The sequence below is a fragment of the Phragmites australis genome, chromosome 10 (genome assembly GCF_958298935.1).
Source record: "Phragmites australis chromosome 10, lpPhrAust1.1, whole genome shotgun sequence".
NCBI lineage: Eukaryota > Viridiplantae > Streptophyta > Magnoliopsida > Poales > Poaceae > Phragmites > Phragmites australis.
The window spans coordinates 29,697,428-29,768,143 of record NC_084930.1 but is presented as its reverse complement, the minus strand read 5'-3'; the positions used below and the strand labels follow the sequence as shown (position 1 = coordinate 29,768,143).

At 42.7% G+C, this 70,716-nt stretch overlaps 7 protein-coding genes across 11 annotated transcripts in view; 3 read left to right on the top strand and 4 right to left on the bottom strand.

Annotated features, from left to right (window-relative positions):
* The window catches only part of LOC133930633 (chaperone protein dnaJ 1, mitochondrial-like), a 10,709-nt gene extending 5,671 nt beyond the window's left edge, over nt 1–5,038 (top strand). For all 4 annotated transcript variants that reach the window (XM_062377315.1, XM_062377318.1, XM_062377317.1 and 1 more), the window contains 6 exons: nt 422–493; nt 911–967; nt 2,872–2,920; nt 2,992–3,055; nt 3,611–3,688; nt 4,598–5,038. In XM_062377315.1, the coding sequence (XP_062233299.1) occupies nt 422–493; nt 911–967; nt 2,872–2,920; nt 2,992–3,055; nt 3,611–3,688; nt 4,598–4,697 (420 nt within the window). In that variant the 3' untranslated portion in view covers nt 4,698–5,038. The remainder of the gene's footprint in view (nt 1–421; nt 494–910; nt 968–2,871; nt 2,921–2,991; nt 3,056–3,610; nt 3,689–4,597) is intronic.
* A 7,986-nt stretch (nt 5,039–13,024) lies between these two features.
* LOC133930632 (GEM-like protein 1) lies at nt 13,025–17,360 on the bottom strand. Its single transcript, XM_062377314.1, has 4 exons — nt 16,895–17,360; nt 16,684–16,785; nt 14,154–14,425; nt 13,025–13,594 (listed from the first exon to the last, which is right to left on the bottom strand). The coding sequence occupies exons 1-4, from the start codon at nt 17,142–17,144 to the stop codon at nt 13,337–13,339; spliced, it is 882 nt and encodes a 293-aa protein (XP_062233298.1). The 5' UTR covers nt 17,145–17,360; the 3' UTR covers nt 13,025–13,336.
* An 18,782-nt stretch (nt 17,361–36,142) lies between these two features.
* On the bottom strand, nt 36,143–38,752 carry LOC133930631 (cyclin-D3-1-like). Its single transcript, XM_062377313.1, has 6 exons — nt 38,175–38,752; nt 37,896–37,982; nt 37,688–37,786; nt 37,386–37,587; nt 37,137–37,258; nt 36,143–36,977 (listed from the first exon to the last, which is right to left on the bottom strand). Exons 1-6 carry the CDS (start codon nt 38,484–38,486, stop codon nt 36,753–36,755), a joined length of 1,047 nt encoding a protein of 348 aa, XP_062233297.1. The 5' UTR covers nt 38,487–38,752; the 3' UTR covers nt 36,143–36,752.
* Nucleotides 38,753–50,821: 12,069 nt separating this feature from the next.
* LOC133931278 (protein CURVATURE THYLAKOID 1D, chloroplastic-like) lies at nt 50,822–52,816 on the top strand. The gene is made up of 5 exons (XM_062378130.1): nt 50,822–51,027; nt 51,116–51,381; nt 52,238–52,342; nt 52,426–52,497; nt 52,599–52,816. Exons 1-5 carry the CDS (start codon nt 50,901–50,903, stop codon nt 52,668–52,670), a joined length of 642 nt encoding a protein of 213 aa, XP_062234114.1. The 5' UTR covers nt 50,822–50,900; the 3' UTR covers nt 52,671–52,816.
* Nucleotides 52,817–54,062: 1,246 nt separating this feature from the next.
* Nucleotides 54,063–55,125, top strand: LOC133930221 (pentatricopeptide repeat-containing protein At5g18475-like). Its single transcript, XM_062376885.1, is given in 2 exon segments — nt 54,063–54,084; nt 54,292–55,125. Coding segments are annotated over 2 exon segments (792 nt in total). The 3' UTR covers nt 55,062–55,125.
* A 1,574-nt stretch (nt 55,126–56,699) lies between these two features.
* LOC133931168 (blue copper protein-like) lies at nt 56,700–57,814 on the bottom strand. The gene is made up of 2 exons (XM_062377982.1): nt 57,309–57,814; nt 56,700–57,204 (listed from the first exon to the last, which is right to left on the bottom strand). The coding sequence occupies exons 1-2, from the start codon at nt 57,487–57,489 to the stop codon at nt 56,939–56,941; spliced, it is 447 nt and encodes a 148-aa protein (XP_062233966.1). The 5' UTR covers nt 57,490–57,814; the 3' UTR covers nt 56,700–56,938.
* Nucleotides 57,815–61,848: 4,034 nt separating this feature from the next.
* The window catches only part of LOC133930629 (peptidyl-prolyl cis-trans isomerase CYP40-like), a 9,386-nt gene continuing 518 nt past the window's right edge, over nt 61,849–70,716 (bottom strand). The window contains exons 2-10 of one of the 2 annotated variants that reach the window (XR_009911790.1): nt 68,351–68,851; nt 66,713–66,800; nt 66,543–66,595; nt 65,773–65,877; nt 62,584–62,659; nt 62,465–62,502; nt 62,306–62,386; nt 62,136–62,221; nt 61,849–62,037 (exon numbers count right to left, since the gene is read on the bottom strand). Coding sequence is in view for 1 of the 2 variants with exons in the window: in XM_062377311.1 (XP_062233295.1) it covers nt 62,210–62,221; nt 62,306–62,386; nt 62,465–62,502; nt 62,584–62,659; nt 65,773–65,877; nt 66,543–66,595; nt 66,713–66,800; nt 68,351–68,851 (954 nt within the window). In the remaining variant the exon portion in view is untranslated. Of the gene's footprint in view, nt 62,222–62,305; nt 62,387–62,464; nt 62,503–62,583; nt 62,660–65,772; nt 65,878–66,542; nt 66,596–66,712; nt 66,801–68,350; nt 68,852–70,716 lie in introns of both variants that reach the window. The other variant, XM_062377311.1, reaches the window with a different exon arrangement.

Here is a 70,716-nt window from a genome sequence, read left to right as displayed (position 1 = left end):
GGAGCATCAGTTTACCACAAACTAGATCATCCCCATGTTCCCACAGATCCAAACATATTATTGTTGAAAGATTTGCGACCAAAATATTATGGACTCCTTAATGTACAGGATTTCTGCAGTTTGCCACCAGGCCTGATGTCTCTGTGTAAGGCGCCACTGTGTTTGAATCTCACAACCATGTAAGATTAAGACCATAGCCAATACACCACCATTATTTGGGAAGGCCCAACAAGTAGTGTTCTTTGAGTTAACTACTGACTAATGGATTCGTAGTATTCTATGATGCTGTGTTATGAATGGCCAAGAAGCTATCAGCTTCAGGTGTTATGAACTTATATGTTCTATAATATTATTGCACTATAAGCGCTGCTATATCAAACAATTCATCTTCTGATTCGCCTGTCAACCATGTATATCGTAGGTAGCAAGTGATCCGGTGTTTTCTCGAGATGGTGCTGACATCCATGTAGAGAAAAGGATAAGCTTCACACAGGTAATTGCTTCTGCTCTCCTTCTAGTTTTCTCTTTTGTGATGTAAACATCTGGACATTGAAAAACTACGCTATATGTCACTCTCAGTCTCGGTCATCTTTTCCCGGTGTTAAATTATGTAACTTCCTTATCCTTTATATAGTTCATTTACCATTATTCTAATTTATACGCCAACCCAAATTTAGTCCAGTCAGTAAAAAAACCTTTAAGGGATGTTGGATGGATCAGCCTGGAGAGGCAGCACATTCAGAAGTGATAGTTTATTAGAACTTAGGGAACATCATTATCTTTATTATAGGCTGTTACTATTTTAGAGCTGGTTTGTATTTGTTAACGTTTCTGTGAAAGATTTGAATTTGTGCTTTTAATTGTTGCTTGTGATGGATTTGATGCTATTTTCCTTTTCTGAATCCTGCAGGCAATGCTTGGCGGAAAAGTTGAAGTACCTACTTTAGATGGGAAAACAGAAATGAAGGTAACTATTCTTGGTGAAAAAGGACATGCATGTACTGCCACTAGCAAAATACTAGACTCTTCAATATTGTATTAGCTATTTATCTTGTTAGAGTTAGGTGGTCTACCTTTGTGTACGAATGCATACTATACGAATGGAGCCTATTTCCATTTAAAAATGCCTAGCAATAAATTGATCGTATCTTTATGGAAGTGTTATGGAATATAGGCGCAATAGAGCATGAGATCAAGTTAGGAGATATGTTACCTTTTTAATTAGGAGATAAGTTGGGTAATTTAGGATTTGATTTGTTTAGAGATAGAAACATCTAGGAGATAAAGTTGGATTTGGTTTAATAGTTAGTTGGATTAGGATTGTGACTTTAGTTGGTCGACTATATATAATTGGCAATAATTATGTATTAGGGCAAGCAAGAAATAAACAAAGTAAAGATCAGAGCCCGCTAGACGAGACGATCTAGTTATCCCAGTTACCCCTCAATATTCTGTATCACGAGTCCTGTTCCTATGCTTGTCTTCCACGCTGCACCACACCGCCTCCGATCCTGCCACCGCACGCCCTCCTCCACGCCGCCGCCGCCGCTCCTCACGCTGCCACCACCACCGCTCCTCACGCTGCCACCACCACCGCTGCTGTTCGGTTTCCATCTACAGCAACCGCCACTGCTGCTGCACCACACCTTGCCATTGCGCCACCGCTGCTAGATTTTGCTCCTCCATGCCACTACCACCATCCTACTCCACTAGCCCAGCTCCATGCCGCTGCCGCTACATAACTTCTGCCCACGCCGTCGATCATTAAATTACTACTGCAACCACCACAATTTCAATGTATTTCCTTGTACTGCCGTTGCTGCTCTGTTTCAGCTGCCAGATCCTCAAATCAACAGTCAGCCTGCACCCCTCATCATGGGTGATGATGCCTACACCATAGAACTTCTTGTCAAGATGATGGATAAAGTTTTGGCGAAGGTTGAAGCAAAGGCTCGTCAACATAAATGGGCGAAAAATTTCAGCACCAATGAAGTGACTTGCTGCCTCCATCTATCCCAATGGGCACTTCAACGCTACTAGTGCTAGCTAAAGCACTACCATCTGCTCTCATGGCCACACATCCAGAGTCTACCATAGTGCTACCAATTCTTGCCTTCACATGCATGGAGATAGAGGCAAAGTAGGAGGCAACACTGCTTCCATCTGTGGCGTCACTGGTCATCAAACAACCACCTGCTACTTCTGCTCCACTGTCAATTGCATTGCTGGTGACAAATGTTTCACTCTTAATCCAGTTGTCCTTAACTGCTACAACGGTGACTATGCTGAGAAACAAGGATGATATCGTCTCCATCCTTCACAATGTGGGTGTGTTCAAGAACTACAAGGAACCTTCCAAGAACATAAAACTTTCATCAGCATGGGGCTTCCATGGGTTGCAGCCATGGCCACCACCACAGCTTGAGGATGAGCTGTTTCATGGCGAGGAGGGAAATGCTATGGAATATAGGCGCAATAGAGCATGAGATCAAGTTTGGAGATATGTTACCTTTTTAATTAGGAGATAAGTTTGGTAATTTAGGATTTGATTTGTTTAGAGATAGAATCAGCTAGGAGATAGAGTTGGATTCGGTTTAATAGTTAGTTGGATTAGGATTGGGACTCTTTAGTTGGCCGACTATATATAGTTGATTAGTTGGCAATAACTGTGTATTGTGGCAAGCAAGAAATAAACAAAGTAAAGATCAGAGCCCGCTAGACGAGGCGATCTAGTTATCCCAATTACCCCTCATCAATAGGAAGCATGCCTCCATGTACCTGTTCAGTAGATGGGCTATTAAGTATTAGGCAATATCTATTGCCCCATCCATATTTTCTTTACCTAATTGACATCTAGTGGAATTTATTTAGATACCCAAAGGAATCCAACCAGGGCAAGTTCTTGTTTTAAGGGGAAAAGGTAACGTGTGCAGTTAAATATTTATTTCAACAGAATTTTCCTCACAAAGTGCTAAGGATCATAATTATCAGGATTGCAAAACCTGGCAGGATACTTTGGGGACCAATATGTCCGATTCCGAATCCATTTTCCCTCGTAAGCTTCTTGTCCTTTTCATACCTTTTTGCCAGCATGCTACAGCTTTCCTCTCTGTACATCAAACTGTTGCGGTGTTCCAATTCCTTTGATACTTGTTTGTCCTTGAAGTAAAGTTATGTTAGTTGCTGACTGATTACTTGTCACCTCGCATTTCATTGAAAAGATCATGCTATACTTGTCACCACCAAAAGTAATGAGATTAACATTGTGTAAATATTGCCATATCGGGCCTAGTAATAGAATTGAGCTTGGCACCTAAAGAAAGGTTGGCATTTGTAGGGCCTGTTACTATGAATATCATATGTTTTCTTGGCAATTTCTTCATCAGGTCTTCAATCTTCAGTTTGGTTTATGCTAAGCGAACCTTTTATCATTCAATGGCCTTAGTACTACTTCTGTTTTTTTTTTGTTCATGATAAATAAAAAGTCAATTTGGTTGATTCAAGGGCCTTATACTAGTGTGTTGCCATTGTGTTTGGTTTATGGTAAATCATAATTCATCAGTACTTGCTCTTCAATTTGATTTATGCCATGCACAACTTTATTCTGCAGGGTGGTTACTGAACAGCAGCGTGCACTGTTGGAAGAATTTTCAGTAGAGGAACAGAACTCTTATGCAAAAGGAAACTGGTAAGTTCACTCACCCATACACTTGCATGCACGCGCATAACACACATGCACTCACATAACAGCAAGAAATCAACAACCCAATCCCACCCACCCCAACACGCAAATGGAAAAGGGGAGTTGTATTCTTTCAAATTACATAGTTCAGTGAACCATAGAGTAGGACCTGCTATCGGACATTGTTTTCTTTCATTTCTATTATGTTTGATCCCAACAAACTAAGTTACTTTCTATTGTATGATCTCTGCACGAAGCTGATAATCTTGCTGGGCTAATTTTGTCCCTCTTTCTTGTGATACATTCAGTCCATCACTCCATTTCACCATTTGAGCTATTCTTCAATCGGACCTCTAGAACTACTGTGTGCCCTTATGGAAAAACTTTTATGTACCTTGTCTGCTGTTTTACATTGTCATTTATAATTTCTTTTTCATTTACATCCGATCAAATGTAAATCACATACCTACATTGAACTTCTTTGTAAATCACATACCTACATTGAACTTCTTTTCGATAGATAGAGCTGAGTCCACTGGTGTTAACTATCTGGTTGGCTTTCCTGAGTTGGTACACTACTGTGTCACACTGCGGAGGGCATAGGTTTGGAAATTTTCGGCATTAGTGTGGTCAAATGTCACCAACGACCAAATAAACCTGCAATTATTTCGACTAGATATCCTTGACCATCATAGGAACCAGAAGACGGGTTATGATAAATGTTGTGGCTTTATCTTATTCCGGCACTTGCTGCGCATGCCAAAATTCTTCTGTGGCGCAGCTTTGTTGACCTTTGTTATTATGTATTGTAGCGTTTATCATCTGGTAGTAAAAAATATGACTCTTGTTGTTTTGAATTACATCCTGTATCTTCTGGTAGTAATAAAGATGAAATTTTAAACAGGATTTTTACAGGTGGGAGCTAGTAGGAGAAAATATGACGGGTCAAAATTTCATGATCGGAGTTGGCATCCTTCTACTGATTCACCTGATACTGAGCAAGGCTGTGAGCTAAGGCTTCGGAGCTGCACTATGTTTGGGCTGTGGGGGTGACATCAAGCACTATAAATTCTATGAATATTCAGGTTAATACAAAAATTAGTGAAGGTCACGATTCTTTTCACCGAATACCGAATAATATTTTAGATCTCATCACATAGTTAGGAGCTGTCTGATTTTTTCCTTTTTTGTATTAATTCAACGAGTTGCCTAAGTTTTGTTGTAGCCTCTCTTCACTGGTGTAACTTGGATGCTTTCTTTGAGAAGTAACATGAGTGCTTGACAGCGGGAATAGTTCAATGCTACCCCCATGTTGGGTCAAATCAATTTTCCTTGTAATTCATGTATCCTTCATCATATTACTTTTTCTGTATATCTCGCCCCTAGCGTCTGTCGTCCTTAGCCCGCCAGCCAGAGGTGGGCAAGGCACCTCCCGTCGCGGTTGCTGCTTCAGCTGCTCGATTCCAGATTCCTCAACTGTGGAAGGTTGGATATTGGTTTTTAGCCCTTTTGGTTGAAATTTTTCATATTCTTAAGTCAAAAGGTATCGTACCTTTTTCATAATTTGGAATTTTGAGTCGAGAGTTTAATTTTTATGTTGAAAACTTGAAATATGTATATCTCGAACTGAAAATTAATTTTTATGTTGACAGGTGGCTAGCATAATGTTTTATATTGAGAAGTGAATTTTCATGTTGAAAGGTGGTTATCCCAATGTTTATTTTTGAGGGTATATTTCTATATCCGTTTAACCTTTGAATGTACACTAGATAGGAATTTAAAGTCAAATGCGGGTTCTTTTTTCTTTGAAGCTAGTGATGACTGACTAGTACTGAGGGGAGCGTCCAAATGGTAATCATGTTCCCACTTCGCCGCCCGTGCTTCGCATCAGACCATTAGTCCACTAATCCACTACCAGCTGCCCATCACTGACAGTGGGAGGAGCAACGATGAACGAACTATCAATTCCCGGCCAGCGACGCACCAACCGGGAGTACCGGACCAGCTCCTGGGGACCCAACCTCCAAGCTCCCCTGGATTTCCATGTCCCCAACCGCGCCGGGCTCATCCACTGGCCACCGGTCTACTGCCAGCACGCCGAGCCTGCCACACCTCGTTTCGTCTGGCACCGAGGGTACGACAACTTCCCAAATGCCATTCTTCAGGAGTGCTTTGCCCAAATGCCATATGGCCCCTGTAAAACTTTGCTCGCTTGCCACTTTCAGCATCTTTTTTTCTACCATGCGTCAATTTATCCTCTTTACGATGTAGCAATAGATTCAAATTAGAAAGCAAATTTTATACTTTCTCTAGTTACAAATGTAGTTCGTTTTAGCCTCCTCAACTATTCTTTAAATATAAGTTATTCTCGAACTTCTATGTATTTTTTTTTCTCTTTTGTTCTCATATTGCTATTGTTTAATAAATGCTACCACTCTCATAAATGAATACGTTATCTTTTTCAATATAGAATAAATAAAGAGTAACCTAGTCATTTAATCTACTTTTTTAATCTTTATGTATAAGTTTAAAACGATTTATATTTGCAATCGAAGGAAGTAGGATCCTACTAAAAAGATCTATGTGAGTCCGCGTCCGCCCTGGACGACTTCCAGGGCCTCCTGGCCCGCGACTACGGCGACCTCCGGATCCGCCTAGACCAGCCCAAGATTCACTTCAGCATCCACCAACGCCCCCTCTGCACCCTTGTACGTACATGTGGCTGTTGGTGCTCCTCCTCCGGCATTGGCATTGCGGCGCCGCCGCCCTTGTCCACATCGACGGTGACGCGCTTATTCCTCCCGCGCCGCGACGCCATCACTGCCGCCGCCACCAGGATGCCCAGCACCACCGCTCCTGCCACCGTCGCGCCGGCAACGATGGCGGCGTTCTTGCCGCGCCGGCTCCTGGAGCGGGGCGGAGGCAGGGGCGTGAATGCCGCCGTGGTGGCGGTGAACGGCGCGGGGCCTAGAGCCGCCACGGAGAGGCACCGGGTGGGAAGCGGCGGCCACAGAACCTAGCATTGGGAAGGAAGGAGGATGCATTGAACCGCCTCGTGAGCACAACCGGGATCTCGCCGGAGAGGCGGTTGCCGGAGACGTTGAGCAGCCTGAGCGTGCGCTGCGCCAGCCGCGAGATGGCTTCGGTGAGCAAGTTGTCGTCGAGGAGCAGCGAGGTGAGGCGGGAACACGGTGGCGAGGGAGCCTGGGATCTCGTCGGTGAGGCAGCAGAAGGAAGAAAAAGAGGGCAATTGGTCAATTTGTGTCTGTTGCCATGTCGGAAAGAGAAAAAATTGCCGGGAAAAAGATGCTTAAAGTGGCAACAAGTAAAGTTTCGTGGGGGTGGTGACAGGGGGTATATGGAGAAACAATCTCGTAGGATGGAAATACCATCCCTAAGGGTGGAAAAAAACATAATTAACCCGACGTTAGCCAGTTGCAACGTGCCGAATGGCCGCATAGGTGGCTGACCATGATCCCGCACGACCCATTGCGGAAGCCGCACCCCGCGGTGCGTTGGTACCGTTAGTCAATTAGTAATAAGATGCCTTTACTAAATGGATATATCCTTTGGTTAAAATATTTCATACATTTTTATTTTTTATTATATCTATTAGAGAAACAGGTCTCTTCAATAATATATCTTCATTATATATATGTAAACATTTCATTAGATTAATATAAAAAATTTATTCTCTATTTTCTATCTCTACATTTATTTCCTACCGTTATCAGTCACAATTCTTCTAGTCCTATTGCTAATTAGCCACACCATATCAAAAGCAAAGGCATCCTTCGACCCTACCTTCGAACGCAGGACGAATCGCTTCAACATCCAACTAAGGTGAGCACGATGGCATCACTGATCCATAGAATACGTGGTAAACCGCACGAAGGCGGTGACCAGAACACACAACATCGACCATGGCAACAAGGCGTCGTCTTCTACGTTGCTTTCCATACCATCATCAACATGACGGCAGCAGCCGGACTTCATTGTTGTCGTGGTCATCCTCTATGTGCATCAACCGAAGACACAACACTTCAGTCAAGTGAAGACGGATAGTAGACAAACAAGAACTGAAGGTGAGCAATGGAGCATACAAACCTCCATCCTCTGCTAGTCGCCCACGATCGGCTCGATAGCATGATGAAGCATACAAACCTCCATTCTGATTCAATACATGTATAACTTCAGGCGAAATAGCATAATGAACTCCTTCCAAGAAATCATCATCAGCGTCCAATCGACGTCGCTCCTTTACTTGAAGTATATGCTAATATCCAGAATAACAATAAGTTCGATACGCTTTTAAACGCCACCCAAAGAACTTTAATGGTAAATACAAACATAATAAAAAATAGAAGCTATATGCACCGGATAAAAAAATGCATTTCTAGACCCAAACTTAACAAACCTATTGTTTGTCGCAAGTGTGGATGCTACAAGTACTCCACTAAGAAATGCCGTACCCTAAGATATTTAGTTGATATGTATTTACAATCAGTGGGATGTAACCGACCTACTCAAGGGTAAAGATTTGAAGCACACCTCAATCTTCAAACTGACTCCACCAAGGAGGCTAGTTGTTCACAACATATTCCACAAGAACCAAGTAACAACTAGACTCTTCTGCAACCAGAGGATCCCATGAGCACAGAAAACATGATTGTCGAATTTGCTTCACACGACATGTTTGAAGATCTTATATAGTCTTCCGATTCCTTAGATACTATATTATCTGCATCCCATTACATGTTGTAATATAATATTGTATCAACACTTATGATACTACATAAAATTGTATGTAGTCTATATATCCGATAAGAATTTCATATTAAATTCTTCATTTCTATATATAGATTTCTACGGGAGTCAATCCGATAGAAGAATATATGTGCCTAGTGGATATATGCACCACAAATTCTATATGTAGGGAAACTAAAATATTTCCAAACTCTTACTAAGAGATGATGAAATATTTTGACAATCGCTAGACGTGATGCAGTGATTGTTCGCTCTGGTTGTGCCATAGTTACTCTCTATTTGGGTACACAAGTCATAATCAATGATGCTCTAGTGTATCTCAATTCAACTCGTACCTTACTAAGTTATAGAGATATCCGTCAGAATGATTTTCATATTGAAACCCATAATCAGAACAACGGATATGGAAAGCTTCCCTATGTACAATCTGGATTGTACTATATATACATGAAAGTGCATCTAGACCCCTAAGTGGGTTTTGGTGATAATAACAAAACAATTAAAGAACTAATGAGTTTTATGAAGTATGGACAGATGTAATTCAATCAAGTGAGAATTTGATGCATAGTGATCCCAAAAAGGAAAAAGGAAAGCCACGCATGGATCTTATAGTTTTAAATTCATTTATCTTTTGAATTTGAGTTTAGGATGCCACATTATTAAGGGAGATACAAAATTTACTTGTTTGCGTAGAAACAAGTTCTCAAAAATCTAACAAACCTATGAGAGACACATCGAACACAATACTTGTACCTAGGTTAGTCCTAATCTTTTAAAATGTGCAAATGCGGAGTGTTCGTATTTTTGCGGATTGTCCATACTTTAGCAAAGTTTGGGTTAACTAAGGGTGTGCAAAAGGTCTGTACTTTTGCGGAGTGTCCATATTTTCTCAGGTGTAACGGCTAGTTTTTGAATGTGGAGTATTTATACCCCACACCCTCTCTCTCCAACTAGAACCAACTCATTCATTTTGACCTAACTTGAGACAAGCAGCTCAAGAGCATTCAAAGCTCCCCTCTCCACTTCCTTTTGTGATTTTAGGTGAAATCCTGTGTAGATCAAGTGAGAGCTAGGAGTAGTGCTACTAAGATTCAAATCCATCCTTTTAGCACTATTTTTCTTCGTCAAGCCAGTGATTTCGCTTTTTTTACTCTTGGTGGTTTGTCCACCTAGACGGTTAGGCGTCTCCCGTTAAGCTCCCAATCTTGTGGTGAACCCCAAGATGTTTATATCACCCCTGCAAATTTGAGTAAGCAACCCTAGCTCGATCTTTGTGGTTTCTTGAATGAGAAAATGGTTGTAATAAATCTGTCTCTTTGTGAGCACCTCAATGGAGACGTAGGTACTTCTTTGTGGAGTGACAAACTTTGGTGAATAAATCCTTGTGTCTCATCTCTTGTGATTTGTTGCATATTCTTGATCCCGTTGATTTTTAGGGTTTTGACCTGATCTATCTCTTTATAAGGTTTGAGCTGTAGGTACTTGGAGAAATAGGTTGGAGCACATCCTATGGTACTTGGTAATTCGTGAATTTGATCCACGTTGTTGTTGTATAGGCATCAATTTGAGTTCTCACAGGAATATCTGGAGTATCTGTAGATTTCTGCAGAACCTCCGTATATTTGCGGAGGTTCTGTAAAAATCGTCGGAGAGTCTGCATTTTGCTGATCCGCTGTGTTTAGTTTGTAAAACTTTTAGGCTTTACCTATTCATTCCTTCTAGACGACATCAAATCCTTTTCAATATATCAAATCCCGTACCATATATGGCGTACAATATAATTTCTTCTATCTTGATCAAATCAAGACTTAGCATGATTGCCTTGGTCACTCTTTTTTAGAGATGATGAGAAAAACTATTAACAATTCTATTAGTCACAGTATTCCTAAAATCTTCAGATTTATGTGCATCGCATATGACATGGAGAATTTAATTTTAATGCCACTTACCTTAAAATTTATAATGTGCCACCTAATTTCTTGAACGAATTCAAGGACATACATGTGGTTCTATTTAGCATTTTTATGGATCATCTAAGTATTCTACAATGTTGATTGATGCATCTATAAAATAGTCATATATGTGTCCCTTATATATAAGGTACCATACTTATGTTAAACTCATCCCTCAAATAATTAAAATTAGAGCAAAGTATCCTAGATGCAGGATCGAATCCATTCATATGGATAATGTCGTTCCTTAACGAGTATTCAATTATTTTTTGGTTTTTGGGTACTATTGTATTAATTACCCTGTGTGCACATTCATAATGGTCTAGCTAAATCTTTCATCAAGAGAATCATATCATTTACATGACTAACCATAGAATTAAAATTTAGTAACATCTTGTTGGCGACATGCGGCTATATACATCGCATCATTACACCAAATTCATCCAATTGCAACTATATGGCTTCCTCTGTTGTAGTTACTACGTGGAAATTTGGCATCAGCTAAGTATTTTCCATCTACGAATTGGTTACGTTCTGCACGTACCAATATCATCATCGTACAACATATATCAAAGAGCATTGAAGATCTATATAAGGTATTATTATCCGTCAATCATATAATACCTCGAATTCCTCACAAGGGACTTATTTATTGACCATATGCTCATAATATTTTTTAAGAACAATTTTCAACATTATGTGGATATTAATACCACAAAGAATACCATGAATCATAAGATAATATCACATATGTTCACATTCAGTCCTCATGTCAACGTACCTGAGATCTCGATCCTTATTTAGAATATCTTTTATTTGTAACATATTACAAATAACCTACCAAGATGTATTAACTGACAACAAATGTATCACCAAATCCTATATTCCTATTAAAAATATACTAGAAAGAGTGGAGGTACCAAACAAAACTACTCAACTCCCAAATCAAAATAAGAGGAGGAGAAATATGATCACAAAGGATAAAGCTTTTTGCAAGCTACCACAGAAACTGAGAAATCCCTCCTCCACAATAATAAGCAAATTAACATCAAGTTAATAGACACCTTACGGATATTTAATATCCAAATGTCTATAGATATTCAACATCTAAATACCCAGCACAAATATGTATACACATTCAAGCGCTAAGTCATACGAACATCTTAATTCTATTATTTTAAAAAAATACATATAATTAAATATAATAATATTTTCATAAACTATATTGATTCTACAGAAACAATTAATACTAAAGACTACAAATTATCGACATATATTTCTTCTCAAATGACCATATACCTTCAATTAGATTCAGACCAAAAGTCATAGACAGAGTATTTTAGCACTCAAATTGATCAATATAAATATGGTAATTAAAAAGAATTATTTTCATTCAACAACACAGCATCGACAATTTGTAGGGCCGCGTAACCAACCACGGCGACAGCTCCGCGCACGCGTCCCAACCTCTTTGTTTGACGCCTACTTGATTGAAAAGAGATCTAGCCTACAAAAAAATTCTATGTGATCACTGAACCTTTTTTACTTTCTTTCCTAAATGTGTGACTGATACCAATCCCTATGTTGTACACTCTTCCACTAACTAGAGAGAACCATGCCTGAAGTAGAAAGAACCAATTACAAGTGTTCATAGTGGTCTAATAAACCCTGACCGTGAAGGTTCCTAGTGTTAGTGTGCTCTGATACCTGTTGTTGGAGATAATGGAAGGAAGCAACAAAACAGAGAGAGGATCAAGTGTAATCTTAACTACATCTCAGCTCTTATACAAAAGCTTATGTTACAATACATGGTACCAGTCCAATTTATAGACTCTAGCAAACCGACACAAAGTCATTATCGACTCAAGTAACAACTATTTCTATTTTGTTTACAGCTCATTCCTAGCTAAGACATGCGGATCTCCATACAAAATTTGACACGTCTTCTTGTGTTTTACCGCCATTGACCATCTAGCACATAACCAGCTCATTGAGCTATTAGCAGTGTGAAAATCGTATTTGTTCTCCTCAAGAAAATGAATTAATAATCCAACACCTAGAACCAATCAGTGGACTTTGTCAAATCAATGCGATGAATACAAACAATTTCCTATCGAAATCAAAGCGAAAACGAAAAAGGAAACGTTTCCGTGTTTGTTAGAAACCCAGCTCTTTCCTTTCCCTTCCTGACCTTGAAACTAGCTAGCGCCTTTTATGAACTCTTATCCAAAATCTCTCATCAATCAAAGTCTGTTCCTTCTACTGCACCTCAAGCACCTCCGGTTCAGGTCTTTTATGATTGTGACCAATTTCCTGGCCCGTTGGAAGGCCAAAGCTGCCCAAGTGATTGATCTCCCCCCAGAAAAGGAACAAGTTCGGGGCACTGGCATTTCATCAGCGGAACCGGAAAGAGATCCCTAGAATGCGTAACCATCCCTAGACTGCGCTCTGCCGGCGCGGCGGCGCCCCTGACTGCACACTGCCCACGGTGGGAGCCGAGATCGACTTGCCCACAACTCGGTAACCAAATGTGGGTAACGGTTGCGCTCGACTTGTGCAATAGTTTAAATTGTGCGATGGCTGCTCACAATTTGCGCTGTATTAAAATCCCAATATGATAATGTGAACGAGAAACAAATTTTGAATTACCGGTTTCGCAATGCAAGACACATTCTGAACATGCCAATCCTATAAAATGAACCAAGAGCTGTTTCCCTTTGACTCCCGATTCCATCCAAGTTGGCCAGACCGATGTTTGGTTCTCAACTTACATTCAACACTGTCACATTTAAATGGACAGCTGCAGTATCTCATCATTACAACACAGGCAAGAAAAAAGAAACAATTCTGACACCTATGCAAGCTAGTGAGTGTATCGTATCAAAAGCTTCAGCATGAAGGATTTGAAAAAAGGAGACACTCAGAAGCTCAGGAATCAGGTTCGGAACTGGAGATGCCCCAATGATGTTGCGGAGACTGAAGCAACTGGTACATCCATTTCATATCTACGGTTGCAACTCACGAGCACTAGCCAAGGCTTCTTGAAACTGGTTACGGCTTTGTCATACATTAGAAAACCCATGAACCAGAACTCGTGACCTTCAACGGAAATGACCTGAATGTACTTCTCAGCAGGATTTACTTCGCTCACTGAAGGATTAGCTGTCCTTAGCTGATGAAGAGGAATGACCACCTGTTTTTGGCAAGTGAGCAAAACATATTAATGCGACAGAAGTTCAACGGAAAACAGTTTTTTCTTTCTTTTTTGGGTGAACATGTAGTCATGTCCTCATTAAAATTCTACCAAACAGGAACAGCACCTGAATGTTCACCCAGAAAATACCCCCTTGTTCAAAAATTAAAAACATGTCCTAAATATAGGGATGGTAACATAAGCGTATGAACATTTCAGGTTCAACTTGTTATTTGTGCAATCCTTTATGATTCAGACTAGATTTCTTAAATGAGACAAGCTTGTAAACTAATCAGACATCAATTCTCTACTTTTGTTTTATCTTTAACATAAAATCAAATGTCCCTCACTATTATCAACCTCAAGACCAATGTCATTTTCACCACTGAATAATAAAAGAGCCAAAATCCTGCAGCAAGTTATACCCAATACAACAAGACAATGATACTTCGCTTATAGTGACTAAGTCAAAGATGGTAAAGTGAAGCACAAAAAGAAGATTGATTTCATAGAAGTTACTAGATGCTACAAGGGAAGTGAAGTAGTGAATAACCCTTACCTTGTAGTAACTCCATTCAGTTTTGTTTCCAGCTTTGTAAGAGAGAGGATTGTCACTGCAGAATGCAATCTTGGCTGTAGAAATGTACAGGACTCCCATGACAGGACCAGCTGATGTTGATAGATAGCATGCATAGCATATTTTCAGCTGCTCATCTGGAAGAACTTCGAAGGTTTGCTTAAATATTTTTTCATAGCCACCTTCTGCTAGAACTTTAGTTCCTTGAGCAAGCCGTCCCATAGCAGCTTCAGTAAAACTAGGTCCTGTCTTGACTGTTAAGGAAAAATGGTGTATTGTCAGGCACAGAGTGAGTAATGTTAACAGCGAGAGAGAAGATATTAAACTAATATTCCACGTCTTCATTTGCTTTGGCATGCCATTTTGAATTGTAAGTTGAAACAATTATATACATAGTGTCTCTCATTTCAATGGATCAACCTTACTGACCTGAGGTAACTAAGGTGGAAGGTTACTCACATGCCATGGTTCAGGATCTTCTCTTAGAAAAATAATCAACTGGTTAAAAGATTTATGTGACAACATGTACCCAAACTTATGACTTCTTGAATCCTCTGCTAGAACTAGAAGTATAGTTGGTTCTTAAAAGGTCTGTTAATTATGTGACGAAATTAGCATCAAAATTGGTTCAATCGAACTAGGTAATTAGCCCAAAGCCCTAATCAACTGGTATCTAAAAGGTAATAGTGAATTTAATGTCGTAAGCTTTCCCCCAGGAACATGGGTGGGCACAAGAAGGTTCATGGGTGTACATATGTACACCCAATTTTTTTTTCTATATATAGTATTATGTATTAGGTATTAGATATGTATCAGATATTCAGCTATAGATATGTATCAGATATTCAGCTAACTAGCTAAGCTCACGTGGCCAGATGCAGCCCAGTTGCCCACGGCCACACCCCACCGGCCCACAGCCCATGAGGCCATGTCGACTCCCCACACCCACTCGACGCACACAGTAGTACGGCACACGCACAAGTCCAGCAGTCAACATCTCAGTTCTCCACGAATCGTCGAAACCTAGAAGCAACGATATGGAGGGCGGCGATGCAAGTCGAGCAGAGGTGAGCCTGGTGCTAGCAGGGAACGGCGGCGGTGTGGGCGCCAGCAAGGCAGAGGTAGGCCTAGCGGGGCACGACGCGGGCAAGGGCACTGCTGGTGCCGAAGCAATTGCAATTGATCTAGATTTTTCTGGTCTTGCTGCAATTGCAAGTTAACGCATGGATCTAGGCTTTAATGTTGTAGTTCAACAACCATTTTATAGATCAGCCAAGTGTGTTGATATGCTACATTCTCTTGTTAATAGAGTTCATTGAATATGGATGTAGGTGTTTTCGTTGCAATGCACGAACACTTAGCTAGTGTCATGTTCTGTATGTGTCTGGTGACCACGGTTCACAACGGCTCAAGCCCATATCGCCACGATCTAAGCGGCGTTGATACGGCCACAACTCATGACCCACTACCCATGCGGCCATGCAAAGCGGCCTAGGCACCCTCGAGGCACGAGTGATGACCGTGTGTGTGAGTGCGTCAATTCCTGAGAGGCTAAGACCATGTGTGTGACTGCGTGACGACTGCGTTCCTAAGATAGAGGGTGGCGGCGGCACGGGCACGAACGAGGCAAGGGCCGCGGTGGTGGGGTGTGGTGTGGGCACAGGCTCGAGCCTGGAGGGCAGCGGTGGCGGCAGCGCGGGCTCGCGGTAGGTGGGGCGTGGTGGCGGAACGAGCCCAAGCAAGGTGGGGCGCATGTGGCTACGCGCGCAGGCACGAGTGCGACGGGTATGTACACCCAAGATGAAAATCCTGAACCCACCACTGCCCAAGAAACTTCTGATTATTCCAAAGGAATTCATTCAAACTGCAAACAAACAGCAACTTACACCTGCATCTGTATAGGAGAATTGGATGGTTTATAATCTCTAATGTTTTTGCAGTTGTGAACACTCTGTCAGTGGAAACATCATCCAATTAAGTTAAAAGATGCAGTTGTGAACACTCTGTCAGTGGAAACATCATCCAATTAGATGAACTAAAGATATGGAGAAACAGCCCCTTCCTCTCTATGAACGATTAAGCATACTACATACCAGGTTATATACTACCTCTAAGTCTAATGAATGACTAAGAAAGAGCAAGAAGGTCATTAGTATACTTACAAGTTCTCAGATAACTGGGCACACATTAAGGTTCAAAAACACTAGTAAACTTATAAAGATGCCTAGCGCCATAGCCTATAATATATAAGGAATAAAGCAAGGAAAACTACACCACATGTACTGATCTCAGGCCAGATATACTGATCCTGCTGCAAAGGCCCTACTAGTTCCCACATTATTCTTCAAGGGGTCTACCAAAGCTTTACTTTGCAACTTTATGGCGATGCTTTTCTTTGGTTCTTAGAAAGCTAACCCGTCGTAACAATCCGTGCGCTTCAAGAAATGAACCACACAAAGAAAGATAGATTCTATGGAGGAACAGAGAATATTAGTGCGTGCTGAGATCTCACAGTGCTGCCACGTGTCGCGGCTGAGGCTCTCGACCATTTTGGTCGTCTCCCCCATCGACTTCCCCCACCTCGACAGCGTCTCCTTCATCGCCTCCACCGCGCCTGCGGCTCTCCCAACACCAAAACAAAATCAGAGCTGACAAAACAAAAAAATCTCCTCCCAACGCAGAGCCAAACAAAGCCCGACGCGTCGAATCAGCGGGGTTTTTACCCTTGGGCGAAGAGGAGGCGGGCCCGCAGGACACGTACTGGCTGGACTCCGCGGCGGCGGCGGCCTGCACGTGCGTCGGCGAGGCCGACGTGAGCTTCTCGCTCCACGTGACGGTCTTCTGCGCCGGCACGGGCGGCGGATCAGCCGCCTCAGGCGCCGCGGCGGGCGGTGGGGGCAGTGAGGGATCGGGAGCGGGGGTGGCGGGGGCCTGCTCGGCGGCGGAGGCGGTCGCATCGACGGCCGGATGCATCTGGGCGGGCGGTGGTGGTGGTGATGTGGGGTCCGAGGAAACGGAGGAGAGGAAATGGGTTGCGCCTTGCGCGTCGCAGTGCGTGTGGGGTTGGCTGGCTAGCGGTGGTGGGGGTCAGGGCCCAGGGGGTGGGGGTCAAACCGTGTCAGTTTCTTCCCTCCTGTAGGAAAGTCGCAGGTTGCACGCGGCGCTGGAATTGCAACGGGCAAGGGCGAATGGGCGATCCGGTTCGAGCTCGCCTCGCCTTCTAACGAATAAAAGGTGGGTTCCAATCCAGAGGCTGGCGGGGGCCGGTGGGGGCTAGTCTGGACCGGGCCAAGCCGGGCCGGTGATGATAGAGGCAGGGGTAAACCTGTACGATCGAATTAGATATGAACGAATATAGTTTATTCTGGATTCTGTTTTAAATTTTAGTTGGAGTCAGATACTGTAGTATCAGATAATTATTTTTTTATCTTATTTTTTTCTCAAAGTTGGAGCAGACAGTGGCATAAGTTTCTGGTTAGTCAGATAGATATAATTTTTTCATTTCATCTGTATCTTCGCATAGCACATTAAACAATATAAGGGTGCAATCAAAGTGAGCACAAAGAGAATGGTCGTGGAGATATGAAAATAGGAGCATCCAATATTATATATCTATGGATGTGTGGTAATCTACCTAAATAATATCATGTTTTTAAGTAAAATCACAATAAGCTTTCTCGTAACACCTAGTAGTTGGATATTTCAGACAGATACTATTCATATTGTATCCTATCATTCTTTTCTCAGATCTGGAGTTAGACACATATAGTTTCGAATATCTATTATTGTATCACATATTTGCTTTGCAAGCTTTCGGCCAATCGGTCGATCAGATGAATGGAAAATATCTATCCTGTTTTTACCCCTAGATAGAGGGGCTAGGTCGATGACTGTGGCCTATAAAATGGCCCTGATCAGTAGGTCGGCCTAATTTAACGGTGTGCATGGGTTATGCAACTTGTCGGTATATAGAATATGGGTCTCTTGTTCTATGGTTTCACACCTGGCGATTCCAGTTGGCAACAGATTTTTTTTCCCAGACCAAAGTCCCATTGCACGACCAGTCTGCGCTCACATGACTAGTTTGCGCCTTCACGACCAAGATCCTTACCACAGAAGGAAATCCCGCGACCAGCCTTCGTTAGTCAAGGGGTAGGTACTCACTGAACCAGTATATTCTTATTAAGTGCTTTCCACTCAAGTGTCTTTCCTTCCCTAGGCACTCCTCCCCGGCAGATAGGTCGTGGTCAGTACAGAGATGTCATGCCTCGTCCTGTAGCGTTAAATGCTACGGGATGGGCTCACAGACGTGGCAGACTGCTTCATAGGTACACGTGCGAGACTGGTGATGGGATAAGGTAGGTCGGCTGACTAGTGAGGTGAGCATAGAGGTGTTCGACGGATGGGACGAGCTTCACAATATCTTCAGAGCAAAAGGAGCCCACTTGTAAGTTCTCCCTCTCTCTGGTATATAAAGAGAGGAGAACTCGATTTTTAAGGCGGAGAGGAAAACCAGTTTTGAAACACTGATAGCTAAATACACAGGACGTAAGCCTATTATCCTTCTAAGGCCTGAACCTGGATAACCCTGGTATTCTTGAGCTCAGCATACACACCCCACAAGCGTTGTTGACGCGCTCCTCGACCGATACACCTCGGAATCATTGTCAGGGATTAACCCTCGATAGTTGGTGCGCTAGGTAGGGGACGTGTTTCTACATTTCGATGAGTGTTGGAGATTAGACAGATCCATGGTAATCGCTGAGTCCCGTTTCGAGGACCCTGGTCACCGTGGAGAATTCGTTATGGGATATGACCTAGATAAGCGCAGTGCGCTCTAGAGTTTAGACATCGGATCAGAATATGGAGGTTTCCAAATTCAACAAAGACCATGCAACAGAGAGTGGCATAGGCCCTAATGTCCTCGGTACTTGCAGTGAGCTCCAGGCCGTATGCCTCAGGGGAGCTAGCCTTGGTAACTATGGCACTACTTGGAGATGCGTCCACCGCATCAGGACGAACCGCCCACCAACTTGTGCGATCCTTTTCACCAAAGTGTCCTCCGCAGTATGAACCAGAGCCATCGGCCACACGAGATTCCCAACCAGGTTAAAGGATGTTTAGAAACTGACTGGATGCATTTTTTCCTTATTCAGGGTCATCTTGTGGACAGGAAATAGGGCCTTCCGCTCTTTAAGTTCTGATAGAAAGAACGATCACTTTCGGTGGATACCAAGAACTAGAGCAACCTCCAGGATCTCAACAGGTGACCTTTTTTCTCCTTCTGTACTAACCACTTCTCGACCAGATGAGGAGTCGTTGCCCTATTTTGCAGCTACCCCCATAGGTCGCGAGAGCGTTACTGGTCGTCGAGCGACGGGTGCTTTCTATGACCAGAGATGAATAGGCATAGGACCACACCTATTGGTAGGTCGTTCACGTTGATTGGACTAGGGGCTGGAGCGATATCGACCCCACCGGCCAGCGACACCTTTATGTACACATTTTAATTAAATTTTTAGGCCACCAAACAATGTTGCGGAGTATGAGGGCCTCTTATCTGGAATACGAGAAGCATCCGCACGAGGGGTAAAACATCCACTAACAATGAGGGACTCGTTACTGGCTGTGAGCCAAGTGCGAAGGGTTTCCTGTGCTCAGAACAGATGACAACGACATACCTCTCCAAAGTGAGGAAGCTAAAGTGATGCTTCGTTGGTTTCGAAGTCAAGCACGTCTCTCGCAAGGATGACTTCCTAGCCGATGGGGTGGCCTGTCTAGCCTCTTCTCGCGCACCCGTTCCGATCAGAGTCTTTGAAAAAAGATTCGCACAGCCACCCACCGGTCTCGGGCCAACGTTGAAGGGATGCTACGCTTAGAAATGGAGCACCAGAGGCAGGCAACGCCTCCTACGGTGTCTTTGACCTTGGGTGGCCATCATGTGGTCGCCCTGCTCGATTCAGGTACGTCCTGGATAGATAAAATATTGCACTACCTTTAGAATCAAGCAGCCCCTAACGATAATGTGTCAGCAGAAAAGGTCATGTTGTAGGACCACAAGTACTCCTGGGTAGAAGGACGCCTCTACCGTCAAAGGAGCAACAAAATTTTATTGAAATACATCACTCAGGAAGGGGGGAGCACAACGTTCCCCAGCATCCTCGGAGGCATATGTGGTGGCCATGTTTCATACCGCACTCTAGTCAGGAGGGCGCTCCGGTAAGGATTCTATTGGCCCACGATCTACCAGGACGCTTACGAGTTGGTGAAATGGTGCGGATCATGTCTGAATCATGGCTGACATACCAAACTACCAGCCCAGGTACAACAAACCATACCACTCCCTTGTCACGTCACTAGCTGGGGGCTTGTTATCGTGGGATCATTCCCTAAAAGCACTAAGCAATTTTGAATTCTTGTCCGGGCCAATCGGCAAGTCCACTAAGGGGATCGAGGTCAAGTCTGTCAGGAAATTCGCTATCACAACAACGATTAGGTTAACACGAGTGGTGGTAGTGCGATTTGACCGTCCAAACTACATATTTATGAACAAACGAGACTCAATTCATCGGTCAGAGGGCGCACGTCAATCTCCTCAAATGACCCACTACGCACACGAGAACCATGATGCTCGGCGAAAGGACAATACAAACCTGAGTGAAGAGTCCTGTGAACGTGCTCAAAATTCAGATAGCCCGATACCAACAAAGCCTCAGCTGCTACCAGGACCACCGGGTGCGGGAATGGACACTGGTCATAGGTGACCTCGACCTCAGATGAGTCCAGGAATAGAGCGGGTCGTAACAAGCTCTTCCCCGTAGGGGAGGGGTCCTACAAAATGGTTTGTGTTTCCTGATCTGACATGGTCGACTTAGCTACAGAGGTCGACCACCTATTACACAAGCTTGTGGAGCACGAGTTCCATGTGTAAGGCTGCTCGAAGATGAGCCTATTTTTTCTATTTTGTAGAATCTTTCGAACGAGCGTAGAACATGGCTTGTAAGTTTTTTCAAATTCAAAAACCAGACTTTGTTTTGCAGGATAACCCAGGTATGAACGGTCTCACCAAATTGTAAGTTTTTCTGATTTATAAGCTTCACCATCTAGTCGGCAGTTTACTGGCTGACGAGATGGTCGGGGGCTAGGGCTTTTAGGATCTGTAGTTCATTTTTATGTAGCATACAGGTTTTTGTTCTACCTAATCGATCATATTGTTGGGGTGGGAGTCGCGCGGTGTCAAAGGTATGGACATCCAAGGGATGATGACCATGAGGTAGGAAGCCCTGGATCGGGTCGAGCGCTGGTCGCCCTCGAAGGGTTTGTCATGCTAAGGGCCATCCTAAGCGGTAGGAACCTTGCCAACGAGCACTCAGAACCCACTTGCCAATTGAACACAAGGAAGGTTTACATGAAAGAAAGTCCTCGCGTTACAAGTAACCTCTCGGGTATTACCTAGGGGTTGTTTCTAACAAATTCATTCAGTATCCCTAGGCGCTAAAGATGCCCCTCAGTGGGTCAATCCGAACAGTCCAAAGGAGGGAGAAAGCTTCGTATAAAAATGAGTCTGCAAAAGCGTCGAGCTCCTCTGTAATCCTTTGAACCACGCCAAAACCGGTAGCGACTGCCGAGGCAAGGTCTAGGTCGGAGATATGGTCACGGACGCAAACAAGGGCAAGGCAGGCATCAGTGACTCTAATCTCGAAAAGATGGTCACTGACAGACTCACAAAACCTACGCTCAAGATCGCTGGCCTCTTTGAAGGCTGCATAAAAATAGTCGATGTGACCAGTCATGGTGTCTCTGGGAGTGGGGTGAACCTGAACATCGACAGACTGCAGCAGTGAGTCAAAGGGTGTAAAGGCATGGCTAAGGCGGTCATAGAAGTATTCATGTCGCTGGTTGCTCTGTCTAGTCATCCGCTCCAGGTCTCTCTGTGCTACGAGCAGCTCCTCCCGACAAACTGACCAAGAAAATAGGTCGTGAACCTCGCAGTGATCAGCTGGTTGAGTCTCGCTTGGCTAGCCTAGGACTACACGTGACCGAGTGATGGTAGGACTGACACACCTCGGAGGTCACTCTGCAGGTTCTCTCACTCGACCGCAAATCCCAGCTCACACTCAGCCACCGCTTTCCAAATACGCTGGTCAGTGGAATCTTCAATAAGCGTTGTCAAGGGTTTGGTGCGAGCAGGGGGGCCAGCCAGTTCTGATCGCGCCACTTCTAGCCTGCACTGGTCGTGGGCATTGTCGATAGGTTCGGCCAGGGGCTCAGAGTTGTGGGGGGGGGGGGGTTCGGTCACTTAGGGACTTCTACAACCATGGTAGCAACACAAAACTCATTAGAGAAATTAAAAAGTTCCATCCAAATATAATGCATAACCTAAGTTACAATTTGGCATTTACTCCTTGGTGGCCTCCACCCGAAAGATGGAGCCCACGAAATCCATCGCCCCTTGGCACTCCTCCTGCAGTCTCTCCTCAGCCATAGGTCCGGCAACAGCAACCCCCTCCCGAATGAGGTTAAGGTTGAAGTTGGGATCATGGCTGTGGTAGCACCAGAGGATGTACCCCGTTGCATTCCTTACCGCCTCTGCCACATCCTCGGCACCCCTCGCTGCCAGAATGCCTGAGAGCTTAGAAAACTTCTCGGAGAGAACCCTGGTAGCGTAGGCCCAGGCCTAAGCTGTGCGCTGGTCCTTTGACTCGATAATCTCCAGTCCGAGGCTCCCTAAGGGCTCCTTCGGTGTCTTAAAAACTTCTCCGAGAATGCTACATGTGGTTCTCTCATCCTCCTTAAGTTGGGCGTGGTTGGCAACAAGCGTGGTTTTTCTCGTTAGAGCTCACCACACTCCTGCTGTAGCACGAGCCACGCCTCCCTTTCTTCGGCTAGCTACCTCTCTAGTGCGGCGCACCTGCTGGCAGACGCTTCCTTTTCATCAATTAGCTTGCGAATGGAGGCCGGGAGGTGTGTGGCCAGGGAGAACAGATTGGAGGCTATGACAGGCTCCATGACCGGCTCAGCAGGCGTAAGAGCCACGATCATTGCCCTTAGGGCCAAAGCTTCTACAGGCTAGGGGACCGAAACTTGTGGCTGAGGTATTGGTGGAGGAGTTACAACCAAGGCCGTGAGTGGATTTGAGGACCTGCAAGACAATGGGTTTACAAAATCAGGAAAAGAAGGAAATCTTGAAGTATCTGCGCCTAACCGGAGAACTAACCGGGGTGGCGAAGTGCTGAGGACAAGCCTAGACCTCGTAAAGACACTAGGTCGGCTAGTTGGGGAGGACAGTTCGGCTATTGATCCATCGGTACTCGGTGTCCCGCGAGCACGTTTGGACATCTCCGTAGTGGACGGATCCTCCGCCAGTCTCTTCCCCTCGAGCGTGAGTGCTTGGCCAACAACATCCTAACCGCTCCCGGACTGGTCGAAGCGAGACTAGTCAGGATGTGCCTAGTCAAAGCCAGGCTGGTCAGGGCGCGCCTGGTCGGAGCGGGTTTGGGCAGGATGAGTTTGGTTAGAGTAATACTGGTTGACCCTCTGCTGACTGGCGCCGCTCGCAGGTCCGCCACCCGCGGTCGCTACCCAACCCTGGGTGGTCTGGTCACCTCCGCGATCACCTGGGCTAATATGGCGGCTAGGTGGGCGGCACTTGGCAACGAAGAGGGCATACTGGCAGAAAGATCAATTTTTTGGGAGGTATCCATGATCTCATTTATTATCAGACGCAAAGCATCGACCTCGGGGAGATCCTGCAGCGACGCAAACCATGAAACTCGGACCCAGGAGAAAGCTTGAAGATGGAAGTTTCAAAAAAAGGCCAAAGATACCAATCTAATTCGAGCCCTCTCCGATGGGAGGAGGTCGCACAATGCAAGAGCGTCTTTTGGCGGGCCATCCTTCCTCGGGGCTGCCGCCATGAGAGATTTGACCCGCGACTCAATGGCCTCATCTGAGAGGTCTTTATAAGAGGGATACTTAGGACATCGCACGAATAAACAAAGAACACCATGGAAGCAGTTACAGTATTACATAAAGAGCTCTCCCTAGTGACGCCGTCGCTCTCGATGTACATATATGATGGATGTACTCTTTTTCGCAAGGGGCACACCCGACGCTTGATGAAGTCACGAGCGACATATGATCTGATCAGACCATCGTTCAGAAGGGTCTTGAACCGGATCGTGAGGCTCAATAGTTCTGGAGTGGTCACAGGCAAGCTCCCCCAGCTATCGAGGACCTGTGCTAGTCTGAGATATTGCCCAGTGAATCCCCTGTCTTGAGGTAGAACCATTCTTCCCTGCAGCCTGACCATGACGACTTGAGGGTCATCTCAAGGTAGGAGCCTGTGGTATCATCGCGGAGGAGAAACCAGCATCTCCCAGTGGTCAGCCCAGTCTGCAACCGGGATGTGTAAAAGTACTTGAAGAGATCGTGGTATGGTTCGGCCCTGATGAAGTTCTCGCACATGTGAGCGAAAACGCTTAACACGATGATGGAATTGGGATTGAGGAGGAGGTGACACATGTCATAGAAGGTGATGATGGTAGTGAAGAATTCGGAAAAGGACGGCACGAGGCCGGCCAAAATGAAAGAGGTGAACATCACGATCTCCCCCTTGCGAGGAGCAAACACTTCCTTCCCTAGGCAGTATCCCAAAGAGAGGCGGCAAGGGAGCAGATGGTTGCCGTACATCTACTTTAGCTTCACCACAGTGCACCTAGATTTAGGAAAATCTGGCTCTTTGTCGATGCGATGCGCCATCTGGGAAGGTGGGGGTGCCTGCTTGAACACGGATGGAGATGAGGACGAAGGGCTCTAAGCGCTAGTGCTTGGGAGCCGTGGGAGATGGTGAAAGGATGTATAGAATAGTGGGTCCCCTGTTCTATGGTCCCACACCTGGCGATTCTAGTTGGCAAAAGTTTTTTTGCTCAGACCAAGGTCCCATCGCGTGACCAGTCTGCGCTCACACGACCAGTCTGCGCCTTCACGATTAGGATCCTTAACACAGAAGGAAATCCCACGACCTTCGCTGATCACAGGGTAGGTACTCACCAAACCAGTCTATTCTCATTAACGCTATGGGACGGGCTCACATGCGTGGTAGGCTGCTTCATAGGCGCATGTGCAAGACCAGTGATGGGATAGGGCAGGCCGGCTGACCGGGGTGAGGTGAGTATAGAGGTGTCCGATGGATGGGACGGGCTCCACAATAACTTCAAAACAAAAGGGACCCGCCTGTAAGTTCTCCTTCTCTCTGATATATAAAGAGAGCAAAACATGGTTTGTAAGGCAGAGGGGAAATCCAGTTTCGAAACATTGATAACCAAATACATAGGACATAGGGCTATTATCCTTCTGGAGATCTGAACCTGGATAACCCCGGTGTTCTTGAGTTCATAGCATATGCACCCTGCAAGCATTGTTCACGTGCCCCTCGATCGATACACCCTAGAATCATTGTCGGGGATTAACCTTCGACACAACCCACCTAATCCACCCATCCTAACCCAATCCAAACCATGAGAACCCATACTGTTGGCCAGAGTTGGGTTATAACTAGGAATGGCAATAGGCATAAAACCCATGGATAAGGGCTACACAAACACATGCCCGCGAACTAATTACTAAATCCGTGCCCACACTCATTACCCACCACAGGTAAGAAATGAAACTCACATCCATCGCTCGCGGGCACACCCATATACCCGCTAGTGAAATAAGAGGGCCCCTCATATTCCGGTGAAAAAAGGGTTGTCGCGAGCTCGTGCGTCTCTAGCGGTCACTCTCTTCGAATATTGTATCTCCGATAGTACTCGTATTTAGGGAATATAGAAGCATCTATTTAATTGTGTACTGGTTACTTGTGCTTGGAAAAACTAGAATAGCAAGAAATAAGATAGAAATAAAATAACGTAGAAGTATTTAGGCACATCAATTGGATTATACAAGTATTTGGACACATGTCAGGTGCTTGGAGCAGGTACGCAAGTAAAGCTGGCGTGGGTAAGTTTTTTTTATGCTCGCGTATGTGTGCCCGTTGAGTTTAGATACAAACTCACACCCAGACTCATGAGCAAATAATGCAACCAAACCCGCACCCATCAGAATTTTTATCCACGAGCATGCGGGTAATGTGTGCCCATTGCCATCCCTAGTTAGAACACATCAGACCCATGGGTTGGATCCTTCCACATGTTGTCGCTGCTACCAGGCTATGAAGATAGCCCACAACCAGCATGAAGTGGGTGTGAAAGCACGGATAGGAGGAGGTCAGCGTGGAGCGGGTGGGTGAAAGTCGGTGTTGTGGCCTATAAAATGGCCCAGATTAGTAGGTCGACATAGATTTAATGATATGCGTGGGTTATCCACCCATCCTAACCCAACCCAAATCGCAAGAACCCATGTCATTGGGCCGAGTTGAGTTATGTCACGTCCCAAATTCTGTAATCGCATAATTAAGCTTAATCATGTGTCATTAGCATCATAATTAAATTCGAGGGGAATTATTTGGCACATTAGAGTAATTCGTTTAAAATCATTTGGATAAGAGAAAGAAAATTAGGGGAGAAAAGAATAGATATTGCATTAGAAATCATATTTTCTCTAACATGTGGGCCCCACAAGTGGCCCCACCATCCCACCCACCAAATGGGGCAGTCCCACCTTCTCCCTCTCTCTCCTCCCTCACTCCCCACGCCCTCACTTGTGCAGCAACCCCTCTCACTCTCCCACTCAAGCTCCCTCTCCCTTTCTCCCAAAATCCGAGCTTAAGTGGAGGATTCAAGGTATGCATGTGGTTCCATTGCATTATCTAGCTCATGAGCTACTCATCTATCCAATCCATTTTCGGTTTTGTGGAAGAATCGAATAATTCTTGAAGTTCTTGGCATTCTTGAGCTTTTTTGGAGAAAAATGGAGTTTCGGTCGAAAATAAGTTGTGAGTGAGTTCCAGTACCCTTGGACTACCCCTAACATATTTTAGGGCTTGAAAAAGATCACAACTCGAATCGACCAAAGATACACTCGAGAACAGTTTTTCTGGGCTGACCCAGATATTCTGGACTCACCCGGATACTCCGGGTTCAGCAGAAATTGTCCGTTGAATTGTATTCAAAATTGGTTAGGGTTTGGGGTGCAAGATTGGTTTAGAATATTTTGGATAGGGTATATGCACGTTTGTGTAGCATAGATTTGTAAAGTGAGTCGAATCATCCAAGAAAAAAGTTGTGAGGAACCCAAGTCTGTATCACCTGGATAATCTGGTTAAACCCGGAGACTCCCGGTAGTTGCGTTGTCGATTAACCAAGAGCTTCGTTTGGAGCCTCACTCAGAGTGTCCGGTACATTACGGATAGTCTGGACCAACCCGGAGGTTCCGGGATAATTTAGAGTAGTGGCTAACCGAGAGCCTTCACCGGATGATGGCTTGGATACTCCGGAATCCAGATACTCCGGAACCTGGATATTCCGAATTCACCCGAATACTCTGGACCAGTCAAATGAAAAGACAGTAACCGAGCGCCTCTTCTGGAGGTTCACCCGGAGGGTCCGAACCCGGATACTCCGAACCAATCCGAATACTCCGGATGGCTGTTATTTTCTAGATTTTGTTTAGATCGTTTAGTATTGCATTGATTCGCATATCTTATACTTCTAGCATGTTGTTGAGAATTGTGGCATACCTTGTTGCATTCATACATGCTCATCATTGCACGTGTTCTTGTTTAGTGAGTAAGGAGCCGGAGCATGGCGTGGTTGCAGTTGAAGACGACTCCAATCTTCCAGATTTCTATGAGTGTTGCGTGGGTAATTATAGGCAGCCACCTGAGCAACAAGGTAAGCAACTAAGCATATTGCACCTTTGTTCAATTAAATAAAGTCTAAAATTGATGAGCTATGCTTATGTATGTTTGCATGTGTCAAGTCGAGATTGGGTACAAGTGGGTAGATCATATGTTGAATGCATTATTTCTACCTTGAAATGTTGTTTATCCTTTCCTTGTCGCCTTGAATATATTGTTGGTGTCTAGATTACAAGTTAAATCGAAATGCTTAGCAATGCATAGGTCATTCGGTAGCAGTCGAGCGGTGAATTGTCTTATCATTCGTGAGCGTATGCGTTATTTACTTTCATAATAATAACAATGTTGGATATGGGATGATGATGGTTGTATGAGTGGTGAGTGTGAGACGAGATGTGGGTGGTGCTAGGAGGTGTTTATCTTGCCCGGATGTGGAGTTCCCCTAGGTAGGGCGGGAGAGGAAACCGGACACCGTAGATCGCTTGCGTCATTTAAACACCGATCGTCGGTGTAGTCGGCTTTAGCACTTATCATACTCACCACATGCCAATCTAATGGTAAGACGAGCCGAATACTTTTGTAGCTGTTGTCATTTGGGGCCTGAACATCGACGGTGTGAGCGGACAAGCTTGTAGTGGTACTAGTTTACTCCGGGAGTAGTTCAAATGGTCGGGGCTTATTGGGAAAGGTTGACATGAGTACCCCCTTGTATGGATCTGTGTGGTCATACAAGCCATATGATTCTCAAGTCGTGTGGGTCCAGGAGTATCCCCTGCAAGGTGTAAAAACATTTCAAAATGACGTGCTCTCGGTCATGAGCATGCTTCTGTTCATTTGCATCGGTCGTAGAGTTTTCGCTTGTGGTTGATGGTTGGATATGTGGGGGATGGTTGAGTTGGTCCTTGTTATATGTATGTTCTTAATGATTCTTTTTAGTTATGTTCAGTTGGTTATAGCAGGTTAAAGCTTTGTTGTCGTTGGTTAAGTTAGTTGCTCACACATATATGTCTAGTTTGCTTACCACTTATGTTTAACTTAATCTTGGGGCTTTTCCTTGCTAATGGCTCAATGCATAATCTTTGGAGTCGAGCTATGTATATGTACTCTATATGGTTTAAGTCTTACGAGTACATTCGTACTCATGCTTGCATTTTCAGGTGCTGCTAGTGAGGAAGAGATGGTGTTTGGCTACTTCGTGCCTGCCGATCAGGGTGACAGGCAAGAGTAGTGCATCCTACTCTCGGAGGTCATGCTTTTGGGGTGGAGCCTAATGGCATGTGGCTCCACTCTCTTTTGTTGTATAGTTTAACTTTCCGCTGTGACCGTTGTGGTAAAGGTCGTAATGCCAGGGGAATCATTACCGCAAGGCATAGAGGGGGAGGTCATAAGCGCCTATACCGTAAAATCGATTTTCGACGGAATCAAAAAGAATATTTCTCTCATGCCTTTTCTCGTTCATGGTCGTAGTTATTGTACCTTTTGTTGTAAATTGTTGAAAATTATTGCATGCTAAAGACTTGTAATATAAATATTAATTACTTGCTCTTTCTTAAGCTATGTTGTGATGCTAATTGTTGGAAGGTATGTGTTTCGATCTTGGGCACAAACACGTGCCAGGATTACCGGGATGATATTATGTTTAATCATCGAGGTTGTGATTATGAATAATGATCCTTCTGGTGATTAATTAGAATATTATTTGGACGGTTTCCCACAAGTTAGAACCCATTAGACCCATGGGTTGGCTCCTTCCACACGCAGTTGCTGCCGCCTGGCTACAGGAGCCACCATTGCTCCTCCTCGCTGTGCATGCCGACAGTAGTGGTGTTGTCAGCCGGGTCGCGTGCACCGTCACAATGGCGCGGGAGTAGCTGAAGACAGCCCATAGCCCGCATGAAGTGGGCGTGCGAGTGCAACTGGGAGGAGGTCAGCGCCGAGCGAGCGTGAGAATGTCAGTGTGGAGCAAATGGAGTAGGCACCAGTTGAGGAAGTCGGCAGTGTGAAAGGCAAGGGGCTACAGACTTGAGGGTGTTCGGGTCATCAGTGGCGACACAGTCGAATGAGGAAGATGGGCTTGTTGGGGATTGAGTCGACGAGCGATGGTGCGGCAGTGGCATCAGTGGCTAGAGGCAGCAGTCACCATGATCATGGTCTTTGCTGGCAGCTGACTATGGACTAATTCGTAGTTAGTCAAGAACCACGGAGGAGGTAAGCGCTCAGATCCACTGACATGTCGACCGCTAGGAGAGAGCACTGGTGTGGATGGCACGCTTGAGCGGGAGCACTAGTATGTCAAGAGATGTGATTCCCAGGGGCCAAAGAGCTCTGCTTTTCTAGAACATGCATGGATGCATGGTGTTCTAGTAGAGACTGTTGATGTCGGAGTACCCTTCTATAGAGTCTAAAAGTATAAAATTTCACCCCATGTGACTTCCAGGTTGTAAAGCCTGCAGTCATGTATGACACCAGTTACATCATTGTTCGTTTGTACTATTGGTTCACTTGTATATTGGTTGAGTTGCATCATTATTTTAGCTTCTGCGCGTTATATTAGTTTTTTTAAAGTCATGTACCTGTTTGGTGAGTGTCACACTCACTCTTTCTTGTCGCTACCTTTTGTATCCTGTGAAATATGGACCAAGCTAGGCAGGATGGGGGAACGACTAGGCGTAGCAAGAGCTTTAGCTTAATATTTGTTTTTCATTCATATAAAATGCCATCTTGGATGTTGTAAATATTTCTAAAATAATAAATAAATAAGAAGAATTATTGTGATTCACTTTTCATCTTTGTTTAATTATAGCTTGACACAGATATAAGTTAATACTTAAAATAGTGTGGCATCTGTCGTGTTTAGGCTCTGGTTGGCAATGTGACACACCCACTCGTGGAATTTTTTATTTTTATATTTTTCAAACTTAAAATTTATAAATTTTAGGTGCCCATTAAAAAAAGCAGGAATAAGCATTTGTCTCCCGTTGGAAGAGCGACAGCTACCTGTCATCCTTCCAACGAGCGACATATTGAGGTGTGACACTAGCGTGATGGTGGCTTGATATGGCACATCACATGTCACCTGTTGGTTGGGCGACAGGTGTTGTTGCCTAATTAGAGGGTGATATCTTCCCATCGCCTATTAGATGGGTGATAGGTCCTTGTCGTCCAACCAACGGACGACAAGTTGGCTGGGGTTTGTGTTGTTTGCTTATGGTTTGTGTCGTCCGTCGCTATTTGTTGTTTTCAAATATGATTATTTTAAGAATTTATTATTTTTTAATAATTTGATATGTGGAATTGTCGAATAAAAAGAGTTGAAGATGACAATTTTATTCGCATAACAAACAGACACGATGGTATGTATGATACACTTTTCTACTAACCTAGTCATGCATTGCCTCTAAATCTAACATGCTCTAGTGAATGTAAATAACCCAATTACAACCGCAACTCTACTCAGTGCAACATAGGTAATTTCCCTTCCTCGCAACATCTAGTCGTGCCTCGTGCGCCCGACATACTCTCTCGTGCTTCCTCTCCCTCTCTGCCTCACAGGCTTCCTCCTTCTTGCGGGTATGCTCCCACACCACTTGATTCCCTTTATTCACCACTTGGTTGTTAAAATCCGAATGATTCTTGTCCGTAAGGACAAGAGTATCATCCTCATCATTCGACATGTCATATTCAAGAGCTTCCTCACCGTCCTCTTGCTCCATCCATTCAATTAAATCAGGGATGTGTCCCCCCTCATATGCCTCATCGGTAGGTTCCATCGGAATGACCGATGACTGCTCGACGTTAAATTCTCCAACCTCTTCTTCCACTATCTCCTTACCTGCCTCCTCATCCACATCCCCTCCACCTTGCATCTCCCGAACTCTCTCCTTTACTTCCATTACACAAGAAACATAGATAGCCAACCTCTATCAACTATATCATGTAGGTACCTCCTTCAAACCTATTTTTCCTAAGCTGGTACACCTCCTATTAAACGCCATCAGTCCTACGATTGCCTATAATATTAATAGTCAGCTATTGAATCTCAAAATATATTTTAAACCCCTACATTAACCAATTGCACAAATGCCCAACACTCTTATGCATCGATCTCGATATGCCTTTTTCCCTTGACTCAAACACCGACAGAATCACCCCTTCTAGACTATAAAAAATGTCACTTTCCCCCTAAAAAATCCTGAACTTCCACTTATTCAATATACCTATCCATGATCGACCAAAAAAAACTCTACTATTATTTCGGCTAGAAACAACTATATTCGCTATATTTACAACAACAGAACATTAAAAAAACACATATGTAATGATACTCTACAAACCTACGTCTAACAGTGCAGTCATCCTTAAAAATTAACATTCACTCTACATTGTTAAAAAAAATAGATCTAATAACACTAAATCTAATATCACTAAATCCTACATCTAATTGCTAACTTATATCTAAACCTACATCTCATTGCTAAACTATAATAAAATCTTTGATCTAATTCTCAACCTATATCTAAATACTAAATCTAATGCTAACATATATCTAAACTTAGATACGATGGCTACCCTAAGTGAATTGTAAAAAACAAAGAAAAAAAATTACCTTCGCTGGAGATATGATGGCTATCCTAAGTGGATTTTGACAGGGCTTCGCCGCTCCCTTCTCCCCCTCTCGTGCCCTGTTCTCTTCTCCTCTATTGTCTCTCTCTATGCTGTCACACAGGAATGAAATGGCCGGTGTGAGAGCAACATGGATAGCGTGACCCTATATAAAGAAAAATATGTTATCCTTCCAACGAGCGATAACTTTTTCGGTGGGCCTGACAATATGCAAACGCTAGTTGTCGCCTTTTAACGGGCGATAGGATGACATGGCGGCCAGCGTGTCGTGCACATTAAAAAAAATGTTGTTGGAATGTGGGGCCACCACCATTCACTTGTTGGAAGTGACGGATTGAAAGGGCAACAGTAGCTAAAATGGGCATTAAAATTGCTAAATTTGAATTTTAAAAATATATTAAAAAAATACCACTCGTGCGTGCTTGGACCGCGGACGGGGCTCCAAGCCTCCAACTCAGCAACGAACGGAGCCATTAGCATGTTGCGTTGCCTTGCCGACTCCGGTGTCGCACGCTGAAGTGGGATGGGCCGGGAGAAAATGGGGCTGGCTGAAGTGGTTTCCGCGGAGCTTTTTTTATTTTTTTATTTTTTCGATTAAAAAATTAAATAAATAGATTTCTGATGGAAACAATTGCAAAATTAGACGTCTACCGTCCTCTCTTAGAACAATTAGACCCTTTGGTAAGCAGTCACACAGGCCCTTACCGCCCTTTCAAGGTGCGGTAGGGCTTACAGTGCTATGAATCCGTAAGCACAGTACATAAACAGTAATCCGCGATGAACAGTGCTCTGAAGTTGAATTTCCACTCTTATCTTCTCTATTCAAAACAGTGATGTTCTGTTGCTCCAAAAATTCTAAAACTTTTTGTACATGTTCCATAATTCATGTGCAACCCATTTTAATTGAATTCACCAAAAAATCATGTATATAATTTAAACTAAAATTCTCCAAAAAAGACTACTTTTATAAATTCTAGCAATTGTTAGGGCTCAAATAAATTTTTAAAAATCTGGTAAAATTCACTAATATTCTTCTTATATGATGTGATAATTTTTAAAATTATGTTAAGCCCTATATTATATGGTAAAAAAGTGAATTCCTTTGTAATGCACCATTTATATGTATTTTTATAATTTCATGTGATATTCTTCTTTTAACTTAATTTGAGTTCAAACATATATAAACCTACTGATAAAAATAATTTTAGAAATTATCTCATCATATAAGAAGAATATTAGTGAATTTTACCAATTTTTTAGAAATTTATCTGAGGCACTAACAATTGCTAGAAGTTATAAAAGTAGCTTTTTTGAGAATTCTAGTTTAAATTCTACACAGGATTTTTTTGTGAATTAAATTAAAATAGGTTGCACATGAATTATGAAACACGTAAAAAAAATTTAGAATTTTTGGAACAACAGAACATTACTGTTTTAAATAGAGAAGATAGGAGGGAAAATTGAACTTCAGAGTATTGTCCTGTGGGCTGCTTACCGCCGCTCAGGGGGGCCCTGAGAGGACAGTAGGCGTTTAATTTTACAATTTTTTTCATTAGTAATCTATTTATTTAATTTTTTAATAAAAAAATATAAAAATAAAAAAGCTCGGTTTCCGCGCTTGAGCGGGCCTAAAGTTTGGGATCAGGTTGTGCTCATATGGGAAGCGATCGGCGTGCTGCGTTTTGGGCTACAAGTGAGTTGGGCCTATTGAGAAACAGGAGAGTGCATGGCCTCGGCCCTTGGATGCCTGCATTTTTCTTTTCTTTTAAGCATTTTGCAGCCACCGTCTACTCTAGTACGGAACAACGCTTTCTTTCAAAAAAATAATAAAATAAAAAACTACACATCAATGCTAATTCATTTCGTTTAGGGAAAAAAAACCTACTTCAAGCTTTAGATTTGATTTGACCTAGATCGGAAATTTTCACGACCATTTACATCATTTTACTATGAGTGGTAGCACGTACAGTAACACCCTAGAGATCTTGATCTTCTCACTATAAGAAAGAACAAAAAAACGGAACCTCGTTCCAAACTCCAAGCGGTCAAAATTTCACATGCATATCTCTCGCCTTCGCCGATCCGTGGGACCGAACTCTTACCGAGCTTTATTTTTCATTTCTACCATCGAACCACAAGCCATGATCATCGTTCGTCCCGCACATATACGTGCAAGATAGTTTTGAAGCCTTGGGTAGGATGGAGGTCGGGGCCGCATGCACGATAGGGAAGCAGACCCATATGTAAAGTCAGGTTACTTCAAGTGGATCCGAGCTATTGAATCACAGATGAACAGTTCAGATTTATTACTACAGTACCCGATTGCAAAATACTGTTCATCCGAACTCAGTTTACTGTGTGCCTCTGACTTCACGTTGCTCAAGTTAGAGGATCTCGATCCGCAACATAGCTACTGAGAATGTTGCCTGGGGAACCGCTGCTGCCGCAAGTCTCTGACCTTTCCTTGGAGTGGTAGGCATCAGCACTCCAACAGCAGCCGCATTGTACGGTGCACACGTCGATGCTGAGCACAGCCACAGATGCAGTAGCCATAGGCTGCATGCACAGTGCATCTTGTCGTTGCGTCCGTCTTGGTTAGCATTGCCGCATTTTGTCAGCCGTTGTTACGTCTAGGTCAAGCCGAAGGCAAGCAGCCACTCCAGACTGCAAAGAACCGGAATTTTCTCTCGTTTTCCACAGAAGATAGAGATGGTTCTTTGTTCTGCAGAGCCTCAAGCCAGTCCGACAGAGTTCAGTAAACACCCAGGGATTGTCATGCCACGCTGAGGTTTACAGATCAGAGAATAATGTTACTGACAGATCAGAATGTTGGATCTAACCTTTGTTTCTGAAAAGCACTATGTTTGGCTTAGGCTGTGGCTGGTTGTTGCCAACAACAATGGCATCAAGTGGCAATCCACAGTAACAAAACTGTAGTAGCAAGTGAGCATACTAGGGCGAGCGTACCCAGTTCAAGCTAATGTCGCATCGAAAGATGAACTAGTTGGTACTATGAGGAAATTACAATGGAGATGAAGTAGCAAATCAGGGCTTTCTAGTACTAAGTCCACTTTTCTTTCATTGGCCTAACAGCGAATCATCTTTCTATTGCACATTTGCATTCTAGATCAAAAGAGAAGTGGCCCAGCAAACCAGCATTCTCAAAGCTGCACAGCTGCTTCAGGCCATACCGAGACTGGTAAACAAAAATATACTAAACCATGCAATGTGCATGACTACGGGCATCAAAGTTTTCTTTTAGAGAAAGCTCAGATTGCAAGAGTGAAGATGCACCTTGGCTGCAATGTCCAGCTAGTACAGTAATTATGTAACACCATTTTTCTTAATGAACCTTGCAATGTGAGTAGCTGACTATATAGTATTGTCCTGAACTAATGTTTACCATCTTAACCAGCAAAGGAAAAGGTAGTGGGAAATGCACTCACACAGATATAAAATTTCATATTCAGCTAGGCACTGCATTATCCCAAATCTTCAGCTAGTAGCTTGAACTAGAAAAAAGAATAGCTATACCCCTTTTATTGTGTTGTTATTTCTTTATTGTTTGAAGGTGGAGAACAAATAATTTTCCCGATTTCCATTTTTAAGAAGGGCTTAACAACCTAGGCCGTGTAGCAATCAAGGATAGACGCAGACCATGACAAGAAAACTGACCATTAACAACAAATCCAGATCTTTAAAGGAAACCAATAGACACCTTTCCTCTCCCAATTTGTTTCAGTTTTTTCCATGTATTCCCATTACCTGATTCAAATCATCCCTCTTTCAAGGTTCTCAACAAAAAAAATAAGGGAGGATCAAAGCGAAATGCAGCTAGCGAATTCTATTCTCTACAACACTTAAGTGCCTGGCTCAATTCCATTATCTACCCACAGCAGTAAGGCCGTCACCATCACTGGACCATCGAATAGCTTTGCAAGCACTGGACTCCTATAAACTTCATGAACAAGATCCAAGCCTGCTGTAAGTCAAGTGGCTTCTAACATTTGGGGGACCAAACATGGTCTATATGTTGTCTTGCTTCTTTTAATTCTCAAAAGTGCTTGGGCAGGCCAAAATTCTTCTGAGTGACCAAATTAGATTGATACGCTTCAAGTAAACAAGCTGGCGAGCAAAACACCTGACAACACGAACAATCATATGCAAATTTTCCTTCTTTTGCTTGCTGGTGAACTCTCAAAATATATTGTAGGAGCTCCAGCACTTGTGCCCTCAGTTTGTTGGCTCTCACATGCAACTGCATCCAACACACCTATGGGGCTGTGTGGCACGATGAAAACTGAAGAGCCAACTGACTGGAGAATAATGTTTCCCACAACAATATTTTTCTGAATCACTTCATAGCATCCTAATACTCTCTCCTACAATGTATGAGTATACATAAACAAATTTAGAAAGTATTCAAGAATAGATTAACAGCAATCAAGGAAGAAGCTAAAATCTTTATGGCATGAAATTTCTATTATCCAACAAACCATATTGCAATGCTCTAATGGTTTATGTTGACATATATGCAATACCTTTATTAAATGTTTGCAACAAGTTGCCACACTCCCAAGTACTGAATTTTCATGTTTCCCAAACGCCACTAGAGCTACACTTGCGGCAATCTCTGATGGTCTGAAAACCAAGAATTCAGCAACTGCAGACCAAAATTCCCCAGCTTTAGGAATTGATCACCATCACATTCTATTGAATGAGTGCAAAAGGGTAGTTCTATTGAATGAGTGCAAAAGGGTAGACACACACACTTGTACTAAGAATCATACCTTTAGATGTGCTCAAGATAAGGTCAACCGAGCGAGCATGTATGATTTTGGACACCACATGATCCTCACTGAATTTGTGAAGATAGTAGTCAATAAATGAGCAAGCAGTCACGGCTTGCATCCTCCAACTTAAAGTGTTGAGCACCAAAAGCTCCATCCTTTGTATGGTCCTAACCTCAAACACATACTTTGCCTCACCCACCTATCAAACCAACGACTTCAATTACTTAAGAAAAAGACATCTTTTACACAATATACGCAGCAGATGTGCTACATGCTGTAAGATGTATCATTGAACTTGCCTGCAAGTCCAAGGGATGTGGGACAATGGTTTCCTCCATTTTTGCAGCCAAGGACAAGCAAGCCACTGCCAAGAGTTGTGTCATCCAGGCCTTCCCTTGCTGCAATGAGAAAGCAGTTGCAACATGAGTTGGCATTTATCTCAGCAGCATCAAGAAATCAGGACTGCAAGAAATGCATGTATAGTGCAACGCCGTGAAAGATCCTTACTGGAAGATCGTACACCGAGAGGAACCGGTCCAGGTAGTTCACTGACAAGACCGCCGTCAAAGGCCCGAACTTGTAATGCTCATGGACCTATTCATCATACATTGCAAGCAGTGGATTCGATCAATCACCAAGCTAATGACATACAAGCATACAGCGAAGGACAGGTGAATCAAATAAGAGAACACAAAGAAGCAATAAAGGAGATATTTTTACCCAGATTTTCCACAGCATCTCATCCTGAATACCACGAATCGATGAAAGAAGCAAGGAGAAGCTCACCTTCCAAATCCAGTCAATGGCGTCGCACCTCATGGCCACCAAATCCGACCCCCCAGGCTGCTGCAACAGCCGTTGGGCGTAGCCCTCCATGGGCAGGTGCTCCTCCTCCCTCCCCAGGAGCGCCTCAATGCAGTCATCTGATTGCAGGGGGAAGTCAGTCCACATGGCCCCTAGAGAAGCATCCGCATGGCGCGACGAGGGGCCAAGAACCCACGAAATCTCCTCACTCCCCTCCTCCTCAAGGTCAAGAATGGCGGTGCAGTCCTCCGCGCAGAGGAGGATGGATGCTACATAGTCTATGCTTGGGGCCATTCCAGAGTGCACAAGAACCACACAACTAGGTGCAAGCAAATGTAGTAGGATTGGTAAGTAATCTAGCTCTATTTCTTTGCGGTTTTATTATTCAGTTTTGATCAGCATCTCCTCCTCCCCTCCCTACTACACTCTCCTCTGCTTAGTTTTATTCCAGAGATAAAGAAAATCCCTCTCTTTTTTCTGCTTGTGTTCCCAGATGGAGAGGCAGGGGGAAGATGGGGGAGGGGAGAAGAAGCTATTGTAGTAGAGAGGAGTGGAGAGGGAGAGGCAGGGTTTTGAAGGATCCCTTGGTGGGAATGCAATATAAACTTTGGTACACAATGGAGCTTTTTGAAAACAAAAATATTTTGCATTGATGAGGAGTGCAAAGTGAAAATCTTTGAATGGAGGGTTCACTTTGAAAGAAGGGAACCAAAAAGACGCAGGACGAGGAGTTTTTTATTTTATTTTTTAAAACTAATATTTTAAAAAGTAAGGACATTAAATTTTTAGAAATTATTTTTTTTATCACATCAAAATGTATAGCTTAGCTCATAACTTGATCAGCCCAATACATATGGCATGACCAAATTAGCAACGCTAGGATCCTATCCTGATGTTTTATCATATGATCTCTTTATCATGTCAAAGTATATACTCTATTTGGATAGGCTTTTTTAACTTAAAAAAAAGTAGAACCTATCTAAACGGCTAGATGCTGGTCTCTTTTTTTGTTTTTGGCTGATTGAGAAAGCGGCTGTAGCTGAAATAAACTAAAAATTGAGAAGCAAATTCTAGCTGATTTTTCTGACTTTTGGTATGAGAAGCTAAAAATTTATTATAAAAACTAACAAACAAAAATCAATACAGTCATTTTCTCAATAACCAGAAGCTTTGAACCTACATCCTATCTAAACGAGCTCATAGTGTGACTTACACTTGTTCACATGCTCTTTTTTTCAGGGTAGTCACTAAAGATTTAATGTCATTAAAAATCTAGTGTCTCACATTCTCTTTTTAAAATATTAGTTTAAAAATAGCTAAAATAAAAAAAAAACGCAGGATGAAAAGTGTTGGCTCCCAGTGCCCCTCGAGGAGTTGCTTCCCCATTTCTATCTACAGTAGCTCATCCCTCGATTTAGGCGGCCGCCCTCTTCTATAATCCCCGCGACGTTCTTCGTCAGTTGGCGAGCGGGAGGGGTCTCATCCTACCTAGGTTAGTATATTAGCTTCATGTTTTTTCTATTTTTCGTGTACCTTGTACAGATCTAGAGGACCCTTTCATGGTGTCGTCTGGCTTCTTGCTCATGTGCATGGTATCGGCTTCCATCATCCGCTCCGGTGAGCTGGTTCTCCTCCTACCTAGCAGTATCGTCCCTTGTGGTGATGTAGGCGTGATGCCTAGTCCTCCACAAGGTTGGCCTCTCTCCTGTCGTGTACTTCTCCATGTTGATCGCCTCCGAGTTGATCCTCAGATTCAACGGGGAATATCCATCTGGTCGAGCCCAGTGAAGCTCCATCCAAAACTACGGTTGTGGCTCTCTCTACCTCTTCTGGTGCCCTTCCTGAGGCAACCGTTGAGTAGACCGTCGACGTATCAATCGGTTGGCACTTTGAGGCCCCTAGTCATCTCCGTCGCGGTGGCTCAACAACTTCTTGCTGTACACACCGCCTGGTCCCGGCGGGGATGGTGGTATCTTTGATCGTTGCTCGAGTGCTGGAGCCTCGATTGCTTTCCACTTTCTTACGTGCGGAGCTTCTGCTGTGATGTGGGAATCATCTTCCTCGACGTTGGCGTCAGAAGTCCCAAGAGTACTACCTGCTTGTAATTTTTATTTATTTTTATACCCTCCTAGCCTTTTTCATGGACTTCTACGTAATTCATGAATCTTGTAAGGGTCTCCATGTAATTTGGCTGATGTACCATCCTAATGAATAACCTTCTAGCCCCTTGTGGGCGTGTTGCCTTAAAAACAAATAAGAGAAGTGGGGCGCCTATTTGCCCCTAGATAGGGTGTCCTTGAGGACCTTGAAGGACACATGGCCCGGATCCTCTGCGCGCATGACAGCAGGTCGTGTCCTGAGCGTGTCTTGTGGTTGATTAATCGAGTGGTACACTGGTACATGCATTTACGTCTACGTCTAGTCATCTACTATATTGTTAATGTACGACAGATTTAATATTTATGAACATAGAGTTATAAAAAATATTTATGGACGTAGAATCGAGCTTCAGTTTGCATCGCCGTTTCGGCCGGCGAAAGACTCAATTCATTGCACTTGGCTGTTGCAACTCACAGGGCATTTATGGAAATGACGTATGTACAGCTACGCATTGACCAAAATTGTCGTGGCTCGTGCTACTAGGCCAGGAATTGCCGAATTGCGCTCTTGTTCAAGGGTTCAACACGACACTGCCCGGTCCTATCGTGCCGCGTGTCATATTCACTAGCACAATCGGCCTATCGTGCCACAGCACGAGTCTAACTTAGGAATGTTCAAGCATGGTCCTTAGCATGACGGGGCGTCATCGTGTCATGTCAGTTTAGACATAATCGTGTTTCATATTGCTTAACACATATTTTTATGTTTATACTTATTCTATATTACTTATAATATTTATATATTTATTTCTTATTATTTTATAATTATTTTTCATACTTACATACTCCCTCCGATTGTAAATATAGGTTGTTTTAGACTTATGTATATGGATTAAGAAAGTAAATCAAATGATCTTATTGTCCTTTATTTATTCTGCATTGAAAAAGACAACTCATTCATTTGTGAGAGTGGTAGTATTTATTAAACAAAGGTAAGAAGGGAACAAAAGAGAAAAAATTATAGGAGTTTGAGAATGATTTATATTTAGAGAATAGTTGAAAAAATTAAAACAACCTACATTTACAATCAAATAGAGTATCTTTTAGTGTCTCACACTCTGTATCTGAGATATTAGAGAATAAACACAGAAAAATAGTCACTTAGATTATGTCGTACTTTTTCATGTCGTGTCGACATGTGCACGGTCCAACCATCATGCCGTGTCGGTACGCCAATCATATTAAGATCCTACGCACAACATAACCCTTATATTTATGGCATGCTGATCAGATCCAAAATATTTCGTAACATGCTGTATTTTGACTCATGTCGAAACTCGTATTGTGAGCGGCTTAGAAATGACGTGGCCCAAATCTTAGCTCTACTACAAAGTACAAACAACTTCTCTCCTACATCACACTCATTTATTCATCTCCTATTAACTAACAGATCAATATAAAGCGCAGAATCTGACGGCCTTGCATGAATTGTAACAAATTTATACTAGAACATGCCAGAAAATAAAAGGATAGAATCCAAAAAGAAAAATTTGTCGTTCCTTTTCTCCTCAGTCCTAATCAGGTACTTAGTCCCAAATCAAGTCCACCCAGGTAGTTCCATCGTGGCCGTCCCGACCAATCTTCAGGTGATAATCTTTGCTTCTCTTTACTTGGTGCCTATGTGAATTAATCATATTAGCACACATTTAATGAGTCGCGTCAATACCGTTCATCTGAACTCTGAGGGGCTCCAAAACTGCAGATGTAAGCCTTCGTTTTTGACAATACCGTTCGTCCACAAAGGAGCACGGTTCAAAAAACGTTTAAAGTTCAGAAATTGTTTGGCGGTGATTTTCCAAAATTCATGAAAACCGCTCAAAATCGGTGATAATTCGCTCAAATTTCAGTCGGTCAAATTTGTAAATCGGAGGTAAAAACCAACCGAATTGATAATTTGGTAACCGCTCAATTTGAACCAAGAACTAATCGATTTTTTTACCGAAAACCAATTGTATTTTCCGCATTTCATTTATGATCGAAAACCGCTCAAATTCGATTGAAAACCGTTCCGTTTTATCGAAAACCTCTCAAGTTCGAGAAAACCAAAAAATAGCTCAATCTTATAAAATCGATAATTAATTCATATGAGCTTTAAATCAAGTGAAACAAATTTTATTGGTTTCCTTGTAATAGGATCTGCATGGTAAAAATATTTATACTCTTGAAAAGTTGTATATTTTATGTGAGAAAATATATTTGCTAAATCTAGTTAAATACATAGTTAATTCTTTACGAATCTAAAAATCATGAAATCAATTTTGTTAGTCTTCTTGCATGATCCTATGTTTTTTAAAAATACATTAACTCAGAAAATAATTATTGTAACATTCATGATTGTGTAAATGTATTGTAAATAGATTAATTTATAACTAACCATCGTATCTCCAAAATTAGTGAAACCGTTTTTATTAGTTACTTATAATATGCTTTATGTAGGAAAAATAATGGTAGATATGAAAAAGTTAATTGTAGTGTTGTTTCTTAATATGTTCACTTTATACTTGTGAACTTTATAAAATTTATGGAGAAATTAAGAAAACTCTAAATAAAGTGAAACTAATTTTAAAGACCCTCTTAAGATACGTCCTATATAAAAATTATGTGTTTGTATATTAAGTTTTTCTTTAATATGATGGGCCAAATGATCATGTTCATATAACTCATTTTTTTTAACTTCCTCTCTATTAAATATGATGCAAATGACTTTATTTTTTAAAAAACAAATCACATAGGTCTTAGAATTATCTCTAGTATTTTTTTATGTTTTTACTTTTTGTGATTTTTTGAATTTTTTAATTTAAATTTAAAAAATGGTCGATTTCTAAATACGGTGCGGATTGAATTGACCGATATTCGCGAATGCCGAACAGTTTTCAACTATTTTTTCAAACCCTGCAAAGGAGTGCTGAGCCCATCTTGGTCCAGACATTGGAAACGGAGATTTTCCTCCTCCAAACTTCTTCACCAACGGCAAGGTCGCGACGGCGGCCATGGTGACAAACAGTTGTGACCTTGTCATATTCCGAGCAGAAGAACACCCACCTGTCAAAGCCGAATTCTGGACACGAGAAACTCCAAGTTGAATCGGGGGAATCCAGAGAGGTGCGAGGACAGTTTGGCTCGTGAGGATGCATGTGCCCGCCGTTAGATCGAAGAGATCACGCAAATAGCTGTTTTCGTAGTGGTGGTTTCGTACGACTTCCTTTTCCTTCGTGTGCAGAATAGGGCTCAAATGAAAATTATGAATTGCATGTAGATCTAGAAGCCAAGCAGGCAGTTTGGTCATTGCATCCATGTGCGCCTCCTGCCGATGCAAAGATCACCGCAGAGAAAATGCAACTTCACGTTCATTTACCCACACATACCTAATCTTGACCGTCTATTCCTTCGATCTAATATAGATCTATATATTGATTTTCTTATTTATTTTATAATTTTTTCGCTTACTACTCTATCATAAATATCAATATAAATAAACAGTAAAATACTACTACTGTTGTGTACATCCGCATATAAAAATATCCCTTCTCAGGCTACAATAGAGTACTACTGCTACTACTACATCTCTTTCCTCAGTACACGTCTTTCATCATCTTATTAGAAAGATGAACAAATGACCAATATAGCATACCATGTAAGATCCATATGTCAGATACTGGCCAATTCAAAAGTGGATGATGGAAAGTATAGCTTTCTTAAAATAATGCAACGACGGTATAATTTTTTGACAAAACCTGTAAAAATTGCACCCTTTTTTTTTAATTTTGCAACACAGGTGTAGCTTCGTGAAATTTGCTCTCTTTTTTTTTACTATTGAGGTTTATTACCGTCCAAAGTACTATCGAGCTCGACTAGATACCAATATTATGAGATTTTACTACAAAGCTATGCTCAGTGAAGGCTACAAGAAGTGAACCCATGTAATGTTGATGCATAATCACGCCAATTTATCCAAGTGTGGCACAAAGTGTGTCAAATTTTAAAATGGCATCCTTTTGGGTAAAACAAAGCTGATATGTCCTTGGGGAATCTGATACCCATACAAAAAGCAGGCGACACAACCTTTTTGCAACACCGGAATCTATTACGAATCCATCGAACTGGCGGAAGTTTTTCCGCTTTATTTCTTTATTCTCACTTTACAATTTGCTTTGGATTTTTACAAAGGTACAGATACAAAAGTATATAGGCACTTGTGACTTTTTCCATCACTGCTCTAGGATCTAGAGACTGTTTGGTAGAGCTCTATTTAATTCAAATTTTTTATAAAGAATGATTATGTAAGTGAAGTAATTTTGTAGATGAAAGTGATTATCTAAATTAAACTATATGGAAGAAGTGATCTATACAGAAAGTGAATCAGAGGAAACTGATTTTTTTTCAGTTCCATAGCTTCTAGTTCATTTTAGATAATCACTCCTACAAATTCTACTCAGAGAGCTAAAAGCTGATATTTAGCAGAACTCCTCTGATTCCAGTTAAAAAAACTGCTCTAAAGCTCTGCTAAACAGACCTTAATCTCTTTGCTGGGTTTGCTCTGCTTGGATGCACTTGGAGCTGCAGAGGTAGCCCTGCACTGGCAAACAATTGTGCTATCTTCTGCATGTGCATAGACTGCAAAGTCCAACTGAAACTATAGCAAAATAGTTCGGATGGTAGCCAGTGTAAGAGCCGGATCCACATTTAAGCATGTTCCCCTTCCCTTAGTAAATGGTAAAAGAGTAACTCTAACTTGCCGTAGCACTAGTTGCCTCATCCTCGTACGGTTCGAATTTCAGTTCTTGTTCCATCGAATTCAAGCAACAAACAGGAAATTCGCTAGATATTTTTATTACTATTGCATACGTATAAAAGCTTCGTAATTCAGATATATGAACTTGTAAATATTTGTATAAGTCGCTCTTTTCCTTTTTGAACGAGCGGAATGTGTTTGCTAAGGCAAATGGGGACGTGCGGGGACGTCAGTACGTCGCTGCAGCCGCGAGCAACGACGAGCGATGGCCGCACCGACTACTGATCGACGCCGGCGGCGGTTACCGGTGCAACCATCCGACGTGAAGCCGCGATTGGTCCGTCCGTTGCAGCAGCAGCAGCAGCAGCTCTACAGCCACCGGCCCGATGAAGTTTTGGCGCGTCCTCTTGCGCCGATCGTGCAGCTGCGTCGCGCGCCGGGCGGGTCGCGGGCTCGCCGACGCTGTTGCCGCGGCTTCCATGGCTACACGGGCACAGCGCACAGAGATAAGTAAAACTGTCCTGGCTATACAGACCGTTATTCAGATAACGGGAATTCAACTTTGGTGTTAGCCGTTGCATGATCGAATGCAACGATTTTGTTTGCCAAAGTTTCAGCCTAAAATCCATATATCATTTAAAGTTTAAAGATAAAATAAAATAGTTTAAATATCTGTTTTCATACTAACATAAAAATAATATGTTTAAATAAAAAAAACTCTCAATCCGTTCGTAACTTCAGCTCCAATAAGTTTTAAACCTAAAGATAACCAATTCTAATTTAAAAAATAAAGTTCTGCCAAAATCAAAATCAGATATGAGAGCTGTGCTCGTACTGCGAGTTGTGATCTTATCTTGACGTACATCATCGCCCACATGTACCGGATCAGGTCGATACGATGCCCCAGGAATCATTTCAGTATTCAGTTTGCAGAACTGTAGCTGCCTGCAGGATCATACAAGTGGTAGTACTGTTCAGACAACTGCTGCAGTTCCGCAGTTCCTGACGCGATCCGATTTGGTGAAAGCTAGCGCTTTTTGCGCGAACAATAAATGGAAGACTACAAGAAACGCGCGGCTTTACCGTGAGCAAGCTACTACTTACATTTAGATGGTTAGGGTAGTTGAATTCTGCATCATATTGTTTAACCGTAGTGTAGTAGGCATGTGTATTTATTGGGCTTGGAACTGGGCCTCTACTGTTGGTGTTAAAGAGATTAAAAAAATAGATGGAAAGTTGGATTAAGGCAAAGGGTACACTATTGTGCATATTTCTGTGGTTTCGGTGAGAAGGACATGTAAGTTGTGTCGTTGCCTTTTCCACTTATATCTGCCGGGCATGTGGTTGTTTTTTTAATATGTAGCTTTGTTATTTGTGTTGGGTGAAGAAATACCGAATTAGATTGAAGGGGAAACAGAAAGGTTAGTCGTTTTAATTGTTATTTCTTGATTTGTGAATTTGATAGCAATGTGTGTTTTATTTATGTTGTTTCCTTGTGTGTATAGAACCTTGTTCTTTAGATACGGTGGATTTTTTTTTTCGTTTGCACATATTGGTTACCTCTGTTGATTTTTTTTTTCACATATTGGTTACCTCTGTTGAAATTGAAGGAGGTGGAGTCTCTTTGCTATAACTCTTAAATATGATTTTTTTATTGCTGATTGTTGAGCATCTACTCGACGGATCTTCTACGCTCAGTGTTGCTCGTGTTTAAGAGATAATGTAGCTCTTTTTATTTTTTTCTTGGGCCAACTGTAATGGCCTCGACCCGTGACGCTCTCCCTCTCTCTTGACATCGGGTCAGTCGAACCAGGCCACAACCCTCTCTCCTTTCTTCTCTCTTCTCCCTCTGTTAGGCCAACTAAACGCGTGGAAGGCCCACTCTCCCTCTCTCTTATCCCTTTCTCTCTCGCACTCTCTGGCCTCATTCCCCTCTGGCCCTCCCTCTCTCACACACACATAGGCATCGGCGGCGACGCTAGGGTTAGCGGCGGTGACTCAAAAAATGGAAAGGGAATGTGGTGAGGACCACCTTGCATGGTGGAGCAGCTTGGGAGAAGCAGTGGTGGCGGTCGGTGACGAGGATTGGGGCGGCGGTCGGCGACGAGGAAGAAGTAGTTCGATGGCTGGAGCTTCAGGGAAGGCGACGTCGACTCGGGGAAGACCGGATCCGGCAACGGGGTGCTCGGCGCCGTTGGTCAAGACGGGGAGGAGGTGTTGATGGGGTGCTTAGCGAGCGTGTCGCCAAGCTACATCTAGCTAGAGAAGGCGGCCAAGGACCACTCCTCCCCCCTCTGATCGGTCTCAGCCTGTTGCTAGTCATCGGCCCCCTTGCCCTTGGCCAACGACGTTGTGACGATTGTGACAGCGTGCTTGAGGATGGGGATGGTGTCGGTGTGTCGCCTGAGTCTACAGTGGATCGCAGCGGCGTAATAGGTGTGGCGGGAGGAGGAAGAGGTGGAGGCAGAGCGACACCGGCGATGTCAGACTAGCTACTCGCTAAGACTCCGTAAGCCAACATTCACATTCGAAAATCGGACAATTCTCCTCTCTCATTGTCTTGATCCAACGGCCGGCATTTTTTTTTTACTGATGTGGCTTAATGTCGTGCAAGATTTCCGTCCAGGTTTAGGTATAAGAGATTCGTAGTAGTACTCCGCTACGAATTAAACGTCGTATCGTACCAGGGCCATCTATCCTTGATTGCGTATAGGTCCGTGTGTTGCACTGCATTGGAGCACCATCAGAAGTTCAGTACCTGCCATAAAACTTGTTTTTACAGAACGTGCCTGGGTATAGTACGCATTTCACAAAGAGTCGTGCCAGAAAAAAATGCAGGTGTATATATTCAGTTCGTACATGGAAGGAGAAACCGGTCGCGTTCTTGCCGAAATGACAAAAATCTGCATATATATATATATATATATATATATATATATATATATATATATATATATATATATATATATATATATATATATATATGTGTGTGTATATGTGTGTGTGTGTGTGTGGGAGTGGAAGTCAAACATCGGGCAGTGATAGTGGTATTATATACGCTCTAATTCGTATTGGCACACTGCAGTGATTGCTATAAGTACTTGCGCCCGCTAACAACCTCAAAAGTTAAAAAACCACTAGCTAAGTTTAGTTATAACAAAAATACAAGCATGGTATACCGTAATATCAAATATAAATTCGAATATAGAGATATGATGAGCTATTAAAGCATCGCCAAATCAATATGTCGGAAGTAATATTGTAGTTTGATTTTAGATGAGATTAAAAAAAAGAAGAAAATTATATACTAATTTCTCTTATAATTTCTATATTTATTTTTATTAATAAAATGAGCTTTATATTTATAGTCAGTAACAAGACGAGAAAAATGTAGGATGGAGGTGGATGATAAAATTAAGTAAATTATTTAAATTTTAGATTTTTTATCAAATAAAAGAAGAGTAATAGAAATAAGTGATACGGTAACTCACTCATATTTTATATAGTAGAGATTTTTTTAACAGTACAATCTTATATATACGAATTTCATTGAAAGCCTGAGATTAGATACTAGAAGGAAGATCAAACCCCCGTCCACTCAGCCCTCACCTTAAAACTTTGCCACCAATGTCCGTGCATCTTGGAGCTTTGCACCAGGTTCCGTGCCTGTCCGCCACCTCTACCTCGAGAGATCTTCCAAGGATAGATTTGTCTTTTTTATTGGAATATAAATTCCATTAACCAATAGACACAAGTAGACAACATCGCTGGTCACCAAGTCCTCGGCAGACGATGGAATATCATCTGAGAGAGATTAGTACCCGGAGGACTCTTACCTCCAGCTATAACATGAGCTACTTAGTTACATTTTCTAGGATAATAATTTAACGATACACTAATGAAGTTTAACCGAATTAAATAAAGTCTTTAGCTCATAGATCAAGCCACCCGTTGTTGCAGGGTTGAAATATATTCGTATATATACAGCAGACATCCTTTTTTGTAGAGGATGTGATTATCTACCCGCATTAATTTATCTGCTAATGGTACCGGTTTTGTATGTAACCTCTAGAACGAGGATAATTATTTATGCACGATGATAAGTCAAAATGTACGGTATGGTGTCTACTTGTAAGGAAGTCTACAACAATCCAAATTAGCTAGTTATAAAGGAGGTATTTTTATCTATGTGAAGAAGAGAATAAATTAAGAGAGAAGCTAGCTACTAATTGATAGATAGTTTACTAATTAAATATAATGGTATTGTAGTCTATTATATCTTGTGTTATATTAATTTTGTAGATAGTGCTATAATTATAATATTAGAGAAGTTAAATATTGTACTATTTATTAATGAAATGTACAAATCTTATAAATAGCAGCTATCTAGAATTGAGATACACTTAGGGAACCATGCATCTCTTACACTTATATTTTTCTACTTAAAAGAATTGAATCAGTGTGGTGCCCCCCGGTATCGATGCATTTATATGTCTTGTACGAATCTTCCGTGGATGATAGATTACCCTTGAGCCGTTTGTATTCAAATGGATGATGGTATGATTTTCTGTGGCCTTTTACCGCTTGGTTGCAGAATCTTTTTATTTTTGAAATGATGTTCCGGAATCTTTATGTAAACTCTACATCGAATCATTGAGTATAGTTACATTCAGTGGCTCATGAATTATGACGATGTAAGTACATGTGTTCCTGTTAAGGTTATCTCAAATAAATACTTTAAAAATTTATTCTCTATAATACTATTACAGACTCCGCTAACATTATTATATTATCTTCTATTTTTTTCATCTTCAATAGATACCTTATTTACTATCTTCCATTACTCTCCTCCTATTTTTAGACCCACACGTCAATCTCTAGCTACAGTGATAGAGCATCCTTCATCCATCTGCAAATTTGCAGTCATTCCTTTGCGTCTGCAATCCTGTAGAAGTTGAAAATGACTCTGTTGGAGTGCTTTGCGGAGCCTCTCAATCGGCATCTGCCTCGGCACAGTATTTTGCGGCTGTAAAAACGTTTTGGTTGAAGATGACCTAACCTTGTAAATTTTATACTCCCTATCTAAAATTAAAGACAATTATTTGCGAATGGCAAATAGGCCCGCGGTTAGAGTACATTTGAGATCTATTGCAACCTATGGACACCAGGCTATTTTATGAACAGATGCTGCAATTTGATGGTGCAGATCGCAACTAGTGCAGCGACCACGGTGACAGTGGCCAGATTGGCGGGCAGTCCCAGAAGCAGCTAGTATATAATCGGACGGTCACAATTCAACGGCCATTGAAATGGCCGGTCAGCAATGTAGGAGGCTAGGAGCGCAGGCCCAGCTAAGCACACACCACAGAACATGGCCAGGCCAGGCCAGGCCGTCCTAGGCAATCACAGCCCAATCCAGAGTCCAGAGTCGAGAGACTTCAGCCCAAGCCCGCAATGAAATTTGTCTCTTTTTTCTCCATATTTTTGGTGAATATTTTCGAAGAGCTAGATAGTATCCTTTGTATCATAATTTTTTTCAAATTTTTTATGACTATTTTAGTGTTTTAAATTTTGATAGTAATAGAACGTAATAATTTTTAAAATTTTAAACCTGCCGTTCGTTGGAAGCTAGATGTGCAATTTTTCAAAACATTTTTTTAAAATTTCGATTTAAGAAATATAAAAATAAAAATCGCAAATTCAATCTACCAAGAGAAAACGCCCAACAAACGGCAACGCCGCCCGAAACCAACATCCGTCGTCGCGGCCGCCAAAAGCTCTCAAATCGCAACAGAGCCGAACAGTGCAGAGGACCCAATGGAGCCCGGCGTCTGCACCAACGCTGGCGCCGCCGCCCGCGCGGGTATCCTCCTCCCGCGCTGCCGACCGTCTTCGTCGGCCGTCGCGCCCGTCACCCTGCGCCGCCGCAGCCTTCCGACGCGAGGTCCCAGGGGCGGAAACATAGTACATCGATTTCATCGCCCGTCCGCTTCTAGGTTGACGACGTTTATTGCTTCGATGTGTCCGTCCAGGGTTGCGCTGCGCCGGCGCGGACTGGACCGAGCCGTCTTTCGCGACCGTCGCGGAGAAGCTCGACGCGGCAATGGCGGCAGGGATGGCGCGCGCGTCCTCGGGGGCCGGTGGCGAGGAGGAGAAGGGCCAGACCGGGGCGATCAACGGCGTGGGCAGCAGCGCGGTGGAGGAGCCGGTGGCCGTGCCGTTCGCGCCGTTCGAGCAGAGCTTGGTGGCCGTGGACAGTGTCGGGGAGGATGCGCTCAGTCAGGCGCTCGGCAGTAAGGTATTTCTATCTTGCACGCAGGTTGTTTGTTCTATTGCATCCGATGCAGTGTGGTGATTATTTTTATACGTGGAATTGAAACGATGTGGTTACGAAAAGATAGAAATGATAAATTGTGTCCGGTAATCAGTTATGAAGCCATTAGGGCAATCTTAAGGGGGGGAAATCAGCTGTCTGACAACAAACAGATTGAAGATCTGTAGCATATCATGCTCAACTACTAGTAATATATTTGAATCTGTGTAGAAATAGCAGATGTTACAATGCATATTTCAGAAATGCTCGCCGCAAAATGTTAAATCAATTTGGTAATTTGACACGTGTTGACTTAGTTTGGCCTGATATGTCTTTCTGGACAAAAGGATATTGCCCAGCCTTATTAGTACTACTTGGCATGCCTTTCGTCATGCATAAAGAAGACTACGGATATGAAGGATTGAGCTATATACCCAAGGCTCTACATTTCTGCTAATGGGTTAATCAATGAAGCTCATTGTTTCTGCTGTGACGTAAGATTGGCATGATAGCTCGATGTCCCAATATGTTATGAAGTTGGCAAAAATTCATTTAAACAGAGGTCAGGTGCAGGAATGCTAGTCTGTTACTGTAATTTTGTGCTTTGCGACTTAGAATTCAGAACGATTTAATTTTATCAACCCACATAAACATAAGTATGAAATGGTACGCAGAGTATCTGATAAGCTTATAGTTTAAATACATTCAAGATTCTTATATTTTAGTAGGAAATTTGATCTTAAGGGCATTTCTATTGTTGAAGTTCAAAAGAGTGAATTTATTGCCCTTGTTTTGGTTATCCGTCTTTCGTTTCTTCATGGAAGGCTCATTTATTGTTCAGTTACGCTTCGAGGAGACATCTACATATGTCATATATGGCACCGGTGCTTTCTTTGCTGGATGGATTTTGTCTGCTGTTGTTTCAGCAATCGACTCCATCCCCTTGGTCAGTGTTTATCAAATTTAGGATAAATGCACAATTCTTTCTGCCATCATAGAACTTGTAACTGATTACAGCCCTGTCAGCAGCTCCCAAAGATACTGGAAATTTTGGGCCTTGGTTACACAATTTGGTTCGGCACACGGTATCTTCTTTTCAAGGTGTGTCTCCACCTGCTTTTAGAACCAGCCTCCACCTTGAGATTGTTTCTTGTTCTCTGTACTGTGTTCCACCATGTCAACTATCTCTTTATCATATGCAGGAAAACAGAGATGAGCTGCTCGTCAAAGTTGAAGATCTCAAAAAGAGAATTGTTGGATCTAGCGATGAGTGATATGTTAGCACGTGATTGGGCTTTAGCTGCATCTTACAGTTAGTTCCACTTTTAATCTTCTTGCTAAAACTGTAATGCTTGCGCCTTTGATGTTTACTGTCTTCGAAAATTGCATGAAGCTCTCTGGTCTGCTCACTTTAGTATGATATCTGGAGTCTGGGTACATTTTACATGTCCCGTTGGTGATTTTTGTAGCTTTGATTACATATGCATGCATACATCGTGGCCAATTTTATGGTAGGCTGTTTATTTGCACGACACATGAAAAATTTAGGCCATCCGCGTTGCGTTTCCGTCTGAAGTCCGCACTCCAAACAACACGCCACACATGTTGTTCCCAGACGCGCGGTGTACGGTGTACCATATCGCGCAGAACATTCAGACGTTTTCATCCCACTTCAGTTCGTCACCTGTTCATCTGCACGTAGGAATGGCGGGCAGGTAGAGCTCTCCTATACTTGTAGCTGCTAAATTCTTTGCTTGTGGGTATGTGTATTAATAGGGACGGGTAAAAAATAGGGAACATACCTATCACCTATGGGTGGGTATACCCGTGTGCGCACCAACATCTCCCAAAGCGTCCCATCTCCACCAATGAGCTCTACTGCCTGATCCTCTCGTGCGCACACCGTGAGAACATCCTGCTCGGCGTCAGCATGCCCATGACCAATGCCACCACCTGGGGCTCCGACGGCTAGGCAACAAAACGTAAGGCGTATACCTGTACAAGGAATACTTCGAAAGGCTCAGAGACCTGTATAATCGGGTGATTCCTTCGAAAGGCTCAGAGACCTGTATAATCGGGTGGGAGATGGATGGCGGACAGTAGAGGGGCGGCGAGGATCTTGGCCTCTCGGGTGGCGGACAATCGAAAGGTACGACGGGGATCTCCGACAACGGGCGGGTGGCTGGGATCTCGACCTCTTGGGCGATGGATGATGAACAGACGGATGGGACGACGGAGGGAGTGCGGAGATCTCGGACAGTGGAGGGATGGCAAACGAGCAACGGATTGGCTTGGTGCCCTGGTCGCCTAGTGCTCGGGGTGGGCGAGCGGTGAGTTGGTGACGGGTGTGAAATGGTGGCAGCGGGCATCGGGTATATATATAAACGGGTAAGCACCATATCCGTGTCTGTATATAGCAAACAAGAAATAAACCTTACTCTATTAGAATATTTACCGTGAATAAACGGTAAATAGTTAAAAATGTCATCCCTATCTGCACGGTAGCTGATTGCACTCGCACGTGCCGTGGGTTTTTGTTGTCACGGCGAGGCCACGCGCCGGAACGGAGCGGCCCGGTTCGCGCATCCGTTGTTCGCGGCCTCGGACCGGTTCGCGCGGACACGGCCTTTGTCGAACGCGGCCACCGCTCCCTCACCGAAGACCGAATGCCCTCCGCCCCTTACCGTTGTACTCCTACCAGTGTAGTGTAGCGGCCCTGGCTCCCCCCCTTTCTGCGCCCACGCCCGCACGTCGCTCCCCCGCGCTGCGGCCGCTGCCGTCCCCTCAGGCGCCTGGCGCCAGTCCACCTGCCACTCCGGCCGTCAAACCCGCCTCCAAACCCACGCCGCGGCCGCGTCGAACCGTAGTAAAACCTCACGGATTCGCCCGTTTCAGCATTTGAACTATTTGAGGAGATGATCGAGAAGGACCGCATTGTGCCGGACCATCTGACATACAATGTGATCATTGATGGATTTTGTAGGCTGGGGCAGCTGGAGAAGGCGCGTGTAATCCTCGGATTTATGAGGAGGAACGAGTGTGAGCCAAATGCTTTCAACTATGCCACTCTGATTAATGGACACTGTAAGGGGGAAGTTGAGGTGGCGAGGTTGGTGTTTGAGGAGATGAGGAGTTCTGGCGTGGAGCCAGATGCTGTCAGCTACACGACACTGATTGGTTGCCTTTGTAGACATGGGAGCGTGGATGAGGGCATCAATCTTTTTCTGGAGACGAAGGGGAAGGGGTGTAGGGCTGATGTTGTCACATACGATCTTGTGGTCGAGGGCCTGTGTAAAGATGGACGGACGGTGGAAGCAATGGACTAAATTGAGAGTGTGCCACTGGAAGGAGTTCAATTGAACGTCGCAAGCTATTGGATTGTGATGAATTGCTTGCGCTCCCGTCGGGAGGTTGATAAGGCAGTTGGCTTGCTGGGACTGATGCTCAGACGAGGATTTTTACCACACTATGCAGCGTCAAACAACCTGTTGATTGGTCTTTGTGAAGCCGGGCTAGCAGATGCGACTGTCGCACTGTATGGATTGGCTGATATGGGTTTTATGCCAGAGACCACTTGTTGGGAAAGGCTGATTGATACTGTGTCTCGGGAGAGAAAGCAAAGGAGATCTATTGAATTGCTGGATGTCTTGATTGCTGAAGAGTGAGCAAGTGAACTCACATCAGTGTGGATTGTTTGACTGATTTGACCACCTGGAGGTGAGGTGAGGAGAGAGCAAGGTCTGAAGACCTCTCCGACAGTGGAGTGATGATCGTAAGAAATCACCACCACATAACAGGCATGAACGCCTCTGACAAGCAAGGTTTGGTACAGGGAATAACTCAAGGGACATGTCACCTTCAACTGGACCATGTTTGCTTTCGAACTTCAATAAGGCCTGTGACAAGAGCCAGTTTCGGCACAATCTGAAGGGAAAAATTGGCTCAATAGCACCCCAAAATTCACCACTTGCAATATACCACTGAATTGTTAGTGTTCGTCTTAATACTGCCTCAGAAGTAAGATTTGGATGGTTCCAACCCATTCATGGTATGAAACAACTTGTCATCATTCTTCAAGAGAACATTTACAGTATACTATGATACTAAATGGTTGAGAGTATTATTATTGTGATCCAACCGTCCATTTAAGTACTCTTGGTACCCTTAGGGCAATTACGTCATTGGCTGATCGGACTTCGGATCATCGTCACCCATCATCGATCGGCCGACGAAGTGTGGAAACCATAATAAATAAAATGATCAGAATAAGTGAAAACTTATCTAAAGAATAAACTAACATTTTGACATTCCCTAGTTAAACATATAATTTACAAGTTTGTTATAGTTTTTTATTTCCAATCCTACTCTCATGATACCTATGATACTCCTTAATAATACCCATAGTACCGGTGGATGATAAAGTATTATTAGAGAAATCTAAACTATCGGATAAAGGAAATGAACGACGTACACTTATTTATGTGTATTATAAAAGTCATCTTCAATTGGTGCAGTATTGCAGCTCACTAAACACAAGCGGGATATTCATGTAGTTATGTAGATGAGGTGGCCAGAGCAAGGGGGTGGCAGCTTGGCCGGTGTCGAGTTTATGGCAAGGATTTTTCCGACACTGCGAATATAGTGAACTTTCTCCTAGAGCTGACGGAGTGGGAGAGGATTAACAAATGATTGATAGGCACAACTATTGCAAAGGCATTGCAGGGGCGTATCATGTTTTTGGTTGGATGTCGCTGCAAGAAATATTTGTTCCTGAAGGCGATTCTGGACCAACGGTTGAAGACGACGACAGACGTGGAGTTATAGAAGGGGCATATCAGTCATGGTTGACGGCTAAACTCTTCATGGCGAATTGGCTAACAGAGATAAATTTCGATGGTACATATTGCCAAAGGGAAAGTGGTGATCTTCTGATGGTAAAAGCCCATTTCTTAGTCCAGAGGAAGGGCAATGGTTAAAGGGAGGCCGCGAAGCATTGATCAATTTTCATGTCTTTATGACTATATAAACTAGTTCTCTATATAAAATACCTTTCCCGTAATTCCTATGTCATTGACCTGATGTTAAGTTTAATTTACTCCTTTGTTCGAGGTAGCACAGGCATGGTTCATGGTTGCTTCGTGGTCTAGAAACAGGGGAAGCTTCTAGTTTAACCCTGCTGATTTTGGAAGTAAATTCTCAGGAAAGATGCAATTCTAATGTTCCGTTGAAACAAGCAGGCAGCTTAATGCAACAAGTACCCGTAGTTCCTTATCTCTCAGTGCATTCTCCCTTTGCAACCACACTTAACAACTCACTCCATCGGACACACTCCCTCTTTTATTCGACAAACCATTCATTCATAAATATGACACATGGCAACTACACCATACAACACATCGTAAATACAGCAATTGATAACTTACAAGCAAGCACAACGATTGAACCGGAATCAGAAGGTGGCATGCAGAAGAAGACGAGGTGGACATCGGTCAACCACCAGGTCATGTCCATGGATCAGCCGGCCGGCGGCAGAGACGGCGGGTCAGTCGTCGCGGCACGCGGAGCTCTTGGGCTTGACAATGAACCTCATCTGCCCCATGGTGCAGTGGAGTCCGCCGCGCTCGCCGCAGACGAAGTAGTGCGGCTTGCGCTTCTTGAGCACGAACTCGAAGCCCGACCCGGCGCCCTGCATGACGCCGGCCACCAGCTTGGCCGCCTTGAGGTTGCACGACTGGTAGTCCGCGGCGTTGCGCATCAGGTACACGCTGTGCGCGTGCACCGTCGCGTTCGGCGGGTCGTACATGAAAACTGCACGCGGCATTCGATATTTTTCAGAAGCGTACCAACAAACTCTAGGAAGCTCTACCGCGAGCCATCCTGTCCGTGTAAGCGAAAGACGTTGCTATGCATACCGAGGCTGTCGTTCTGGAAGAAGGGGCCCTTCTTGATGACCCAGTCCGTGTAGTTGTACCCCCACGTCCACCGCGCCGCGTCGCCGACCACGAACCGCTCCGCGCGGGACGCCTCGGGCACGAGCACCAGTAGCGCCAGGACGGCCGCGGCCACGAGCGCTGCACTGCTCCTCGCCTCCATCTCTCAAACGCTCAACGCAGCCGGCGCACTCCAATTTTTTGCGTACTCCAAGCAGGCCACCACTCACTTGACCGCTGCACCTGCTAGCTTGGATTATCGGACGCTTCGGCTTGTGACGACCGTGACACCGATCGAGCGGGTATAAATAGGAGGCGATCAGGATTCAGGTTAACGGCTCTGATCAGGGCGCCCGCGTAATGATGGCGCAAAGTTGACCACGCCGAGGCGGAGTTCGCCGGTAAAGAAAGCCGTTTGGGGCCGGCCGGCACGGGAGAGACCTGGAAAAAACCGACGGGTCAAGTCGGCGATCCTGGATCACACGATCCAAGCTGGAGGCTCGGTGGCAACGTAGTTTTCGGTTAAAGCAGCATAGCACTTGGCACACACGGGACTCGGCGGCCTTTGGCCTGGTGCGCCATTAGCGAGCGACCGAGCGTGCTTAGTGGCGGTGTTTGCTGGGGGTTGGTGATGAGGGTATCGGTGGTGGAATTTGGCATCATCTAACTGCTGCTACTTGCCATCTCTCGGCTGGTCGCTTTCCACGCCGGAGGTGCAGCGTTCCGTGGTGCGGGTCCTTGGAATGATTACTGTAGAGGGTTAGGGCCATGCGAGATGATTACGATGCGTTTAAATTTAAATTGCGGTTGCCGCACATACTTGTGCTTGCTTCACGATCACGTCATGCTGAGAGTGCGTGTTGCTTTGGTCACTGAGGGGCTGATTGATTACCCATATAGAAATATTTTAATTTAGTGCATACTTATAGTTTTACAGAGAAACATATTTAGTTATTTATGTATATTATTTTAGTTTAACTTAACGGATGTAAATGTATATATGTAGCTTGCTACAGGAGAATACTTGAATCAAGTTCTCTCTACGGTTTAACCTTACAGATATAAACTCCTATATTCATTCGTACAAATAGGCTTACTTGCTAATATCATAAAATCAAATTTATACGAACAATCAATCATAATATCAAATCTTACATCCGTTTACAGCCTCAGATTCGATCTAACTAAACAGAAACTCAGCTCAATTTATCTAAACATAAACATAAAATAAACACTATAATTTTTAACAAATATGATTTTACTTAATATGCTTCTATCAATTTATATATACAATAATATGCGCAATCAATCACAATTTGACTATGCGTTGCGGTCGTACATTGGAACGTTGCGATTTGGTTGAGCGCGAACCGATCAGTCCGTGTTTCACGACCACCGCCAAACACTCGAAGCTAGAACTAGCTAGGGATGTGCTATGCTTAAGGTCTGCTTGTGGTCAAGAATTCCTCGACGTTTTCCACACGTGATCTGACACATTTGTCACTTGTTGGGGTCGTATCCGAAAATCGCTTACCTTTGAATCGTTGATGCTCTCGGTCGGTCTGTTTAACTTTGGGACACAGACACGGATTTCGTCTCTAATGCGTGCACGTTCCAACAATCACAAGCATTAAGGGAACTCACGAGCTTGCTTTCTTGCGAATCGCCGTAAGAACTGTTCGGTTCTGTTCGCATTCTAAGCGTCACGCCAACATCACGCGTGTACAGTGGACATTCTTGATTCTTCCGTGTGTAATCTGTTACGAACCGATGATCTTCGTTCTCGTCTGTTGGGATCAGGTACGGGGAGACATCAATTCATCTTGTATAAAGAGAAACGGGATCAATAAAATAAAAAAGTTCATTCTCTATTCGACTCTTGACCGTTAATTGTATTTCTATTCGCAATATAATCCACAACATATATAGCAGCGGAACTTGAACTGTACTGCCTCGTGAGTTCGTGTAGTCAAAATTTTCCAGTTCCCATGTGAGGTAAGTTTACACTATTAGAAAAATAGCATTTTTGTATTTAACTTAATTCCTAAATAGAATATGAACATGAATAGATAGACTATTATCATCATACTGGCAGAATCTATCCTAAACATATATCTCGCTAATATATTTCAGGATGAAAACAGCAAGAAAATAGACATGTTAATGACGGATCATAGTGAATGTACCCATCGGCAACATGAGATATAGAGGTCCACGTGATGGTGATCCAGCAAACATTGATGAAGGACGTAGACAACGCAGACCACGATGATGTATAGGCGACTTGATGACAATCAGGAAGTAGATCACATGAACAGTTGATGGCAACGATGAAGCAGATCACAAGCAGTCACGCCGAGCGTTTTCAAAAACTTTATTCACCCTCTCGATGCAGGATCCCAAGAGCGACGAGTTCTAAAGATCTGCCTCTCTCGTTCGTTGATGCACGTCGGTGCAATCGGACGGAGCAGACTACGTGTGGCAGCGTAGCAGAGAGAGAGGGCAAAACCTTATATATATATATATATATATATATATATATATATATATATAGAGAGAGAGAGAGAGAGAGAGAGAGAATCGCGTGGTTGAGATGCGCCATGATCTGATTTTTAACCGATACGATTTTCATATATTTATCTATTTATCCACACAACAAAAGAATAAAACTGCAAAAAAAGATTGCATCTGCGCAAGTAACTAGATCTGATTTTGATGAAACATTCATATAGGTATCGTGCGCCCACACCCTTCGCCCTGACCCAGCGAGCGAGCGCACGCGTGTTCTCGTACTACTCTCAACTACACATGTTAAGTGAGGTGAAAAGAGATTTTTTTTTTATGTTAGTCTCCCTTTACCTCCATAAAAAATAGGACTAAAAGAAACACTCACGCATTCACTAAGTTAGGTATTAGAATTTATTAAGAATTCTAAATATATTAGACTAAACCCGGATATCTGACACACACTACACTACGCTACGCTACTACGCACTATTCGCATAGGTGCCCACGCATTTCGGTGTTGCAGTACGTAGCTTGGAAGACAAGATTAAAAGGTGCGCGGCTTAATGATTGAGGAAACAAAATATATACATTCGACTGGCTCTTCCGGGCCAACCATTTCGAAGGCGGTGGCATAGAGTATACACCATGCATGATGCATCCGTTTCAGCCTTGCAGGCTGGCCATTTCTTTGCTTCGGGGATGGTACACGTCCATATGAGGAATGATTAGGAACCGTGTATAACGACAGTGCCCAACTACAGCAGAGTCTCCAAATCTGCAAATTCAGTACTACAGTGTTTTCGAACTACTGTAGCACTATAAACCTTCTCCAGCAGACACTATACAGAGTTGCGGAGAGAGATACTGTAGTAGTACTGCTCACAGAGGTCGACCATGGATCCGAAATGAGAGTAACACTGCAGCAGTACTATAGCAACACAACACCAGTACTGTTTACAGAGACTGACAGTGGACCGGAGGGAGAAAAAAAGTAGTAGAAGGAAATAAGGTAGCTGTTGGAGATGAAAAAATAAGGGATGCTGTAATAGTGATAGGAGATGTTATAATAGTGTTTTTGAGGATAAAAATTTAAGATAGTTACTAGAGATGGCCCTTCTATCCCAGGGAACGATGCTCTGTATATACGGCTAAGAAATGAGTTAGGACATCCGTAGAGGATACATGTGTACAATCTTTTCGTGTTACTGCTCTAATAGGAGTAAGCGGCGTGTGTGAGAAAGGAACACAAGATTATTTTTTACTCGTGTTTAAGACATCGATACATCTCCGATGCATATCTTCTATCGTTGTTTTTCAAAGCATATGTTATCAAAAGCTATTGAAAATGTAGTAATTTGAAATGTATTCTCCATAAAAAAAATCTACTAATATCATTTTCTCCAACGTATCTTAATGTTTTTCTTTATATATTGGCGGTCAAAATTTATAAAGTTTAACTACACATATCCTTAAATCATATCTATTTAAGAATAGAAGTAGCATGTAAAACAACACAGTATAGTAAAGGAGAACCCCTTTTCTTGTTTTCAGTTAAGGAGAACCCCATTGATAATCGACAAATACCAGTCCTGGTCAAACGACGGATACTATGCACTATCCTCCAAATATAAGCCATCTAGCATTCGAGCCGCTTGCTCGGCTTTTCCTATATGCCCCTTGCTTAAATGCTAGCATAATCAAACGGAGTAAATAGCCCACCCTAGTCTTCCCTATGTACTCTTCAACAGTGGTTACATTTAGAATGAACAAGAGCTAAACCAAGAAAACAGAGAAAAAAAGCATTCTCTGACGCGCAGGTGACGTGCACGCCAAAACACAGGCCATGAACCGAGAAACACGAAACAGAAGAGAAAATGACACGGGCACGAAAATCCTCAAAACGCCGGATCTGGTATGGCGTTCGGCAACAAGCAGATGTGCAGACAAAAGGCAACCAGAGAACATCACAAAAGCGGAGTAAGCAAAGGGGACCACCGCACGCACGAGGTGCCAATTGTCAGGTTGGCCATAAGGGGCCACACAAAAAAGGGATTAATGCCTTGCTGCAACGTCCGAAAACTGCACTGTCAAGTTCAGTGTCCTAGGTTCCTGAAGACAAACACTGGGACACGCCCATTGCTACTTCTGTAGTAAAAGAAAACAAAAGCCCCACATTTTCACAGCGCAGACTCCCTTGTTACACCTGCAGCAGATGGCATTCCTTAACGTCCGTACGTCGATAACAATAAACCGTTGAAGAGAAGAGATGGATAGAAGTTGCATTGTAAGGCTAACTCGGACCTTTTCGCTGAAAGTTAAGCTGTGTCCCAGATTTAGCTAACCAAAGTCTTCTGCCGGGGGAAATAAACTACATATCAGTAGTTTTCCTACAAGAGAGTCGAAACAACCGTTAGCTCCTTTACTAGCTCAGTCCTGAAGGGCAACAAAATGAATCGGTACTAGAAAAATACTTCGCTGCATTTGTCAGATTTTCCAGAAGGTTGGAAAATCCTAGCAAACGCCTTCCGCTCCTGATCTCTTCTGTCAGCAATCTGTCGCAGTTTTCATAGTGTCAGTAACAACTTGCATGAGTAATCCAATGTCAGGGCTCAAAAGATTATCAGACTGACCTTCTTCTTTGCAGCAGCTAGCTCTCTTTTGATTCCACCTGATGGTTGTGAAAAAAATCCATTAGATTCTCGGTTGCAACTAACAGATGAACTGCTAATGAAGAGGAAAGAGAACAAACCATCATTTGGCTCCAACTCCAATGCATGCTTGAAGCTCTCCACCGCTGCGTCGATGTCATTAAGTGCAATGTGTGCCTGAAAATCGCATTTAAGAGATCAGGGCTTCACGGACATCAACAGGTAACAACAATAAGATATTATGGATGTTAAGTGCTTTGGGTAATAAATACATTTTCAGTTCAATTGTACATACTTGAGAGTTGAGACATCAATGCTGATATCCAATGAGAGGGCAACAAATAGTAGCAACCAAAAGCATAAAACTGTGTCCCTAAGCTTTACCCAGGGGAACATTTTTCTTAAGTTAAATGGAACAGCAAAAAGGGATTACAGTAAACGGTTACTTGGCTACAACTCTAGTTCAAATATTTAAAAAAAAGATGCACTGTTATTTTGCTGTGTGGTTGATCCCATGTTCAGGATTTGTTTAAACCAAAGAAATGGTATAATCCTCATAGTCCTGTCAAGTATAGTTTTAAACACAGATAGGGCCAGCAGTTGAACCAGCCATTTTGGTGTCTGAGTTTGCTTCAAAGATTCAGCCAATTGGATCAGAAAATCAGGCGAACCGGACAGTAAGAAAAGGAAAAATGGAATAAAAATAGTGGCAAATGGCCTTGTGGCGCAGCCTGACCGCCCATGTTGAAGAGGAAGCCTAGCTCCCCATAGCTGCCTCCTTCTCTCCAATGCTCTTCCTCGTTCTTTTTGTTTTCTTTCATTTTTAATCCTCCGACCAGAGAACTGATCCAATATGAAATTCAGTGAGTTCATGTTGACTGGGAGCCCAGCCGTGGCACCATGGGATTGAACGAGATGACAGGAACCAAACAATGATGGTGAAAAGCTTTAGCTACAGGGGATATCAGAGGCAACTGGGCAGCATTACTACTAGTCTTTGGTTGGACAGGTGGCAGCAAGCAGGTAGGCGCATCATTTGTGATTGTTTCAATGGTCAAGACTTGCCCTGTGCAGGTTTTCTCTGTCCATTTGCTTCTTAGCTACTAGCCTGTTGCTAAGAAAAGGCTCACATTCATGTTAGTGGATAACAGCCAACATGTCAGGACCTTGGCCCTGTTCGGCATAACTTATCAGCAGCTTTTACTTCTCAGAAACCATAAGCTGTGCCAAACAGGCGGAGCTAATGCTGACTTTTGAAAAGCTGATAAACTGGCTTCTGATGAAATGAACTAAAAACTGATAAACTGGTTGAGAGTGGCTTTTCTGAAAAACTATGTGCTGAGAACCTACAAATTAAGGCCATAAGCTAATAGCTTTTATCAAAAACCATAAACAACTTTTCAAAAAAGCAGCTTTTCAGCAAAAGGCCATAAGTTTCAGCTGTGCCAAACAAAGCCCTTGTTGGAAACGCAAGATTTATAGGAAACAGTTCAATTTCCAGATGAACTAGGGAAATTGCCCTGTACTTGGGCTAAGACCTGTTTTGCTTTTTTTTTTTCTCTCTCTCTTGATTTATTCATTCTGCACTCAGACATTCAAGAAAACATGATAGCCTGCATCATTTTTGCCTTGTGTGAGATAGAAAAACATCTACAAACCTAAGTTTCTTTACAGATATTATCATATCAGCTCTTGCATTTTAACAACACCAAAATTTTAATATTTTTATTTAAAAACGGGAAGTTGGATTGATGAGCCTCTAGACCAGCCAGTGAACAGATGGGCCAGCCGGTTTGCTCACGAGTCACTGCGGCAAGAGAAAATATTACTGCACACTTTAATGAGTCATGAGCTAAAAAAATCAGTTTTTTTTTGAAAGGAAAACAATAAGGGAGACCCCTATTGCAAAATTTATTAAACCAAAAGAGGAACTGCACAAAAGGCAGAAGCAACTGAAAAGAGAAGCAAAAGACTGAGAAAAACAAAACAAACACCCTCAACTAAGAGAGAAACAAAGGAGCAAACTAAGGGAGAGAATCAAGCCAGCTCAGAAAGATTTGTCTCTTGTCCTCATTTCATCTATGAGATTGGAGCCTGGATTCATCTAAGAAGCTCTGCTTCCAAGAAGCAAGACTAGGGTGTATGTTTTCAAAGATAAGCCCATTCCTCTGTATCCAGATTTGCCAAGCAGCAATGATAAAGACTTCCATAAAGAATGGAGACTGGAAGCTATGTTTGGCGTCCTCCATCATGTTAAAAAAGGGTTGATCATGGTTCCATTGTATGTTTAGCATTTGCCAACAGCATCTACTACATTGAGATCCAAAGAAGAGATGGAAAGCAGTTTCCTCATGATGCTCAATGAACATTACACAGCTGAAATTATTATTTGTCACATTGGATTTCTTCCTTTTAAGGATGTTCCTTGTGTCTAGTCTATCCATTAGAAGAAGCCAAGAAAACACCTTGAACTTGTTAGTAGTTTTAGACTTCCATATCCGAAAGAAGGGTTGAGGAGGCTGGAAGTTCTTGTATAGAAGGTTGTAAAACTTTTTTGATGTATAGGTCTCAGATCCCCATATGTAGCTCCACTTATCTTGTTCATCCTCTTATGATGTGACTTTCTGTATCAGATTTTGTAGTGTAAGAAACTCCTCATAAGCTTGCTTAGTGAACAGAATGTGGAATTGGTCTTGGATCTCATTACTTTTTAGAAAATCTGCAACTGAGATATTCTTGTTTTTAACAAAAGAGAAAAGCCAGGGCAGAGTTTCTTGCAAAATATTATTGTTCCAAACAGCACTCCAAAAGAGTACTGTAGTACCATTTCCAACCTTACACTTTGCAATTCCTCTAAACATTTCACTAAGCTTTAAAATGACTTTCCACCAGAACGATCCCTTTGCTGTGATTGCATGTGGCATTTCTTCATTAGCATAATAAGTAGTCCAAATTAGTTTAGCCCAAGGTAGGTCCTTCTTGCTGTAGAACTTATCCAAATATTTGATGAGGAGAGCACTGTTTTGACTTCTCAGGTTTATGACTCCCAGTCCACCTTTTGCCTTTGATCTGCTCACCTTTTTCCAGGCTACCAGAGGTTTACTTATTTATGCAAGATAACCACTCAGGGTCTGGAATGAACAACCATACAGGTTTGCGAGTAATTTGAACCAAGCTAGAATGTCACAAACAGTATGCAGGCATCATATAATTATAGTTTTGTTAAAAGTGTCACTTTAAATTTTGCAGCATTACACTGAACTACCGAAGGCCAACACCAAGTTACCAACCTGTCCTTGTCGGAAAAATGCCTTAGCATTTCCCTCCGTTTCACGCAGTGCAAAATCCGCATCCAACAAAGCACCCCTTAAATCTCCCAACTTCAATTTGCATGCCTGAAAACGTTATATATCAGTCTCAGCCTTTCCTGAAACAAGCAATAATACTAGGTATATACACGGTAGTGTTTTATTGTCCTCAGGTCAATGATTAATCTATTTATTGTATGCTGCTAAGCTTGTGCACATGAATATGAGAAGTGTTAGAATGGTTCACAGACACTGGCAGACAAGAAAGATGGAACAAACATTCAAACGACAAATTGACAGCAATTATTCCCAGAACAATAGAACATCAAAGCATAAATTTCAAGCTACTGAAGTCACATAAAGGAAGGAAAGAAGTACTCCTCAGGAGTAGGCAGGGTCTTAAATGCAAGGAACAAAAATGATGATTAAACTTCAGAGTTGAGTCCAATTCCTCAATTCAAATCAAATGCTCATATACTTTAAAGTAGAATGTGAACAGAAATGTAAAGAATGACAGAAGGAAGGCCTAGAGCTACGGAATAGGTAATCAGACACACAAAGCATATAGCCATCTAGTTACCAAGGTCATGCATCATTCCAAGTGCTTGGATAATTGGTACTACACTGCTACCATGTGGATATGGTATGCCAAAGCTAGTCGAGATAACACTAACAACATAAGTTTCTTAGAATTAAGAATTACAGATATTCATCTAGAAAAGAAGTGATCAGTCAGACAAAAAAAAACTCACAGAGCTATTAGTGAGTATTATGGACTTGGTCTTCCGCAGTGCTGTGCTCTTCTCTGCATATCGATCAGTATACAATACCATTAAGTTCCAAGTGACATGTCTTAATGATGCGTATCATATGACAGAAATGAAAAAAAAAATGAACAGCATAATAGAAACAGTATAATTACCTTCATCTATCTCTTCTTTCTCCCAGCAAACATCCAAGTAGCGCAAAGCTTTCCTGTACTTTCTGAGAGCGGTCTTGTAATCCTGTTTCTGGAGAGAATAAAGGCACGCACTTCAGCTACAGATAGGGAAAATATAACCTTAGACATCTACAGAACAGAAACTATTAGCCCAATATGGATAAGTCCTATGGCAAACACAACAGGCTTTCCTATAATCTAAATTGCTGAATACCATGGGATATGCAGTCTGAACTCTGAGGAACAAAAAAATCTCTTACCGAAGGGGAAATTAAGTTTTTGTCACTAACCATGAAAATGTCCTCATTTTTACAATTTGAGAAAATCATATCACAAAATAAAATTCCTTTACTTGTAAAATTCTTTATAAGTTACTACCTTAATTCCAAAACAGATACCATTTCACACATTGACAATCGCCAACATACACCTTTGATCATTACCTTAACTATATGTTAGTAAAGTTTACTAAAAGGGTATAATGATATGCAAGTATTTTATTATAACAGATCTGTTTCCATGTGAAAAATCGAAACATTTCATTTATCTCGGTATTTTAGAAGTTAGATTGCACACATTCTAAGATAGCATTTATTTTGGTAGAGGGAGTAGCATCATAGAAAACCATTTAGGGACTGAACTAAATATCAAGAGAGAAAATATAAAATGGAAGTCTGGAAACAAGCTTGTGGGAACTGGTAAGCTATAAACCACAAGATAGGAGAGTATATCTGGCAGGAAATGCCCCAGAAATAGAAGAATGAGTAGTCAAATATAGGGTTCCAGAATCCTACTTTTTCCTAGTGTACTGGAACAGAAGATAATGAAATTGGAGTTCGGTGTGTACATAAAGGAGGATTGCACATGTATTATCAGAACGTGAGAGGCAATAAATGCAATGTAGAATAATCCGTGGAGTCTCTTGAAAAGTGTTTGTAGCATTTAGTTCTTTATCTGAACCATATGCAATCTGGATCCAACCCAATAATGTCGTTATTCTCCTATTTTAGAGCTATTTCTCATCTGGTGTTTTTCCCCCATAAATCATGTCATAGAACTTCATAGCTTGTGTTTCCCAAGATGTTAATAGGTATACGTGGATTGGAATAACATATGGATAGCATCTCCAATTGCAGCGGCCATCATGGTGATAAAGCGAGGAGTAACTACACATCAAAGAAAGAATGGGAGGCTAATAACATGTTTGTGACTATATGTTGGGAATGTTGAAAAGTGGAAAAGAAAGGACAAAGTCACCTTCGGTGATAAACGAAGAATAGAGAAAAGCTAATATACACAGTGGTTTCACTGCTAGTGCAGTAGATGGGCTACAGAAGCATAGGGGATTAGTAGCACAAGACTGAGGAAACAAGGATGAGACAGTAGATCTCGCTGAGCAGATCACAGACAGATAGGTGCATAAGTTATGCAAGCTATCTTAAGATACATGTTTTAGTCTTTACCAGGAAATGCAGATGTTATCCCATTGTTGAATTTACGTTATTTATTTATTTTACTCTGAACTGACTTAATAAATCGGAACACAAATTTGGTTTCAGTGAAACTAGGGAGATGCCACTAATAAATTTATTATAAAATGAAGCTTAGAACACAAATTACCTTAAAATTGTCATTCCCATAAGCTTTGGCAGACTCCACAGCATCCATCCACCAAGAAACCTCTGTAGGCTTCTCTTCAAGATCATTGGGCCAATCAGGATACACGTCACCATCTTTAAAAAAGTTCACAACTCCATCATCGGCACCTTCAGGAAGCTCTCCACAATCAACAATTACGGCATCCGAAGTGGGGCAGTCAGCTTCTCCAACAGGGACATGCTCAATGGAACGAACCACCCCCATTCCCTTTATCACTCTCCCAAAAACAACATGTTTCCCATCTAAATGAGGTGTCCGGGTGGTAGTAATGAAAAACTGAGATCCATTTGTGTTGGGACCAGAATTAGCCATTGATAGAATTCCTTTTCTCTCATGCTTTAAAACAAAATTCTCGTCCTCAAATTTCAAACCATAAATTGACTCTCCTCCTGTTCCATCACCAGCAGTTATATCTCCACCTTGTACCATAAACCCTTTGATAACGCGATGGAAGCATGAGCCCTGCAAAATAACAATTAACAAAGATGCAATTCATGATTACTGACAAGATCTGGCATCAAATTCTACTGCCACATGTGCAGTTGTGCCGAGACATCAAATTATTTACCAACATTTTATGGGGCTTTAAAGCTCCAGTTAAAACAGAGAAAGAACAGGTGGAAATGAATAAGAAACAGCTAACATCAAAAGAGAACCACCCGCCACTTTAATTTCTGTGTTGAAGTATTACCATCGTATTTGCTTGAATTAGGCAAATAATGAACTACAAATATATTTCTGAAGCTAGGACGGTGGTGTCTCTGCCTGGCAATGATCGCATGCATCAAAGCATCACTATTGCTCAAAGTGATGATGGAAGGAAAAAAAATAAAAATAAAAAGGAAATGCAGCCAAATAAGTATCCCACAACAAGAAGCCCCAAAACTACTCATTATGCACGCTGACAATCTATACCTACACCAGACAGATTCCAACGGATGATCAGAAAGAAGGATAGTCGGTTGTACCACACCTATATATTACTCATACATCACTGTTCATTGGCATGGTTTCACTCTCGTAACCACTAGAGCTTTTCCTTGACTTAATGTCAATATATTAGCCAAATACAAATCAAGGTAACCAGCAAAGCCAATCTAGATACAGTGCTGGCTTCTGTCTCTACAAAAAGGATATAAGAACACTATTTATTCCAGAACGGGTTTCTCCCGAATTCCATTAGCCAAGATACAGTACTGTTTTCTGTCTCTACCAGAAAGGCTATAAGAACGCTATTCTCTAAATGCTTCTTTGCGATAAATATACAAAATCCTGCCAATTTCCAACTACCAGACAGGCAGCCGTGGATCCTAACTGGGCCGTCTGTCAGTGAGCAAACTGTTAGAGGCAGGGTATCCTACGCGTTTTATTTATAGAAAAACTCGGATTACCAGTGCTTTTTACGAGCCTAGCCAACCAATGGAATATTCTGAAACAGAAGTACCACAGAAATTAGCATTCTCGTATCCAATCATGCGCTCATTTTCCATTGCAAACAGTAGTGCATGTGCATTTCCTTGGTGCATACGAAGCTAAATGTGATCAAATCACAAGACCTTATCTGGACATATTGTATTGCACACCAGATCGTACATTATTACTACCCATGTGGATATCCCTACATTACACAAAAACTGAGCAATACTAGAGCATCAAAGCTAACGTGGCAAGTTTTAACAGGAGGCCACAGAAGCTAGCACGGATGGTACTCGAAGGTGAAACCGTGCAATGAGGACGAAGTCAAAAGGGAGGGGCCCTAACAACAGTAACAGAACTGGTGGCAGCAGTGCATAGAGTTCACTGCACATCAAAGGACATGATTTGACATCACAGAACGAATACAGTACAGTTTAGGGGGGTGGGGGGACAAGAAAAACAAAAGGAACCAGGCAGTACCTTGAAGGCTTGAAACACCTAGGCAATAATATACTTGTGAGTGCGGAATATCCAGGCATATGAAAAAAGAAGACGACACTTACAAAGACGACCGAAAAAAAAAATATAGGATCAAATTATCAATAGGAGAAGCTAAACAATCGCACCGGAAGCTAATCGCTGACCTAAAAAACGAACATTTCAAACTCCCTAGGGAATAAGAAGGCAACCCCTTGAGGATCATTGTAAAAACAAATATTTTCCCATTCCAGGTTGTGAAGTCTGCAGCAACCTGGAATAACCGATCAATCGCATAACAAACTGCGTTTTTTTCGGTTCTAAATGCTGAAAACGAATGGAGACAAATCAAATCGCACCAAAACACAATCGTTTCTGCCGTTACAGTGGCACATTGACAGCGCGCAGTATTCCCAAATCGAGAGACCCAAAAG

Bases quoted from the DNA above. Each gene is read 5' to 3' on its own strand.
- LOC133930632 (XM_062377314.1), bottom strand. From the start codon at position 17,144: ATGCATCCGGCCGTCGATGCGACCGCCTCCGCCGCCGAGCAGGCCCCC. The intron at 14,426-16,683 runs GTGAGATCTCAG...TTTCCTTAACAG, and splicing joins CCGCGACACGTGGCAGCACT to TCAAGACAGGACCTAGTTTT. The intron at 13,595-14,153 runs GTAAGGGTTATT...TGCCAAAAACAG, and splicing joins CTGAATGGAGTTACTACAAG to GTGGTCATTCCTCTTCATCA.
- LOC133930631 (XM_062377313.1), bottom strand. From the start codon at position 38,486: ATGGCCCCAAGCATAGACTATGTAGCATCCATCCTCCTCTGCGCGGAG. The intron at 37,983-38,174 runs GTGAGCTTCTCC...TATGATGAATAG, and splicing joins CCATTGACTGGATTTGGAAG to GTCCATGAGCATTACAAGTT. The intron at 37,787-37,895 runs GTAAGGATCTTT...TTCTCATTGCAG, and splicing joins TCTCGGTGTACGATCTTCCA to CAAGGGAAGGCCTGGATGAC.
- LOC133931278 (XM_062378130.1), top strand. From the start codon at position 50,901: ATGGAGCCCGGCGTCTGCACCAACGCTGGCGCCGCCGCCCGCGCGGGT. The intron at 51,028-51,115 runs GTCCCAGGGGCG...GTGTCCGTCCAG, and splicing joins CCGCAGCCTTCCGACGCGAG to GGTTGCGCTGCGCCGGCGCG. The intron at 51,382-52,237 runs GTATTTCTATCT...TTTATTGTTCAG, and splicing joins GTCAGGCGCTCGGCAGTAAG to TTACGCTTCGAGGAGACATC.
- LOC133931168 (XM_062377982.1), bottom strand. From the start codon at position 57,489: ATGGAGGCGAGGAGCAGTGCAGCGCTCGTGGCCGCGGCCGTCCTGGCG. The intron at 57,205-57,308 runs GTATGCATAGCA...TGCCGCGTGCAG, and splicing joins CTTCCAGAACGACAGCCTCG to TTTTCATGTACGACCCGCCG.